Genomic DNA, 72,089 nt, shown 5'->3' with positions numbered 1-72,089 from the left:
AGAAAAACCAAGATGATTCAGAATCCAATATCAGAGGAGGCTGGGAGAAGAGCCAACATATAGAGGATGGGAGAATCTGAAGATGAAACGGGGCATCCAACGCCAGTTCCTACCAGCTTACTATGGACAGAAGGTTCATACTCTAGCTGCAGAAGTGGAGAGACCACATCACCGAACAACTACCATGTCTTACAGACAGAGCTCAACCTCAGGGTCTTGCAGCCAGATTTCACCCAGGAGAACACCCAAGATGACCTTGTTAAAGAAAAAGCTCAGAGCAGAGAACGGGTGAAAATAATCTGCATCACGAAATCTATCACAGCCAGGAAGTGTTGCAAATGACACGAATTTAGGTATGTTAAATCAGACTACACAATCAAGGGCTGGTCTGTTTCTCTAAGCAGGACGTTTTTGAAAAGATGGGTAATGACACAGTAGACGTTGAAGATGGTGATGACATAAAAGAGGACGAACAACTTCTAGTTGAGGAGAAAAAGTTGCACATAGTTCTAGCTGGACCGTGGGAGAGACTCCAATCGATTTCACGGTGGGTGTCCAGGGAAATCTTGAGTTCGAGGAACTGACACTATAGGTCTGCAACCTAATATAAAAGAACTTCAGACCATTTTGATCTATAGACCCATTTCTGAATTGCCCCTACTGAGGGAGACCCATCACATAAAAAATGGGGTCCTTTTGTGTCATATAGGAAAAATAATATTGAGTTATTCAGATGTTAGATTTAGTTCAGCAGTGTACCCATCATCAAATATCCGGGCAAGAGGGATGAACCCCAACCTTGAAATTCATCTTAGGATCTTGATGATGACGGAAATTCTTCAGTGAGATTCAGTTCAGATCTGTGACGAACAGGTTTCTCTTGAGTGGTTACTAGTGCGGGTGGTGTAGCCTGCCACAGATTTGACCCCAAAGGTGATTTCTTCTCATATCTTGGTTTATCAGCTACATTATGTTGAGTACAAGAAGTGGAAGAAGAAGATTTCAGATTTAAGGACTTAAGAGCTATATTATGAGAACCTACATATGTATTCAGCACCAGCTTATGATGTGCCAAGAGAGAATGCATATTTATTTTATCAAGAATGACAACACCTACATAATCTACCTCCAAGGGGATTACAATAACTTTGCTACTATCAACATGGTAGACTTGACTCCGTTCTACAAGGAATCATAACTTTGACGAATGAAGTTGATGCTCTCCCAACTCCGGGTGATTGAGGTGGGAGCTTAACACGGTCGCACAGTATTGTAGCAGCTACAGTACTGCGATCCATTTTTCCTATTTGATCTCCTGCCTTTTTTTATTCCATTCCTAAATTTATTTCCTTCATATTATAGTTCATAATATTTTATATATTATATTATATATGTGTGGTTTTGCTTGATTAGGGTTAGCTTTTGATTAATTACAAATTTCAAATTTTTGTCAGGACTGTCGTCGACTTCCATTTTTGTCTATGAGGGTTGTATCCAAGGGATTGGTTTTAGCTCTTACTGTATCTATCTCTCGAGGTGTTGATTATCTTCTCCAACTGGGAAGTACAATTTACAAACTACCACAAGTGAAAATATAAGTAAAAACATAAGATGAAAGTACAAACAAAATATAAAGTTCATTCTACAAACTACTGGAACTTAAAATAGAAATCTATATAGTAAATAGAAGACCAGTGCAATCTATAAATTACCATAATTGAAAATATAAGTAAAATAGCAGATGAAAATGCTGACAAAATGTAAAATGTAATATATCAAGTAATTTTTTATAGTACTAGAAGAATTTTAATAACTTACATATCGCAATTAGTCTCGTCTGATGAGTGATTAGAGGATATACTAAAAAAATTTTCATCCGAAGTGTCGCCAAATTCATACTCATTAAGCATATTTTTTTCATGTTTGTCGCTAACAGCCTCTAAATTTCTCTTCATTAGTAAAATCGAATGGAATGTATAAATTTGTCATTTTTATTTAATGATGAGTGGGATCAATAGTAATATGAATATTAATAGCCGCTTTATGTTTACTCGTTATGACTACTACCAATCAACTTTTTCTCTTGCTATTGGGATGTCAGAGATATTATATCTGACTCGCTTGTCTTGCTAGAAAGAAATGATCAAATTTAGTTTATTTTTTGTTCACTTTAACTTCTATGATATTATATGGTTGATTTATCCTTGTTTCACGATTCAAAATAGGATCAAACCAATCACAGTTGAACAGAAATACGTTTCTTCCGATAAAGTCATGATATTCTAATTGAACAACTTTATTTAGAATCTCTTAATAATCTATTTCATCATTTGATCTATTGTTTGTTTTAACATAAACACCAGAATTACTAGTCTTGTTTTTTTTTCTTTCTGTTTAGGATCTTGTATGAAACATATAACTATTTTTATCATGAATTTACCAAATTTTTGAGATGCACATGAATACCAATGCTAGATCTATTAAGTAAGGATTCTTTACTACATTGTGCAAAACATGAATCTATGAATTCATAAAAATTGTGTTTTTATTGTTTCATGAGTTTAACTCATGTGCGTTGTAAACTATTGAGGGAGTTTATTTTCTATCTCCTGACTTATGATATCATCTTCATGTGAATTTAGCGAATCTATAAATAAGTGGTTCACACCTTAGAAAATCCATGAATTAAGTGAATTATATCTGGATATAGTCTACTTTACATTCACGACCTTGATGTGGAAATATCCATAAATATCATATATATAATCATGGAACATAACTACTTCATAAAAGTATTATTATTATTCCATATATAATCACATAGTTGAACATGCTTCGGTGCCTTGTAGAAAAATAAAGAGTGTGAAAAATCTAATACAAAATATCATTGTTCTCTCATTTCACTTTTTTCATTGATACTTTAAACAATATTTTCATAATTAGTAAGCCAATATAATTTTAATCTCGACAACAACATCACTATTATCAGTTTTTAAAAGTGAAATACACATTTTCATGCATATATTTAAAACACCGAAGTGTAATGTTTACAAATATTAAACTTAGGTGAGAGATACATAAATACATCAGAGTTATGTGCTAGATATGTGAATTTGCCTTTAAAAAGCAACATTTACAAGTGTAGCATACAATTCTTATTTATTTACATATCTCAAACTTAAACTTTCATATTTACCCATGTAGCACGCAAAACGTGAATATCACATAAAAAACATCACAATTATCAATTTTTCATTTTCATGCATTTGTTTAAAGTACTAGAGGGTCGTGTATATAAAAAGGAAATTTACATTCATATCACACAATTTTTCTGTATTTATATATCGCAAACTTAAACTTTGATATTTTCATATCAAGTACTCCAAGCTTTAATATGACATCATAATAGCACTATTACTACTTTTAGCATATTTACATACATAACACAATGCACATTATACTATAATATCATCTCAAAAACATCACAATTATTAATTTTTAAAAGTGAAATATATGTTTTCATGCATGAATTTAAAGAACCAAAGTGGCATGTAAATATGAAAGCTTAGGTGTGAGATATATAAAACATAAGCTTTGTTTTATCTATGCAAATTTGTCATTATAATTTAGGTGTTATATATGGAAAGACCTAAGAGGTGAGTTGGAAGCATTTAATAATTAAATACATCATCAAAATTATATAAAATCGAATCAAAATTTTGAATTTTTTTAGAACACTTAATCTCAAAATGTAAAAAATTTAATGGTTCAAGGAAAACTGGAATCGATGTTACTTATAACTTGAGTGTAAGAATTCGAGAAACGTAAACTTTTGCTAAAATTGAACGAAAGTATGCGCGAGCGAAGGAAATGAAGGATTTCGGATGTCAGTTCTATATAAATAGTCTTTTCGACGGGGATTTCTAGTAGTCTTTGACTATCGGTGCTTAATTTCTTAATAACTGACAATTTAGACTGTTAATCATTGTAATAAGTATCACAACTCAAACCCTTCAAAGATACATCACTAAAAAACTGAAACTATCTAATTCTGAAGGAATAGAAAACACAGGGGTAGTCATCAAGCAAGACTTAATTTCTTAAAAGCATCTTCACAATGATGAGTCCAATCAAATTTAACTGTCTTTTGAATCAATCTAGATAATGACATCAATATGTGAAAATCCCTCTATAAATCTTCTATAATAACCAACCAGACCTAAAAAATTTTTGATTGTAGTAATAGTAGTAGACTTTTGCCAACTTGCAATCGTCTTAATCTTATTATGCTCTATATATATATGTTATCTCCATTGATAATATGCTCAAGAAAGCCACACTTTTAGCTAAAATTTAAATTTAAAAAATTAGTTCAAAATTAGACATACAGTGTATTCTCTTTCAAAACCTATAATGCAACATATAAATGATCTGTATTGTTCGTTTCGTCAATTGAATGCATTAAGCTATCATCTATAAAGACAATCACAAAAAAAATCCAAAAATTGTCTAAAAATCCTGTTCATCAGATTCGTAAGATTTACTGGAGCATTAGTCAATCCAAATAGCTTCACCACAAATTCATAGTGCTCATATTTTGTCCTTGAAGTCGTCTTTGCTATATCTTTTTCTTAAATCCTTAGTTGATGATTGTGTGATCTCAAATCAAGCTATGAAACTATAAAAACTCATTCTAATTGATCAAATAAGTCGTCAGTCTTTGGCAGTGGGTATTTATTTTTAACTGTGAGCTTACTTAGCTCTTTGTAATCAATGCACATTATACTTCTTTGCGAATAATACTGGAACTCCCTTAGGTGAGGTGGTAGGTCTGATGAACCCTTTATCTAATAATTCATGTAAATAATTTTTCAACTCTTATAACTTCTTAACTGCCATTATGTAAAGTACCTTGGATACAGGCTTTGAGCTTGACAACAGCTCAATAGTGAAATCAATCTCTCTCATAGGAGGTAACCCTTGTAAATTATCAAGAAAAAAATATTTATATTCTCTTACCACTGTAATATTATCTAAAGACTTAGAGGTATTTGTTACCCGAGCTAGAAAATCTTGGTTTTCACAATTTAGCAATTTGAAAAATTTCAAACAATGAATTATCATAGATGTCAATCCACAATCATTATTAAATTTAACTTCTGCCTTAGGTAAATTTATGTTGACAGTCTTTTTGTTACAATCAATTATGATAATTTTTAGAAAGAATGAATTCAAGCCTAAAATCACTTCAAACTCCACTAAGAAAAATGCAATCAGTTTTGCATCAAAATCCTTTCTATTAATCATAAGCTTCACCATGCATAACCGAACTTTCATAAAATTACCATTTAACATTCTAGCTGAAAATATCATTGACATTAAGGTAATATTCAATTGAATTACTTGGCTAAATCCTTAGTTATAAAAGAATGTGATGCCTCTGAATAAAATAATAATCTTGTTCATTTATTATGAAGTTACGTGATACTTATCATTAATTTAGTTGTATTGAACATTTAGGGTTGACTTATTATTGCATTTAAATGCTTACATGATATTATGATTGACATAACAAGTTATGAATTCTATTAAGATTAGAGGTGCACTTGGTTAAAATTTCTTAAATTTGAAACACGTGTGATAAATTCAAGAAAGTCCTTAGCTTCTACTGAGATAAGGCATAAACTTTGGGCTGGACATTTTGTCGATTTGATCAAGATTTATTATTGATCCTAGAGCTTTAGCTGCCCTTGGCCTACCAAAACTCCTCCGAGGTAGTGCAACTCTGCCTCTAGGATCTACTGGAGTCTTTTGTCCCAATCTAGGGCAATTTCTCGCCATTTGTCCTGATTGGTGACACCAAAAATAAGTATTTGATCAAGAATAATGCTCACCCTTGTGAGACCTTCCACACTTGTCACACTTTTTAACTTCAGTCTGGCTGTTAATACTGCTAAACCTAGCCCTCTTAGCACCTATATTATATGACTGGAATGGTTGTCTTCCCTGAGAGCCTTGAGGAAATATGGATCCCTCCGAATTTTTCTTGTTCTAAAAATCTCCTTTTCTGGGCAGCTTCCAAATCTAACTTCATTCTTTTCACACTAGCCATCAAAACAGAATAATCATCGATCTTAAGCGGAATCAGTGGTTTTCTAATTATATCCTTCAGTACAAACAAAAACTCGTGGCACTTTTCCTCTTTATTTGGAATCAATTGGGGCGTATGCATTGAAAACATAGTGAATTCAGCTTCATACTGCATAATATATCCTGTTTTTTGCACCACTCTAATGAATTTATCCTGCATTTGTTTTTTAGTTGAAAGTGGTGTGAACCAATCTTTAAAGTATTCACAAACTCGTCTCATTATATCATGTGGCTAGCTCGGCCCCCCAATTTTTTCTGCAACTGTCTTCGCCTCCATCTCTTCACTTCTCCCTCGAACACAAAAGTGGCCAGCTTAACCATTCTCTCCGAAGGATAATTTAACCCCTCTAAAATCTTTTTTCATTATCAACAGCTAGTTTTTAGCATTCGCTGAACTCACTCCAAAAAAGAGAGGTGGTCTTATATCCTAAAATAACTTTAAACTCTTGCCAATCTGGCCTCCCCCACTAGAACTGTCTTAAGTTTGAGAGTTCTTAATCACGAGTTACTACAATTATCATCTCACTAAAAATATTTGCATTCACAATAATATGTGGAGGTGCATCAATTTTTACTGCATCATATTTAACTTCTTACTCTTGATTTTTCATATTTCTGAAATAACATAATAAAGATTATAATTGTACACAATATAATTTGTCATTTATATTATTTATTAATTAATTTAATCAAGATGTTTTTTTTTTATCATGATTCAACGTAATTGTTCTAATATCATTTTTGTCACGACTCGACTTGATAGCTTAGAATTAATCAAGTCAGGATCTGCAGTTAAATGATATTAATCTTTCATTTACTTTCTACAGAATTTCATAATTTTTTTATAAAAAAGGAACTAAGAAACCACAAAATACACTAAATGAAAATTTAAATCATGAAGAAACAATAACATAGTATGTAAGTAAAATATCTTAATTTACACACAACAATATCTCTACACAGACATAAACAATAAATAACTATAATCACAACATAATACTTATAAGCAGTAATTCTCTTCCTGTAAATTAATTCTCTCATATCAGACACATCAACACAGTATTTACCTGAAAGAAATAATTGATTTAAACAGTAAATTTACATGATTTGGTGAACAATTATAATTTTATTATGTATTAAATAACTTTACAAATGTTATGCATGAATGTCTCAAGCAAATACAATTTATTGGTAAATCAAATTGTAAAGGTTCTTTTTATTTTTATAATTATTCATTCTCGTTTCAATTTATTTACTTAATCAATTAATTATAACTTATACTAGCATCAATCTATTGCATGTCTGCCAAAATGGAATAGCTACAGTAACCATATTTCTTCTATAATTTTAAATAAAATTTCAGAAAAAAAATTTTTAATACTATTTTAAATATTTTTTGTATATTAAAAATTAATATATATTTCTATATGTCAATTTGATTGAAATAAAGCATATAATTTTTTTAAATAATTTTGATGTATTTTCGGAGATACGAATAATAGGGGGTATAATTTAAGAACAAAAATCTCGCATTTTGTCATTTTAAATATTAGATTTTCTTTTTCTTATAAAAAATTATGTCCTTGAAATTTTTTAGCAATCACTTGAACAAGCAGTAACATTTTTTTCATTTTTTGTTCATTTTCTCAAGAAGCTTCTTTTTCTAATTTGTGCCAGCACTTTACCTTAATGTAAGGATTATGTCCGTTTCTTAGCTGTTTAAAATCAAATTTTAGAATTTTGCATGTTCTTCAGTATATATCAAATTTCTTTGCAATTCAATTTCTTCGTGTGGGTTCTTTTTATTCATATAAGTAGCCTATTTTTTTAACATTTGATATATTAAATATATTGTGGATATCTGACATATTAGTTGGAAGTACTAGCATGTAGGAAATTTTATCAATCTTCTCAAAGTCTTCAAAGAGGCTTATATTATTTCGGACCCAACTTGCTTTTCTCACCAAATTTCGGTGTCTTTATTGGGTTTTACTTTCAAAAATATAAAATCGTTAACGTCAAATTTCACTATTTTATGCCTTAAAGTCACAGTGTTTTTGTTGTCCAGCTTGCCGGTTTTAAATCTATTATCTCGAATTAATCTAATTTTATTTTGCACTTTTATCAACTATCTGTAGAGCTAACAATTATCTTTATTCTACTTCAATTTAGCTTAACAAATTTTGCACTTTTGTCCATATGATAGTTCAAGGGAGCCATTTTTATAATAAATTGATAAATTTTACAATATGCAAATTCAATCGTTGGAATTTGGTCTTCTCAATTGCCTTTAAAGTATAAAATGCATAAACACAATAGGTTTTCTAATACTTAAATTGTCATTTTTTATTGTCCATCAGTTTGTGGATAAAATGGTGTAATATGATGTAATAGGGTGTCCAAATCTTTATGATGTCTTTCCACAACTTGAATGTGAATTTTTGTCTCAATCAAAAATAATTGTTTGGAACATCATATAGTCTGACAATTTCTTTGGCATATAATTTGACAAACTTGCCAGTTGAATTTGTCTGTTTGATCACAAGAAATGAGCCGACTTAGTCAATTTATCAATGATTACCCAAGTACTATCATGATCATTCATATACTTGAAAAATTTAAGAACAAAATCCATTACAATTATGCTATAGAATAGGTAAGGACTAGAATAGTCCGCTGTATCTCTTATGCTCACACTTTAAGCTCTGATTAAGCTTACACTTGGAAACATACTCAACAACATCTTTCTTCATACCACCATTAATTTCAAATTTTTGTATGCCTTGATGTTGACTAGGTAATGATACAGCTTCAGTGATGAGTTTCTCGTAAAATTTTCTACTTCGAACTTGGTCACTAGACACCCACAATTTTAGCTTATTCTTTTAATAACGTCTTTATCTACAGTAATTTTCTGCCACTTTTGAGATTGGATTTGGTCAACCAATTTCTACTAATCACTACTAATTTTTTGAACTATTTTAATCTTGTCGGTTAATTTAGTTGCACTATCATATGAAGCAAACGTTGTGGATACTTAAATTCTTTGTTCTGTAAAGCATTTATTTCCTTAATTAATTCAAAATCTTGAGTAATGATCGAATTTAAACAACCTATAGACTTGCGACCCAACTCATCGGCTATCACATCTATTTTTTCTGGACAATATCGTATATCCAAGCCATAGTCTTTGATAACTTTTTCCATTTGAATGAATTTCATACTCTAATGCTCAGTGAAAATCACACATCTCATCCCATACAAATGGTGCCTCCAAAATTTTAATGCAAAAACTATGGCTGCTAATACCATATTGTGTGTCATAATTTTTTAGTGGGATTTTAATTGTCTAAATGTTTAAGCAATTACTCTTTCTTTTTGCATTAATACACGTCGAAAGCTTTCAATGATGCATCATTATAAATTTGAGATTTTTGGATCTGATGGGATGGCTAATGTCGGTGTAGTTATCAAATCCTTTTTAAACTCTTGAACACCATTCACGCACTCTTTTGTCCGGTTCAAATTTGACATTCTTGTTCATCAGTTTGGATAATGACATTGTTATTTGTGAGAATCATTTAACTAACCTTATTATGGTATGCTACTAAATCTAAAAAAGCTTCACATCTCTATTACATTTCTTCGGAGCAAGCCATTCCACTATTGTTTGACATTGTGAGGATCCTCTGAGATTCAATGGCTGCTTATAATATGATATAAAAATGCGATTTTTTGCAACCAGAACTCACTTTTTTTTTAAATAACTTATGACTCTTCAAGTGCATAGCATGATCAGCATCAGTTTTGGAATAAATCATAATATAATCAATGAATATAATTATGAACTAATTCGCATATGGCTTGAAATTCTGATTCATTAAATCCATAGACTATAGGTGCATTAAATTGGCTTGATAGGATCACTAAAAATTTATAATGATCATATGTAATCCCAGAAGCTTTTTTGGTTTATTCTGCATCTCTTACCTTGACCTGATGATATTCAGATCTTAATTGTCTTCTGAAGGATATAGTAACATCTTCTAACTGTTCGAATAAGTCATCAATTATCAACAGTGAATAAATATTCTGAATTGTTTCTTTGTTTAACTTCCTAAATCAATACATAATTTCTGATATTCATCATTCTTTTTAACAAAAGGCACAAGTACACTCCGCAGTGAGTTGCTTTATATGATAAATCATTTATCCATCAACTCTTATAATTAAAATTTTAATTTTTGCAATTTCTTGGGAATCATTCTCTAAGATTATCTTTATATTGTAGATGTCTCTGGTTGCATATCAACCTTGACATCAATTTCTCCTTTAGGCTGCAAACCTGGCAATTTTGAAAAAAAAATGTTAGAATAGAACCCAATGTGATTTTTATTGATGTAAAGAGGGGCATAAATAACTATTACAAGAACTACTAGTAAGGAAACAGAGAAAAACAGAAGAAAGGGAAATAGGAAAGTAAATAAAAGTAAATCAAAGCAATTAATACAAAAACTTGCATTTTAATATTCTAATATTCTAATGCTCCTCAAGTTGAAACATTGTCAATCATGTTCAACTTGGATTTGAAATCATCGAACAATGGTCGAGGAAGGTTCTTTGTGAGAATATCTGTCAGTTCACTACTTGATGACACAAACAGAAAACAAACTTTCCTGGACTCGAGCTTTTCCTTAATGAAATGACGTTCAATCTCAACATGCTTGGTGCGATCATGCTGGAATGGTTTGTGTTAATGATAACTTTATTATCACAAAACAAATGTAGGGGAGCAGAGCTGTCATACATAGTTCGTGGAGTATGATGCATAACCAGAGAGTTTCATAAAGTCTCGCGAACATGGACCAAAATTCAGCTTTCTCACTGCTCCGAGCAACAACATACTGCTTCTTGCTTTTCCACGTAACTAGTTTTTCCCACACAAATGAGCAGTACCCCGAGGTAGATCATCGATCATGGATGGACCCTACCCAATATTTGTTTGTGTAAACTGCAATAGAACGAGAGGTGTGACGGAAAAAAACAAATCTAAGCCCAGTGTGTTTTTTTAATAGTGGTGAATTCGGTGGACAGTTTGGAGGAAGTGCTCATAGGGATTATGCATGAATTGTCTGACTATCCCTACTGCGTAACATATGTCGGGCGTGTATAGCATTGTAGGTTAGTTTCCTCTCAAGGCACTGGTAGTGAGTCTTGCTTACAGAAATTGTATTGGGAACATCAAGTAGTTTTTCATTGGGATCCATCCGGACAGCAACTAGTTTGTACAGGAGAACATTGTTCTCTACCGAAAGGTTAATCACATATTTTTGTTGAAACAGGAAAATACCCTGAGATGACCAAGTAATTTCCACACCTAAGAAGTACCGGAGAGATCTCTAGTTCTTCATTTCAAAGGAAGCAGTAAGAATGTCTTTCTGAGACTCCATTGACGGTAGGCAATTACCTGTGAGAACAATATCCTTAAGATAGACAATAAGGATAGCTACCTGGTCGTCGGAGGAATATCGAAAGAAGAGAGTGTGGTCTGATTGAGTCGTGGTGAATTCATGGCCTACCACCACCTTTGTGAATTTTCCAAACCATGCCTGTTGTGATTGCTTCAATCCATAGAGCGATTTTCCTTGTCTACATACTTGCCCCTAGGAAGCAATGGAGTCAAAGCATGGAGAAAGAGCCATGTATATGTCCTCTATAGGATCGTCATTAAGGAATGCATTCTTGACATTATGTTTGAATAAGGACAAATCCATATTCACTACAAGGAATAAGAGGACCCAAACGGTGTTTAACTCAGCAACTGGAGCAAATGTCTCATCATAGTCAACTTCGTAAGTTTGTGAGTACCCTTTAACAACCAACTATGCCTTGTTGCGTTCAAAGGATTCATCAGATTTAAACTTGATGCTACAAATTTGTCGGCATGCCACTACTTTCTTGCTCCGAGGAAGATCCATAATGTCCTAAGTGTGGTTCCATTGAAGGGCATTTATCTCTTCCATGCGGCAGTTTTCCATGCTTGGTTTGCTAAGGAAGCCTCAATAGTAGATGGAAGCTGATGATTGGTTAGAGTCGTAGCAAAAGCTCTGTAGGTTGGTGATAATCTACGAAGAGAGACATAGTTCGTGATGGGATAGAGAGAGCTTGTTTGATTGTGTATTTTACTAAAGGAACTGACTTTCTCTTTTGGAGTAAGAGCAGTGTTGGGATGTTATCCGAAGAGGATTTAGGGTCCAGTAAGGGGTTAGCGAGCTGCAGAGTAGGTGCATCAGGATGAGTGTGTCCAATGTAGACACAGAGAGTGGGAGGATGTGCTGGCGGGACCAAAGAGACAAAGGGCTTTTTAGTAGTAGGAGACGTGGGTGGGACTAAAGAAACAGAGGGTTCCTCGATGGTAGGTGACGTGAGCGAACATCCACATTGGTAGGGCATGGAACGGTGTCCAAGAACTCTAACTCTTCCTCACTGGAGGCCGAGTTAGGAGAGTAGGGGAACACTTTCAAAAAATGAGACATCATAACTCACATAGACCTTATATGTGGTAGAGTCAATGCACCGATACTCTTTTTGAGTGGTTGGGTATGCGAGGAAAATATATTTTATGGACCTGGAATCATGTTTACTTCGAGTTGGGGTCGTGTTCCGGACAAAGGTTGTGTATCCAAAAATTTTGGGATCTAAAGTGGAGAAGTCCCTATTGTTAGGAAAACAAGATCTCAAGATGGCAAAATGGTACGGAAGTTAGAATTTTGTAGGGAACTCTATTTATGAGATAAGTGGCAATAAGAATTGCATCATTCCATAAACGTTTTGTGACATTAAAGTGTAACATAATGGAGCGAGTAACATCAAGACGATGTCAGTATTTTCTCTCGGCTATCCCATTTTATTGAGTTCTTTGGTACACAAGCAATGATAGAGAATTTTCTTACTTGTCAAGAATTCTCCTAATATAGAGTTTAAAAATTCACAACTATTGTTAATCTGAGTGACTTGAATAAGTGTTTTAAATTAGGTCAAGATAAAGGTGTGGAAATTTTTTAAATCATAGCAACTTCATATTTATCTTTTAAAATATTGAATCACGTCATCCGAGTGTGGTCATCAATCAAAGTAATGAACCAACTTTTATTGGTGTAACTAGGTGTGCGAGAGGGTCCTCATAAGTCATTATGGATAAAGAGAGAGGAGCGAAAAATGTGTAATTGTGGGGGGATAAGAAGCACGATGTTTAGCTAACTAACAAGTTTCACATTTGAAATTAGAATGATTTTTATTAATAAACATCAATGGATACATTGATTTTAGATACTGAAAATTAGGATGACCCAAGCGATGGTGTAATAACATGATTGGGCGATCAGTGGATTGAGATAAATTGCAACTACTGGGTGGAGTGTCCTTGTTCTCCGTACTTTTCTCTTGGAAGAAGTAGAGCTCGTCTACCCGTTTAACAGTTTCAATCATCCTCCCCGAACAATGCTTCTTAAATGCACTGACATCAGAGAAAAAATGAGCAACGCAATCAATTTCATATGTCAGCTTACTGATAGATAACTATGTCAAGAAGGCTTGAGGTCTTTGGCACCTGAATCAATGAACAATGGACCAGAAGGGGCAAACAAAGTGTCATAGGATTGGTACCTTGACGAACGTGGGAGGCTGGCTGGCTGAAAGTGAGCGGACTGAATTCAAGCGGCTTGATTAAGTGCTCCATTTGACTTGTAAGAGACTTGGAGAATTTTGGATTTTTCTCGGTAGAGGCCAGCTATACTGTGTTGGATTCAGAAGCTGTAGAGAGACCCTTGACTGCGAATGATTTGGCCAAAGGTTTGGATGTTGGTTTCCCGTGGAGCTTCCAACATTTAGCACAAGTGTGGTTGGGTTTATGACAGTAATCACGAGTGGGGCGACCAGCCCGGGGTTGAGCACTATTAGAAATCAAGACGAATATTTGGCAGACGGAGTGGATGCACCAAGCATGACAGGTCTCTCGCTCTCTTCGTGACAGAATCTCAATGAAAGCAACGCAAGCAGAAGGAAAAGGATCTCGGACAAGGGTACACCCTTGTACTTCATCAAAATTTTTGTTGAGGCCTACTGAAAATTGGAACATGCGATTCTTTTTGACAATTTTTTGGAAGAGAGAGAGCTCTGTCGGAAATTGTCAAGTGGTCATAATACAGGTCGCATTCCATCCATAATGAAGCATGATCATTGTAGTACTTGGTCACGGTTTTCGATCCTTGTTTTGCCTGATGGATTTTATTAGATCTCATGAAGTTGGTTGGAATTGCCTACATCTGAGTAGGTATCACGGACTATCATCCAGAAGAAACTACTGGACGGTAGGAACATATATGATCGGCTAATAGCAGTCTCGATGGAGTTGATCATCCATGACATGACCATGAAATTCTTCACTCCCCAAACTCCATATGCTTGGTCAGTTTTTGAAGGTTCTTGAATTACACCAATGAGATGACCGAATTTCCATATCCTTTGATGAACAAGGACACAAATTGTGACCATTGGAGAAAGTTACCGTCATTTAGTTTATGGGTTGTAATAAAGAAGTTCATGTCGTTTTTCTGTCCTCCTGTCTGCAGAGGAGCAGAGGTTGGATCTAATCCTCCAATAGAATTAAGAACATCTTTTGATGACGGCTCGGTTCTGGAGGAGTCCATCGTGACTCCGAATGAGCCAAATGAGATGTTAGGTTGTCGAGACATCCTAAAGTATCGACTGCTTGGAGGAATATTGACCCTGGAAGGGTTCCCGTTGGACCTGACTGATTAGGATTTCCAGGAGTGGCTCTGGCAAACTTGAAGGGAGGCTGGTTAGTTAGGCAAGGTTCCTGATGGCTGGAAGGTGCCCCAGGTGATCAGAACAAAGGTTTTGGATGGCAGATCTTGAAGCAAAAAGGAAGTGATCTTGGCGGTTGTGGCGTCCTACTGAAGCAGATGGGTCCGACAGATCTCTAGTGTTGGGGAAGTGATCTTGGCGACTGCGGCATCCTACTGAAGCTGACGGCCTGAAGCAAGCGGGAACCTAGTAGACGAGAACCTGGAGGTGGTAACCTGTCCAGCTGCAAGGAGAGCAAAAATCTTGGCTGCTGGAATCAAACCAAGTGGAAAGCCTGTCAACTAGGTTATGTCTATGGCTTTTCTGATACCATGTTAGAATAGAACCCATGGTGATTTTTATTAATGCAAAAAGGGGTATAAATACCCATTGTAGGATCTACTAGTAAGGAAGTAAATAAAAGCAGAATAAAAGGAAAAATTAAAGTAAATAAAAGCAAATCAAAGCAATTAATACATATTAACATTCTAATAAAAAGTAACTCAGAAAAATCTAAAATCACCGAAATATTCTTTTAATTCATGTACATTCCTTTTCAAAACCACAAGCTTTGCTTAAAATACTAATTCATCATTTTTTTAAGCACTCAAATTTTTACTGCACCGATTAAAGAAGATATTGCTTTTTTGCCATAGGAAAAGTTGGATACTTTTTCACCAGACAAACTAAATTTTGTTCTTTTTTTAATATTCATTTGTTGCAAAATAACTGATCAATACATTGCAGATATTACTATTTAGGTCTATTAATAACTTTTTATCCTGAACAATAGCATCCGCAAAATATTTTTTATTTATACAAAAATTATCTCCAAATTGTATAATAACCTACAAACCAGAAACAAAATGTACAATATCAACTAATAAACTGGCACAAAATTATTCAAAAATAAAAAATGCAAAGCATGAGAATCATATAAAATTGTACGAAATTGATCAGAAATTAGAAGGCTGCATGTAACTACTTTGAATTCCTTGGTTTCTTGATGGATGATTTTAAAAACTTTTATTTTTATTGAGGGATTTCTTTTGCGCTCTACATTCTCTAATTTTATTTGGACTGAAGGCTTTCCGCAGAACTGAGTCTTACCTGTCTGGCTGCCTTCTAAACTTTCTTTTGCACTTAAGATCTCAATGGTTGGCTTTATTTTTTTTTTCTATAATGGACAATCCATTTTGCAATATCTAGCTACTCCACATCTGAAATGCTTTTTAGAAACTACCCAACACTGCCCAAGATGCTTTTTCTATATTTATCATACATGGCTTCTCTAATTGAACCTATTTTTTCTACATGCAAAAATAGTAAGGACATATTTGGAAAGAAAAGTGAACTTTGCATCATAATGCATAATTGTTGTCATAGATCCTCGAGTTAAATTGAAATTTTTATTTTTTTAGTGCAAACCTGATTGTAGAATGAAATTGTACTTGAACACTTACAATATCATTCCACAAAATTTTAGTTAGATTGTCAATATGAACTTTTTCATATGCTAAGCACGCCACCATTACTCTATTTCACTTTCCAATATAAAGATAGCCAGTACAACTCTCTTATTCTCCGAGCAAGTCACGTCATCCAAATTTTTTCAATATGGGTGACTTGAAAGTTTGAGATACCTTCAAATGCTGATTTACCTCAGTGCTATATTTAAAATCTGGCCCATTGTTTGTAGAAGATTTTATAGTGGAGGTTATCTACCACATGAGCGATCAACTAGACAATGGAAGTCATTTGATTGGGTTCATTGCATGGCCACCATATTTTAGAATTGGCTCAGCTTTTTGTTATATCAATATTGATAATGTATTTTTTCACCATTAATGGAAATAAAGAATTTTCGCTTAATACCTACTAGTTACTACAGTAAGATGGTTCTTTTTTTATGCTCGTGCAATTCAAAAGTTGTTGCCCCCTTCTTTATTATGTATGATGTGAATCTGATGTGAACTTTTTTTTTTTTGCTCGATTAATATGTTTTTTCCTTAACTTTTTATTTTTTATTGCATTCTTACTTTTAAAGCTGATTTAGTTTTTTTTTAATTAGGTTGCTGGTGACGTCCCTATTTGGGCTACACTTGGAGGGCATGATGTGGACCGCCTTCCCTCAGCTTCCACTTGCTACAACACATTGAAGGTATTTAGAAAACGTAGTTTTGCTCCTTTTTTTTTGTCTTCCATTGTTTAAATGTAGTAGCGGATTTAAAGAAGGGAAACAATATTTAAGAAAGGATAAATTTTGGTGTTATAAACAGCCATAAATGTTGAAATTCACCTGATAAAGAAGAGTACTAGGAATCCTAGCAAACTATAACATAAGTGCAAGAACGAAAAAGCGAAGTTAGAAAATTAAAAACATATTTTATAGTAGTTCGACCCTACCCTAGCTTGCATCCACTCTTCAAAAACAGTCTCTTGGTTCCCAAAAGATAGCTTTGCCCTACTCTAACAGAAAAGCCTTAGAAACCACTTCTTGCAACCCAGTGAGGACACTTCCCAACTTTGACGGAGGAAGCGTCGACCAGCAAGGAATTACAAGCCAGTGAATTGAAACAGTTGTATTTCCCAGCCATTGCAAAAACAAGAAATCTGTAAAGCTGCCTTTTTTGTGCAAAGAAGAGATGGATAAATTGACTTGAGAAGAATTTGATTTGCGATCAATTTCTCATAAATTTCATCAAAATATTTGTTATAGATTGCCTCAAATCCACTTGATTAAGCCTTGATCATTTTTTCGATTTTAAGCATGAGCAATTTTTATGCTCAATATATACTTTACGCTTTATCCAAAAACTCAAAAAAGATACTTTTCATGCATACGAGAACTTTTGTGCCTAAAATATTATTGGTAAAAAAAACTATGCACATGCATGCTCTCAAATTATATTGCATACTCGGTTCAAAATGATTAGATGGATGCTTCAAAAGTAGGTGTAATTTTCTAGAATAAGATATGAAATTATAGAGAATGTAGAAGGTGTGAACGTTGTGGATATCTCAAGTCTATTGTTCAAAGTGATGGTGATATTGATGGGGTTGTTATTAGTAGAATTCAATTTGGTTGGTTGAATTGGAGGAATGCTTCAGGCCTATTGTGTGATAGAAAAGTACCGCTTAGACTGAAAGGAAAATTTTTCAAGTTGTATTGAGACCTGCAATGCTCTATGGTGCTGAATGTTGGCCTTTAAAAGAGAAGCATAAAATTAAGTCAAGTGTTGCCGAGATGAGAATGATTAGATGGATGAGTGGCCTTACACTTAGAGACAAAATGCGAAATGAATATATCCATGATAAGGTTGGTGTAGCTCCAGTGACAGACAAAATTAAAGAGAGTCGTCTTAGATGGTTTGTTCACATTAAACGTCGACCATCTGATGATCTGATTAGAAGAGTAGATGTTTTAGATTTGACTTATGTTAAGAAAGCAGAGGTAGACCTAGAAAGACTTGGGCATATTGTATAAAAAATGATCTTAATTTATTAGAATTAAATGAAAATATGTCACTAAATAGGACGTAATGGAGAAAAAGGATTCATCTAGCCGACCCCACTTAGTGGGATAAAAGTTTTGTTGTTGTTGTACTATAGAGGATGTAATATATACGGAGACCTATATTCTCCAAGATCAATTTGCGCAGTGGGTATCACCAAATATGGATGAGGCCAGGAGACGAGTGGAAGACCACCTTTAAGACATGGGATGGACCTTTGTGCTTTTATGCCTGTCAAACACACCCAGTACTTTCATGAGATTGATCAACCAGGTATTTCGGGTCACATAATGAAGTTTGTAGTCCACTTTGACGACAATCTAATATACAACTGATCTGAGGAGGATCACTTACATCACCTAAAGGAAGTGCTCGAGGTACTGCGAGCCGACTAATTATGTCTATCGAAAGAAATTTCATTTCATGAGAAATCAGGTATGATTTTGTGGTTTACATGGTATCTAATGCAGGCATTCAGATGGATCCCGCACCACAGGCGTTCACCCAGTTGAGGCGGTTTCTTTGGTTAGCATCGTTCTACCAGAGATTCATCAAGCACTTCAGCATTATCATCGCCACTCTTACTAAACTTTTGAAAGGAAAGGAATTTTCTTGAACAGCAGCAGCTCAGGCCAAGTTTTGATATGCTTGAGGAAAAGGTTACTCAAGCAGTCGTACTAGTATTATCAGACTTCAACCAACTATTTGAAGTAGAATGTGATGCATCTGTTGTGGGTATAGGAGCAGTGTTGAGCCTGGGAGGACACCCCATCGCTTTCTTCAGTTAGAAGCTGAATGATTATAGGAGGAAGTACTCGACTTACGACAAGGAGTTTTATGCCATTGTGAGAGCCCTAGAGCACTGGAGTCATTACCTGCTGACAAGCGAGTTTACACTATTTATCGATCCTAAAGCCTTAAAATATCTCAACAACTAGAGCAAACTGAAGGGCGGACACACAAGCTAGGTGGAGTTCATTGTCTTGTTCTGGTTTTTGCTTAAGCACAAGGCGAGGAGCCAGAAAAGCGTTGCAGGCGCACTAAGTCATCGACATTTGTTGATCACATCTATGTAGATGTGAATTGTGGGTTTTGAGGTTGTAAGGGATTTGTACGAAGTAGATGATGACTTCAAGAGCATCTTGGAGCATTGGCAGGAGAAGCCAACAGGGTAGTGCTACTGAGCAGATGAATAATTATTCTACCAGAGTCGGTTGTGCATTCCCAGGTGCTCGCTGAGAGGTCATTGTGCAAGAGAGCCACAGTGGAGGATTGGCAGGATTTCGGTAAGGACAAGTCCCTTTCCCTCGTAAGAAGCATTTTTTTTTTTGCCCCAACTGACGAGTGACATGTCAGGCAGTGCAAGACTTGCCTTCTGGAAAAGATGAGAGGAAGAATGCAGTATTGTACACGCCGCTACCAATACTGGAGGCAATGCGGATAGATGTCAGCATGAACTTCTTAGTGGGGAAGAAATAAGGACTCCGTAATGGTTGTGGGGACAAATTCTCAAATATGACTCATTTCGTACCCTGCCACCGGACACTGGGCGCATCTCATATCATTGATTTATACTTCTAGGAGATCATGAGGCTGCAAGAAATTCCCCGATCCATCACCTTTGGCAGAGACGTAAAAATTTTGAGCCATTTTTGGTTGACTTTGTTGAGGAAGCTAGACACCAGTCTCCAATTCAATTTAGCAGCTAATCCACAAACGGGCGGTCAGACTGAGGCAATAAACAGGAGCCTAGGTAATCGCCTAAGATGTTGAAAGAGTATCAAACAGTGGGATCTCATTCTAGCTCAAGCTGAGTTCGCCTACAACAGGTCCATAAGTTAAACTAGCAGACACACACCGTTCGAGATTTTTTACAAGCTCAATTTGTTTAGTTACTTGAGTTAGTACCACTCTTACCGGTGTCAGAGGTCGTTGAAGATGCTACGGAATGGGTTCCCGAGATTTAGAAGCTCCACGAAGAGGTTGGCAAGGAATCTGCTAAGTATAACTATAGATATCAGGCACAGGCAAATAAGTTTAGGAAAAAGGTTGCGTTCAAAGAAAGAGGCCTCGTGTAGATTCGACTGAAGAAGGAAAGATTTTTGGTGGGAGCATTTGGGAAGCTTAAGCTCAGAGCAGATGAACCTTTTAGAATATTTCAAAAGTTGAATGACAACGCATACTAAATTGACTTGCTAGGAGGCTGAAACGTTTAAGCCACATTCAATGTCGCATGCCAGACATGATACTACGAGGACTCATAAGCTTCGACAAATGAGGTTGAAGCTCGTCCACAACCCTGAGAGACTGACGTGGGATTGGGCATGGGGGTCGGCTGAACCAGTCCTGTCTAGTTCAAACTTGATTGGCCAGCTTCCCAACTTCCATAGGGAAGGGATCTGCTGCCCATATCCTCCTTTCTTTTTTTCTATTTCCTTCCTATTTCCTTTCCTTTTCCATTAATCTTCATTCTAGTTTTGTCTTATTCTAGGCTTCCCTTTCGAAGTTCTTATTTTGATTATTACCTATTCCTAGTTGCTAATTAATATTTTGTGTAGCTCTTGTTTGTCTAGGTGCAGGCTATTTATTATTTTTGTGAATTCAGAAGTCGTTGTCGTCGATTTTTTCTTTTTGAAGGTTTTATCTGACGTCGAAGAGGTGCTCCAGCTGTAACTCATTCAAGATGGTGATTATCCTCGCAACTACGTCGCTTCCTTTCTTCCATCGATCTCTTCCAGTAGCTTCAAATTGTCGTTCAGCTCCTACCACTCCAGCCGACCGCTACAACCCTCTAGCGCCTTCTAACTGCTACAGTCACAGGCTTAGGCATCCAATTGTTGCAGAGCCTTTCTGCGAACCCCATTGTGCCTTTGCCTCCTTTCGTGTTCAGACCATCGCGGGAGCCCTGTCCCGCAATTCTTGTGTGCATTGATCTGGTCAACTGGTTTCAGATGATCGCAAGTCTTTACGACCCAGAATGCTGCAGTCCTACCCTCCACGCCACTAGTCTGCCGTTGTTCCTTGTTGGGCTTCCACCTGACAATCGGATCCCTTCTGCAACTCCAACAGGTCGCTACCCTTCTACTGACACTCACAGCAGGTTGTCGCCATCTCTCTTGCTCTTATTGGTTGGTCGTCGACCACATCCCCTTTCCTTCTATAGCGGCAGCCACTTGCAGTGCCCCTCCAGGCCATCTGGACATCCACTTGTACCAGTTGTCCGCCACGTCGCAGCCCCAGTTGCCTCCCTTTCTAGCAGCCACCAACATCTCTTGTTGCCTTCCACCGTCCTACAATCGCCCGCACCTGCTGCTCTTTCCGCTTACCGTCACCGATCACCTCTACTTCACCACCGACGTCTGCGGTTACGCCTCCCGACCATAGCCAGTCTGTTTTCATCTTGTCGTTATTGACTTGCTTTATTATTGTTTTGAGTCTTTCTTGTATTCCTTACTATTTGCTTAATAATATTTGTCTTCTGTCGTTGTGTGTTAACTCCAGCATCGTTCTCTTATATAGGCAACATTTTGCTTTATAAAGTATTGTAGGTCTCATCACCATTTTATAAAATTTCCCTTTTAAGTCTAAGTGATACTTTATTATTTCACAGAATAAGCCCGATGCATTCCTCCACTTCAACCATCCAACTTGAATTCTACTAATAACATCCCCATCTATATCACCATCACTTTGAACAATAGACCCGAGATATCTAAAGTGTTCACTTCTTTTAATGATTTGATCACCCATTGTTGCAACTTTGTCGCTAGATCTATTATTACTAAAACTACATTTCATGTATTTAGTTTTGTATCTACTCAAACGAAGGTCTTTAGACGCTAAAGTAGACCGTCATAATTCAAGTTTATCTTGAATTCTTTATCTATAGTCTTATTTACAAGAAGGATATCACCAGCGAAAAGCATACACCAAGCTACATCTTTCTATAAGTGTCCAGTAAGAGGATCTATAACTAAAGCAAGAGGACATGGACTTGAAGCCGATTCCAAATGTAACCCGATCCCAAATGTAACCCAACTAAAATAGGAAAATACTTTGTCAATCCTCCTTCTGTTTGAATGCAAATAATAGCTCTAGTATACATATTTTAAATGACTTGAATATAAGTCAAATCAGCGCCTTTCTTTTCTAGAACTCTCCAAAGAAATTCTTCGGAATCTTATCGTAAGTTTTTTCTAAATCAATAAAACTCATTTGTAGATCCTTCTTGCTCTCTCTGTACTTCTTCATCAAACCTCTTGATAAATGTATAGCATTCATAGTAGAGTTGCCCGGTATAAATCCAAATTGATTAATAGAAATCTTTGTATCACATCTTAACCTATGTTTAATTACTCTCCTATAATTTTAATGAATGACACATTAACTTAATTCCTCTATAATTTTTATATTCTTGTGCTTTCCTTTTATAATTATGAAAAGATATTTTATATCGATTATTATCATGAAATTTTATAAATTAGTGATTTTAATAAATTTTAGTTGTTGCTTCATAGTAAAAAAAAAAAAAAAGTAGAATGAATCATGATTTTCTTAAAAATTTAGTTTATATAAAATAGAATAGGGCTGTAATTTGTAGATTAAGCATTAAGATGTTATTCACACTCTCTCTTTAAATGATATATATGATACTAGTGAATGTTTACTAGAAAAAATGGATGATCGTTCAAACGAAGATAATGAATTGGTTACCGATAAAGAAGATTTGATATGGAATGCTTTCACAAAATTTTTTGGTGTTTATGAATGAAGCTGTAATAGTTTAGACCAAAAAAATATTCATCAAAACATAATATTATTGCAACTTATCATGAACATGGCCAGGATGATGATGAAGATTATGATTTATAAGATAATAATAATGTTGATGAAGAAAAAAAAATATATTTATTGATGGTGATGATGATGATTCTTTGGATGACTAGTTTAATATCTCATTTGAAAATATTGTACTTTAAAAAGTTTATAATTCTCTGAATTTTAAATGACTAAGGTGTTGGCCATTGAGCATTTAAACTTAATCATCTTTCTGGCTATTTTCATCATCATGATTTTTTATTTTTCAGTTTATTCGTCTTTTATATTTACTTGCATCTTTATTCATAATCTTTAACAACTTCCTTCATGTTTAAAGTAGCCTGCGCTGCATCGTATGCTTTGCACCATGGCTGCACTGTGACATTTACACTTATGTTATGCCCGTAGAAAAGTTCCTCGAGTAAGTTATCATGTCTACCAACATCCTAGTAGAATTTTTTGCACAATTCAGACATTTACAGAAATCATAGACAATAGGTTGGGCATGTAAAGCAAAGAAGTTACATTAGTCAAACAAAATTTGTTTTTATTACGAGCGGGAAATTTTAGGCTCTCATACCATAATAATTGAAGAATATATTTGTGTTTCTTGATTCTCATTAGTACAAAGATGGGTGGTATTTATACAAATATTCTAAGATTTAGAATGGGAAAAATATTAAATTGAGAGCATAAATTAAGCCTAAACATCAGCCTATGAAATCAATGATAATTACACCATATCAGGGCAATTAATACCCTTGAATTATGACAATTAATGGTCTTGAATTATTTCCAGTTTAACACCTATAAAAACTCTCTTTGGACCTCCACATGTTGGTCCTTAGCCCTTGCAACTAAGAGTTAAGTTCTTGGGACCACTCATATGAGATATCGCAAAATGAGCCAGAATGTGGTTTGAGTTTCTAAAAGGGTGGGTCCCATCACTAGTTTTCTAGGATAGTCAATAAGAAAGTTCTAAGGCTAGATCCTAGGCTCTAGTAGAAAGAATTAGACCTCATCGAAAATGAGGTTAACACCCTAACATTCTCTTCCTTCGTTATTTCTTCCCATGTATGGAGGGTAAAACTCTCTCTTTCGATCGCATCCATGTCCTTTCAATGCTTCTCTCCTTTATTTTTTGCGCACTTCCATACCTCTTGCATAATCTCTTCTCCTTGTTTCAGCCCAACCGCTTCCATCAGAAGTTTCTAATTCACTCATAATCGGAGCCCTAAGAGGGGGTTTGTGATGGTGGATGTCTTCCTCATGTTCCTTAAATATGATCTATTCTCCTTTTGATCTTGCCACATATTCTCCAGTCAACCTTTGGTTAAGGTTTGCAAATTGAGTCGTCGGTGGGGTCTTGGATTGCATTTCAACGAGCCTCTTTAGCTTCTCTTGAATTTCTCCCATGCTTTTGAATCGGTCCTCCAGTCAGTTCTCCACAAAATATAACTTAGGGTCTGTTTGGGGCAGCTGTAGCTTATTGAATAATCTGCTTATAAGCTGATTAAAAATAATCTGCAGATAAGCTAGGTACGGTGGCTATTACAAATTATTATTTTTTTTTGGAAAAGTGAGACCGCAACCAGAAAGCTGTCACTGCACCTAGATAGATGCGGTGTGAAAACGCTGTTTTCAGCGTTTTGAAAACACATAAGCTGCCAAAACGCAGTTTACCCAAACAGGTCAGGTGCGTTTTCAAAACGCTACCGCACCAAATAAGCTGTCCCAAACAGACCCTAAATCTCTTAAGCATTCATAATCAAGTAGTAACTTATATTGCTTATTTTCATGCCCCCACTCATTGCTTGAAAGGGGTGATTTATCTTTTGAGGATCACCGTCTTATAGTGCGAGTCTGTCTTGCATACCGATTGGCTTTATGAATAATCTCTTAAGCATTCATAATCAAGTAGTAAGCTACTGGTGCTTTTTATTTTTATTGCTTCGGCGATTGGGGTGGCACCGGCATTTTAATCTATTTTCTCTTTTATATTTGAACTAGCCTTGCTATGGCAAATGCATTGCAACAAAATCTGCCAACTTATGAAATCATTTTCTTAAAAATTAGGTGCAATATGAATAGAGTTATAATTGAACATAGTGATGTGGAGTATGTTATCAATTTGAATTTGATTTGATCGAATCATAAGATGTTATGTTTAGTTTGAGCTTGGGTGGGTTTTGACATATATGAATATAATTGGTAATTTGTTTTTGGTTTATTTATTTTAATTGAATATTTTAAAAATTCAAATGAATATTTGATTTTTTTTTTTAATATAAATTTGACATTTGAGTTTGATTTTTCATATAAAATTAATTGGCAAGTACCATATTAATAAATATATAACTAAATTAGATTTAGTAATTAAATTTTATTTAAATAAAATATTATATAAATATTAGGGCATTCAACATTTTGGATTTTAAAAAAATTTAATTTTATTTATTTATTAATTTGAACAAACATAATCAAATATTGAGTTAAATTTAAGGTTTTCATCATGTGTTTTGGTTGGTTTGCGGCTCTAGACATGACTATTGATGGGGATTTGATATGAAGCATATGTATGACATCTATTAATAAAAATGTGTTATAAATATGGGTTGAGCATGTTAACACAATGCCATAATTAAAAATAAAAGTATTATTTATTAATTATATAAATTAAACAAATATAGAATGACTTCATGTCATAATATTTCAATTTCTATTAGAAGTAAGAATTATGTGTTAATTATTAATTATTAGTTCGAAGTTGAGAGAAATAAATTTGTTAAAATAATAATAGCCAATGTAAAATGTTGTGCAAAATGAATTTTAAAATGGAAGGGAAGAAGCAACATAAAGCCTATTTATATGATATATTTTAAAATTAATTTGTACCATTTGTCAATTTTATTAATTTGTTTTAATTGGATACATAGTGTAGGGTGAAAGCACATCAAGATATAAATGAATTGGATGTTAAATAAGCTCATTAGTTTTCTTTTGTCATGAATTTAAATTTCACTTAATGTTGCAAATTTGGGATAAATAAATTTAGGAATAAAAATTAAATTTATGGGAGCACTACATCTCACAAGATTAACAATTGTGTGATTATGCTTGCAAAAAAGTTTTATTAGTACATGAGTGTGAAATTATTCACATAGCGTAGTTAACAAATAATTGCAAGCATTATAAAGAAGGTAGCTAGCACAAAAAAGAAATTTTCTTAATTTTTGGTGTGTTTGGGACAGCTTGTGCTTTTCAGGATAAACTGTTTATCCTAAAACACGGTCCGCGGCCTGCGTTTAGTGTAAAACCCAAACGTGGTTTCGGATAAGCTGGCGAAACGCGCAAACTAAACGATACGGTTGCGTTTTGAAAACGTCGCCCGCACTTAAGCTGCCCCAAACGGGCCCTTAGCTAAAATCTCAAAGCCTTACCTCCACGTGTAACCGACACTCATAATAATAACCCATTGCCAAATATAAATATCTCATTCAACAAGAAAATGAAGCCCTACACTGATACTCTCTCCTTCTAGACATACTCTTTTGAACAAAAAAATATTACGTCTGTAGTCTGGATGCAAGCTACGCCCGGACAACGGCTGCTATCTACCAGAAGAAGGGGAGGAGAAAAAAAGACTTCTAGTGGATCGCAACCGTTGTTCGAACACAGCTTGCGTCCGGATTTCGAACATAATATTTTTTCTTTTGAACAGGACAATTAGAACGCATTATACTCTCTGCTACATTATGCGAGTACAACCTTAATATACTCTAATAAGAAAAAAACTATATTTCTAATTTTTTTTTCAAACACCATGATAATCAATTTTTCTATAGATTAATGTAGGTCACATTATACTAAACTTACATTTTTTTTTTCTTTATAGATTAATTTATACAATATAAGCTTGAACACAAGTTAAACACAATAATAATTAATGACACTTTATATAAAATGTCCTAATTATTATTTTAGATTACGATATTATCAAATTGATATGAATCTTAATAAAACTTGTGTAAATTTTATTTTGTCAACAAAAAATATTTGAATAGGCTTTAATAAAAATTACAATAAAATGAACATGACAAAATAGTTTTAATAAAATGAATATAAACATATTATTATCTGTAAAAATGCAAATTTAGCTCTTTAAATTTTCAATAAAATGAACATTAATTTCATCAATTTTCAAAGAGATTTTTAGCAATAAAATATTTTTTTTATTTAAAAATATAATTTCAACTAAATGAAATTTTAATTTCAAGAGCTATTTAAAAATGGATCCAAGTTTGTAGCATTGAAACTATTCAATTTCAACAAAATGAATAAATAATTTAAGAAAAACTTAGATTGATTTTACATAATATATAATGGAAACTTATTTCAACTTGTAACTTTCCTGAAAATCAATTTTGCTTTCACCAAATTACTTTCAACAATTTTAAAACCAAAAAAGTTATATTTGAATATTTTTTTAATTTTAATGCATCACTTAACATCAAGCATCAAATTAAACTTCAACAAAATGAATCTAAGCAAAAATATGTTTTAGCAATATGTCCAAGTTTGAAATGGCGTTTCTTCCTCATTTCCTAAGTTTTTTTGAGTTTTTTTGTCATTCTTATTGTTCCATTGATCTTTGTTATTGTTCTTGATTAAGTCAGGTGTTATTTTATTGCATATATATGGCCTCACCCACTTTAGAGCTTCTTATTTGGAGATTTTGATGAGAGAATCATGCTTTCTCTGCTTCGCATGTCTCAAATCTACTACTGTCTCAACATTTTCAGGATCATATGGTGGAGAGTTCGAAAGTTGGGCTTTTGAAGAAGGCAACTAGGAAGAACGACAATACAACATTGTTTTACACTGAAAAAGAAAGCAACTTGTTAGTTGTGCCTTTTGAGTTCACTTTGGTAGGGACATTTACGTTTGCTCTCCATAAGATGGAAGTCATTAGAAAGGACCTTGCAAATTTGAAGTTGAAAGGAAGTTGGAATGTGGGGTTTTTAGATGGCAGGCACCTCATGTTTAGATTGAATAAAGAAGTGGACGATGCTTTATTTTTCTCTAGGAAGGTGTTATTCATTGAAAATGTGAATATGAAGATATTAAAGTAGACCATTGATTTTAACCCTAGAGAAGAACACAATATAGTGTGTATACGGTTTCCAGGTTTGAAGCTTCATCTTTTCAATGAACAAGTCATCTCTTCTTTGGGAACCATATTAGTAAACCTGTGAAAATTGATCAATCAACTTTCGGCTTTTTCAGACCATCTGTGACAAGAGTTTTGGTGGAGAGATATATCACTCTTCCTTTTAATGATTCCATTGGAATTGGGGCCCCAACTTCCATGTATTAGTAAATTGTTGAAGTGGAATATATGCCCCCATATTGTACCAAGTACAAGATGTTCTGTCACAATCTTATCAAGTGCTTTGTTGCTCATCCAGAATTCAAAAAATTTATGGGAGATGCTAAAGTGGTTATAGATGATAATTAAATGGATGGCAAGGTAGGAACTAGTAATGCAGCTGTGACCATCATCCAGGAGAAGCCTAATCTAACTGCTGCTGAAAATATGGTTGCCAAAGTGGGAAACAGAGTGGTTGATGGTGTTATTATCCCAGAAGTGTCTTGTCATAATGTTCTTACTTATGGGGTGGAGGAACATGCCAATGATAGAGGTAGATTGGCTGGGGATGTGGATGTTCGGAATGCAAATGTTTTGGTTATAAATAATAGCTCAAATCACAATGAGAGTCCTAATGCAGATGCTGACGTTTCTTAGCCAGAACAGTCTGATGGGATTGGGGAGGTCCCAACTAAATACATACAAACTACTTTACCTTTTAAATTAGTTAAGAGAGGTCAAACTGTTGTGCAACATAACTCTAGAGGTAAATAGATTGTTGGAAACTGGATGGATATAATGTGGAAGGTTTATTAGAGGGGACAACTACTGCTGACCATGTGCATGACTGTGGCGAGGATACCACTGATGAGGAATTTCTCTTGTTTTGAACCAGATAATTATGTAGGTGTTACTGATATGGCCCAAACTAGAGATGACCTTGAAGAAGAAATGATGGTCCAAAAAGTTAAAAAAAAGGCAAATCAAAGCCATTAGAAAATTAAAATATGTTAACCATGAGGATGCTCTCTTCCATGGAAGTGGCACCAGTGGAAGAATTGTCAGACACCATTCATCACCTTCTAGGGTCACTAGAGGACTAAACCTTTTATTGATGTTTTACTTCCTAATATGGAACATTAGAGGCATTACCAAGGTTAATGCCTTAAATATAATGAGGAATATCATCATGATTCATAAATTACAATACTTTGCATTATTATAACATTTGGTTGCTACACAAAACAACATTAAGTACATGAGGAGGATTGGGAGGTTTGAGCTTTTCTCCAACACTAATAATAAAATTTTGTTTATTTGGAAAAGTTCAATTGAGTTGGACACCTTAGTTGATAACCCCCAATTCATTTATGTGAGGGTCAAATGGGCAGCTTGCCATATTCTTCTAACCATTATATATGTTGGGTGCTCTATATCTAGGTTAATTTGATCATATATGTACTTAAGAAGAGAGGAGGCAAACCACCTAACTTAAATCTAATAAATGAGTTCCCTGAGCTTCTGACTGATGTCAGCTTGTTTGATTTGGGTTGCTTGGATAGCCCATTTACTTGGTCTAGAGGCAAAGTTTTTAAAATGTTGGATATGATGGCAACTAATTGTCATTGGATGAGTATTTTTCCTCTCTCTGCTGTACAACAGCTTTCCCACATTGATTCTGACCATGCTCTCATTCTGCTAACATTCTATTTTACTAATCACATTCATAATTATCAATTCAGGTTTTTTAACATTTGGACTCTTGACCCTACTTATAAGAAATTGGTTAAAGATCATTAAAGGTGTGAGTTGAATGGTGATGATGAGTTCAAATTGTGGAGACTTCAAATAAATGTGGCTCCAATTCTTAAATTTTGGAATTGGGAAGTGCTTGGTAATCTTCATATTGTGATTCAGAATGTTGAAAGCAAAGTCAAAAGTTAAAGATGGATTATTGCAATGATTTGATTAATCACAATATTTTTCTAGCTAGATAAGAGAAATTGGTTTAGGTTGTTATCATGCAGAAATTTTTCTATAGCTAAAAGGTTGTGTGATAATTCATTTTGAGAAACTAGGTAAAATTTTTTTATGACTTAAAATGTACCCCAAATTGTGTATCCCTCACTTTTCAACAAAATTAAATTTATAAAATTCTATGTGTCAATATGATCAATTATATATATAACAATATATATAAATTTTGAATGGAATGTCCTTAATCCCAGCTTATTGTAGCCACAATGTTACTTATGATATTTAGTGTGGTTTTTGATAGAATGGGGGGCTATCTTCAAAGCCTTTGATTTTATCTTCTTACTCTCAGTTTTGCTCGCATTAAACCACTCTCCCTGTTCTTGATTTCACTCGGTTGAAGCCACCCGCAAGCTTCAGTGTGATCCTGCATTGTAAAAGAATCGCGATCTATAGTAGGCAAGCGACCCACCGAGAGCTACAACTCTCTATTAAGACTTTAGGATGAAACAGATGATTGTGAAACTTTTTTTTTACACTATTTTAGACATTTTGTTTCTTCCTTGCATTCTCATTTTGACGATTGCCATGATCATGCATCTTTTTTTTTTGTTTTTGGCCGCCATAACGGAGGCGAGCTTGTGTTGGAAGCGAAGAATTTGGTCCGTGGATTTCTGTATGGTATTTTATCAAGAAATGAATGAAGTAAAAGGGGGACTAAAGGAATAGAAGAAAGAAGAAAGAAGTATTGGCAGTATCAAAAGGTTGAGTTATGTTGGGAAGCTCATTTTAAATTCTTTTAGACAAATCAATTTGTTAGTGTTAAATCATTTTGTGAGCTATGATATTATAAAATCCTAAGATATTTACAGATTTTAGGTTATTTATACGAGGCGACGAGCTTGAGGCGAGAGTGTGGAAATCCACCGTAGGGCTGCTCCATCAATATCAGGTTATTAATATCATCATAAACGTTATCGCAATGCCCAACTAGTTACTGATGATTGAGAATCTAACATGGAAACAGAGGTGATTAATTATATTTCTTTAGTAATTTTCTTTTTCAAAATGTTTGTTTGACTTTATGTGTGTTCTAGTTCAGTTGGATTTAAATTATAATAGATTTTTTAAATTGTTAGATAGAAAATATATGAATGAAAGAGAAGATAGCAAGATATGCATGAAATATATGTTTAAGATGCTTGATATGTATAATGTACATGATATGTATAATGCACATGATATGTAAGATGGACATGATATGAAAGATATGCATGATAAACAGTTGCATATTATAATAAGTATTCATGTTAGTTAATGAATGAAGATGTCACAAAATTATGTATGTTTTAATAATGAAATTATATATATATATATATATTAAACGACATGTCTTCGTTCTCGTTCTGCTAGGGTTTCGTCTCACGATAAACCCTAGCCTTTGTTATGACATTTTTTCGTTCCTCTGTTTTTGAAAAGCTTCGTCGAGTTGCTCGTGGCCCCGATCGCGGTTCGTCGAGCTTCTTCATTTGCAAGCTTCGATGACGTTGATTGCGCACTCACAGATGACGACAGACGTTGCCTCTACTTTCGTCGTCTGCTTCTGTGGCGTCTTCTTGCCGCTTTCTGCGTGCGGTCTTCTTGCAGTCAAGTTGCGATAGTTCTGGCAGTCGGCAACATTCCTCTTGTGCGCAGCTTTGCTCCAGACAAACTGAACCCGACAGCGCCAAAAGCTTCCTCGCTTATCTTGTGAGGGAGATGACCTTGACACTCCGTTCGTATGCAAATGCCCTTACCGGCAACTTGCCTATTCCTGCTAGTGCCTCTCCTTCAGGTTCAGAGTCTACTTTTACAATCGGTAAGTCCTGCAATGTTCCACAATCGTACCACGAGGCTATTGAAGGTGGCGGTGATCACTTTTATTAAAAAACTTGGAAATAAAATAGGAAGTCTGCACTTATTCTCACTAAGGTTGAAACTGGTACTCTAGCGTCCTCTTAGCGTTTTGCTCTAGTGGGGAAATTCCTTTATGGTCTTCCAAAACTGGAGATCATTAGGAAAGGATTTGATGCTATGAAACTATTGGGCAGTTGAAACATTGGTCTGCTAGATGGTCGACATATACTTATTCAGCTATCTCGCGATGTCGATTACACTTGCATTTTCTCTCGAAAAATTATCGAGATCGACGATCGTTTTATGAAAATTCTTAAGTGGACTTTTGATTTTGATCCAAAAGCGGATCCCCCTATCATTTTAATTTGGATAAAGTTTCCAGGGTTAAAATTACATCTGTTCAACATGGAAATCCTCTACTCTTTAGCAACTGCTTACGATAAGCCTCTCAAGGTGGATAGTCCTACGCTTGCTGTCACCAGACCCTCTCTGACTTCTGTGTTAGTTGAGAGAGATATCACTCAACCAGCTTCGGATGATATATGGATTGTCACTATTCACAACGGGCATTGGCAAAAGGTTGAGATAGAATCACATCCTCCTTATTGTTGTCATTATAGTATGTTTGGTCACAGTTCTACTATTTGTTATAGCTTGCATCCTCATCTAAGACCGAATGTCGCTAAAGATCAACCACCTACCATCTTTGCTGAGAAGGTCCAATCTGATCATCTTTCCAATATTGCAGTTCTAGATGAAGAACACCTTACTACAAGTACAGATCCAAATGTGTTGATACCACTTATTGTTATTGAAAAAAAACTCACTTACACGTCAAAACACACGAGAGTGTTGCTTCGATCCGATAAAAGATCAGCTGGTATAACAAGTAGTTGCTTCTAATACTCAACAACATACACATATCCTGCACACTTCAGACCATTCTGCTGATCAGACGAGCCAATCTTCAGATGAGGAATGTCAGGTCTATATGAGGAGGAAGAAAAAGAACGGAGGACGACTCGAGCTAGGGAATCTATTGGATGATACATTGGTTACTACTGACAATGACACTCATCTGACCAATTTATTAGCTGGCTCCTTCCCTAGAACTAGAGGCAGAGGCAAGGCAAAATCGGATCGCTCTCCAGCTACCTGATACTCTAATTTTGGCACTTTTAGTTTTTTATTTAGATCTCTTATGTATTTTATTGTATTTTCTCTTTTATTTGGAACCATTTGATTTGGTAGCTTTGTGTGGGTTGGGTGCCATGTTTGAGATCTTCCACAAAATCTATGTGTATCCTTCTTTTTATTTAAATATATTAGCCTTTGGGCAATATATATATATATATATATATATATATAAATGTTTGTATATGCATGCTAAGATAAGAAGTTCATCCCTTAATGTTACCATTAAAGAACACTAGTATACCACACGTGTGTTTTTTCTACTACCTTATACAATTGTGATGTTTCGATCACTAATTATTATGCTGCTGAGAGAATATCGGTCAAAAACAAGTAGCCAGAGCTTACCTCCCCAAATAATTTTAATGCTTAGATTGCTAACTACTATGTTGGCAGGAGAATATCGGTCAGGGGCATGTAAGAGTCATTCCACCCCCAAACAATTGTTATATTTAGATCGCTAATTAACATGTTTATTGAATAATATTGGTCAGGGGTGTGTTCAGTTATTTTTATGATGTTCCTTATAAAGACAAGTGTATATTTAAAGAGTACAAGGCAAAAGTAAAGTTAAAATAAATTCATATAAAAGATTAGAGTATTTACATTGAGTAAAGGTCACCGATACAAGCATTAGAGTATTCAAAAATTTCTGACAGAAATCTTAAAGATTAACATATTCCAGGATTTCTTATAGAGATATGAATGACATGTATATTGATTTCTTTTCATTGGATTGTTGTAGTCTATATGTGTGATTATTCTTAGATAATCTTTGATAACGCGTTATGTTGTTTTAAGATTTCTTTTATGTTTTAAGGGTTTGAAGAAGATGAATGGTAGATAAGCTAATGTGTACAGGAGGAGAGATAAACAACCAAAAAGTTAAAAACTTCTATTTGCTAAATTAATTGCTTTCTTCAGCGACTCTTTAACGAATTTTTTTATATTAAATTGTTAGTGATAGAAATATAATAGCAGAGAATTTATTTCTACTGTCCAATCTTTTATTACCTTCTTGATTAATTTCATGCCGAGTTGGATCGTGACAAAAAGGGCATTAGAGCAAATGTTTAAATTAAACGACATGAATCTTAATGAAAAAGTCAAATAAGATGTGTGAATTAAATGACATATAATAAAAATTAAAATTTTAATTGTGTCTAATTAAATTAATTTATTGTTATTTTAGAATTATAGATGATCGAGAGGAAGTGGTCGAAAATGATAATGTAAAATATGTTATACTTTTGAACATCTCAATGAATACAAATGCTTTTGTTGAAATAATGACAACAATGACTCAAATGATTAAAAATTTTCAACGTCAAACCATAAAAAATAAAAAAAATACTCAAATTAAACATTGTTTATTCGAGCAGTTTGTTCGTTCAAGGATAAACAGTTTATCTTAAAACGCAGCCCGTGGGTCAACCCGCGACCTGCGTTTAGTATAAAAACTAAAATTTGACAGATAATATTTTAAAAAACGTGTAAATCAAATAATTAGACAATACTTTTAAAAATACCGCCACACATATAAACTGTTCCAATCAATTTTCTCGGTGAAGCTGCGTTGCTTTCTGTAGTCTAGCGGAGCGACCCCTTCATCGGACGAACATTCGCTCACCACGTGGCGTCACGATGACCGTTCGCTCAAAAAGGTCCCTGCTTCATTAAATTGGGCCCCACCTGAACGGTTGAAAGAGGATGAGCGGCTGCAATTGGCAAGCAATCCATGACACGCTGAAACGCAGCTCCTTATCTCCCTGCCCCTCCTCTTCTACTCCTAGAGAGAGAAAGTAGAGAGGGAGGGAGAGACGCAACTCCTTATCTTCAACTTTAGCTCCCATTCTCGCTCCTCTGCTCTTCTACTTCTAGAGAGACAGAGAGAGAGAAACACAACTCCTTATCTTCATCTTCAACTCTATCTCCCATTCTCTCACCTCTCCTCCTCTACTCCTAGAGAGAGAAAGAGAGAGAAAGTAGTGAGAGAGTGAAACCCAACTCCTTATTTTCATCTTCAACTCCACCTCCCATTCTCTCCCCTCTCCTCCTCTACTCCTAGAGAGAGAAAGAGAGAGAAAGTAGTGAGAGAGTGAAACCCAACTCCTTGTTTTCATCTTCAACTCTACCTCCCATTCTCTCTCCTCTCCTCTACACCTAGAGAGAGAAAGAGAGATAGAGATAGAGATAGAGATAGAGATAGAGATAGAGAGAGAGAGATGGCTCCCAAAGCTGGCCGGGGCAGGGGAAACAAAGGCAAAGGCGACAAGAAGAAAAAAGATGAAAAAGGTAATTATTTCTCTAATTTCTATTATTTTATTTATCTATCTCCTTTTTTTTAGTGTTTTTCTTTTATTTTTTAAATATAATTTATTTATTTATTTGCAGTAATTCCTAGCGTCATTGATATAACCGTAGTAACTCCATACGAGAGCAGAACTACTCTAAAGGTAAACTTCCATTTTAGTACCAATACATTTTACTTTTTACATTTTTGTACCTTTATTTTAGCAGCTTATTTACACTTCAGCCCCTCCAAGTTTGAGAGTGTAATTGCAGGGATTGTCCCCTGATAAGATAATAGACGTGCGGAAGCTATTGGGTTCAAATGTGGAGACTTGTCACATAACCAATTACTCTCTCTCCCACGAGGTAATTTTTTACATTTTTCAGGGGCAATTATGAAATTTGATATTTACAAATCCACCCCTCTCTCTCTCTCATCTATTTTTCAAATTCTCGCTCCGATATTAAACTTCATGGTAAAATTTCAACCCATATTTTTCATTTTTTATCAAGTTATCAATAGTTTGCGTACATACACCGGTTATGTGTAGGGGTGTAAACGAACCAAACACTGATGAACAGAGCTCGTATTTGTGTTTGGTTCGTTTGAAATTAATTGTGTTTGAAATAGGCTTGTGTTCGAAGTTGTTCGTTAAACATTCATGGTAAAATTCCAACCCATATTTTTCATTTTTTTATCAAGTTATCAATAGTTTGCGTACATACATCGGTTATGTGTAGGGGTGTAAACGAACCGAACATTGATGAACATAGCTCGTATTCGTGTTTGGTTCGTTTGAAATTAATTGTGTTTGAAATAGGTTTGTGTTCGAAGTTGTTCGTTAAACATGATCTGTTCGAATTGTTCGAAATATTTGAATTATTTGAAAATATTAAGATTTCTTTGCATATTTGAATTGCTAAAATATTATAATATTTATATTAATATAATTAATACTGATATATTATTATTGTTATCAATAATTTATTATACATTATAATTTATAGAATTTAATTATTTAAAATATGATTAATTTTTATAAGAAATAATTATTTTTAAAATATCATTAATTATTTATATAAAACTATTTTAAATTATTTTATATTTCGAACAATAACGAATCGAACACCAACGAACAGATCACTGTTCATGTTTGGTTCGTTTAATAAATCAAACACGTGCGAACCGAACACGAACTGTTTGCGAACAACGAATTTTTTTTGACAGCCTTAGATATGTGAGTGATTAATTGGTAAATATGAATGCTTTTTGGTAGGGCCGGGGGCATCAATTAAAGGATGGCGTGGAAATCGTGTCTCTTAAGCCTTGTGTGCTACGAATGGTGGAAGGTAGGTGGTTGGGGCCTCTCTCTTAATTATTATAACTAATAAAAGTATTTTTGGTTATATTTAATGCACCCTTTTTTGGTGATCTTAATTTGTAGCTCCAAAAATAGATTTGAATTAAATTTTAATTTATAAATATTGATTTAAAAATTCAATAGATTTATCTTTTTAATTTATTGATGTATAACTAGAATATATATGTTCTTTCAATGAAATGGTATACAAATGTTGTTGAAACTAGACATAGACGTTGGGCGGGTAACCCAATAGGCTTGCCATAAGCCGGCGGGCTATGAGCGAGCTTGGCTGTAAAAAAACTAGAAATCTGGCACAGCTCGCACTAACTTAGGGTCTATTTGGGGTAGCTTATAAGTGCGGGCGGCGTTTTCAAAAAACCGCCGTACCGTTTGGTTCGCACCTGCCAGCTTATCTGAAACTGCGTTTGGGTTTTTACATTAAACACAAGCCACGGGTCGACCCTCGCAGTCGGCTTGCGGGCCGCGTTTCAGGATAAGCAACTTATCCTGAAACGCACAAGCTGCCCCAAACGAACCCTTAGTCAAAGCCGAAGCAACCAAACGTGGCCCGCACGTATAGAGCCTGGCCCACCTCAACTCTCAACGCACAAGCTGCCCCAAACGGACCCTTAGTCAAAGCTGAAGCAACCAAACGCGGCCCGCACGTATAGAGCTTGGCCCACCTCAACTCTTCTCTCTTGCAATCCGTAAAACCAACCCAAGAACCCTCTTTCCATTAACTCTCAGCCCGAGAGCACTCTCCTCTCTCCACTATTCTCTAAGCCGGGAGATCTAAGAGCAGCTTTCTTCCCCATACCAGCTATTCGCTTTAACCCAAGCTCCCAAACCATTAACTCTCCCAACCGTGAACTTCTTAAACTCCTTCTCTCTCCACCCCATGAACGACCTCCACATCTCCTTCTCTCTCTTATATATTCTTCCAACCTCTCTCACTAATCAGAAAACAAAAAGCCTCCTCTACTCAAACCAAGCAAAGTAGATTCTCTCTCTATCTATTTTACATTTTTACATGCATGCCACATGCTTCTTAGGTATTTAAATGTACACTACTCAAACTTTATGTATTTCCATGCATAACATCATATTCTTATATATTCAAATGCACGCTACTCAAACTTTATGAAGTTCTAACTAGAAACGGGCCCAATCGTGACTCAAACCCCGTTTGATTGGTCAAAAGTCTGGATAAGCCTGACCCACGCCAAGCCCGACCCGCCCAATACGCATGCTATTTTTTTCTAGTATTGTGAGTGTGCATAAAAGATGGAAGATATGGACAATGTCTAGGAATAAATCTATTAGGATCTTACTTTTGAATCTTTGGAGGGAGACACTTGGATTGGACTATTGAGGATGCTACTTTTGAAATATTAAGGACACACGTTTCCTAAGTGAAGTTATTAAGTTCTTACATTATCACAATCTCTTAAGAAAGATATGCATACTTTACAATATCTAATGGGAACATTTCTTGATATATATGGAGTTATTCATACTTCATAATATCTTCAAGGAGATGCCTATTGACAGATTGTGTGGTGAAGGGTGAAATGCAGGGAGATAATATATATGAGTGCTCATGAGAAAATGTTTAGATATAGTTATGTTGTATCCAAGTCTATCTGGGATGCATGCCTAAGGAATAAAATGTTGGGGGAATGGTAGAGAGAGGGAGGAGAGTAATAATACAATAATTAATGATAAATTTACGTAACCTTTGTTTATGAAATTGATCATCTATTTATAAGAATGAGTTTTTTTTACATTTACACGATGGATCCCTAAACTACGCCTGTACGACGAGGGCCTTCTAGTTCATACATGAATATTACCCATGGGACCCATGGGTATGGCCGGAAGACTATGAGCCCGGGTGGCCATGAGGTCGGGTGCCTGTTTGTTGAAGGCCCACATCAACTCCCTTGGAAGTGGCACGATTTACCACTCATCCTTCCGAGATGTGCCGCCTTTCTGGTACATGGGACTGAACGACTGTGCTTGCGGTCCCATGTCATCCAAGGTAGATCCAGCGGGGCCACGTCACCTTCACCATCCACGAGATGTCTATGTGATTCATGTTGACTTATTTTTTATGCCCATGTTCTCATTATTATTTTGTTGGAAGAGCCACCTAGCTTAACAAGTAGGAGGGCTGCCAAGCCATTTATAAACCTATGATCACCAAGTTCTAGCTTCAAAAAAGAACAATGTCTGACAAATTTAGATTCATTTTCAACTCTAATATCAAAAAGTATGTGAATATATAAGCCGAAGTTTGTAGTGAAAAATGACTATGTTTGGTGTTAATTCATCTAACACCTAAAAATTCATATTTACATGCATATCACTTAAATGGCTAATATCTTATGAAAATTATCACAATCAGCACATTTTTAAAAGTGAAAATCAAACTTTGGTTGTTAGATAGGGTTATGTTTGCAAATTTCCCTTTTTAAGGAGCATTTACGTTAGGGTGTCAATTCGGGTCGATGAGTAAGGTTCGGATTCTACCCGAAAATGACCAACCCGAATACAGGTCAATTTGAACCCGACCTGAATAAGAAACGCGTCAAATTCTCAGACTTGAACTCGACTCGAAAAATATTCGGGTCAACCTGAATCCGGATATTTTCGAGTCGAGTTCGAGTCGTGTTGACCTGTATTCAAATATATATATATACAACCCAATTCCTATTATAAATTAAAATTTCGGCGTTAGGCATGTAATCCATTGTAATTAAGTGGAATATATGTAAATCTTCCCTTATTTTAAAAATTAAAACTTTCGCACTTACAGAGGACTATGTGACGGAAGCGCAAGCCTTTGCACAAGTTCGAAGATTGCTGGACATCGTCGCTTGCACGACTTTCTTTGCGAGGCACCGGAACAGGAATGGTGGCTGCAAGGGCCGGAAGCAGGCGGCGGCTCCGCCCTACTCCGTCTCTCCAGCAGTCTCTTCGGCTGCTTCAATTTCCGTCAACGATGAATCCCAGGAGCTTGCCGTTCCCCCCTTCTCCGTCATGTTTGACATGGCTGCAATCCAACCACCGCCGAAGCTCGGCGATTTCTATGATTTCTTCTCCTTCTCCAACCTAACCTCTCCCATCCAATGTATATTCTCTCTCTCTCTTTTTCTCTCTTTGTCTCTTTGCATCTCTCCCCTCTGTTTTTTTTAAGGATTATGTTTCCCTTGCGAAGTTATAAGGAGGTGCGAAGGGGATGGGAAGAGGCGAGAAGGTGACCACTTTGAGATCGAGGTGAGAATTTACTTCATAAAGTTAATTCATTATCTATAAACGACCTCCTTTTGTTAATGCCGCGAAAGTGCTCGACGAAATTTCTCAGAGGGAATAGAAAGTTTGAGCTCTGCCCTGAAAGGGGTTTTGGAGGATTATTACTTTAAGAAATGCTGCTGTTTTGTAGCATGGGTGGGAGACGGATAAAATTGATGGTTTTATACAGGTCAAAGTTTGTAATGGAAAATTACTACGTGTGGTGGCTGGATTTAAAGGTTTCTACACTACTGGGAAGCACTTCGTTGAAAGCCATTCACTTGTAGATCTACTGCTCCAGCGCAGCAGGGCATTTGCGAATGTGGGTGAACTTAATTCTATTTTGTATATGTGCTGCATTTTTGGTCTATTAAATTCTATTTCTTCATTGAATGTATTAATGTTGATTCGATCTTACGGTAGTATGATGATAAAATGCAGGCCTATGATTCCCTGATGAAAGCTTTTGTAGACCATAACAAGGTGTTTTTTCAATCCATTCATCTAGTACTCTTTGCATTGCATGTTGAATATACACTCAGATGGTATTTATTATTTCTGAAGATTTAAATTTTTCTTCTTCTTTGTCAGTTTGGAAATCTACCATATGGGTTTCGGGCAAACACTTGGCTTGTGCCTCCAGTGTTTACTGAGTCTCCTTTTAAATGTCCCTCGTTACCTGCTGAAGATCTCATGTGGGGAGGAAATGTTCTTGCAGGGAGATCTGACCACAGAAAATGGTCAAAAGATTTTTCAACTTTGGCTGCATTTTCAAGCAGAACTGAAGAAGAGAGACTGGTTCGAGACCGCAAAGCTTTTTTGCTTCACAATCTATTTGTGGAGACTGCACTTTTGAAAGCTGATTCAGCAATTCGAAAGTTTATTGACGCCAATTCAGGTGCTTGCTATGGCGATTTGCATGGGTCTGTCTTGTATGAAGAAAATGTAGGAGACCTGAATATAGTTGTAAGAAAGGACATTCCTGATGCTAGTAGAAAACTAGGGGAGAAGATTGATGGGAGTCAAATGCTGAATATTTCTGAAGAAGAGCTTGCAATAAGGAATATTCTCAAAGGTCTGACAGCTACTGAGAGTGTTTTTGTCAATGTATGAATGCAATTTCTTCTAAATTTCTTGTTTTTTTTAACTTGGTATCACCATTCTTATTGAGAAATGACAGAATCATTTATGTGTAGGATACAGCCACATTGGGCATGGTCATTGTAAGACATTGTGGATATACTGCAACTGTTAAAGTGTTACAGTGTGTGGATCACAATGATTACATGCAACATGTTTTTGAGATTGCAGACCAACCAGAAGGTGGTTCTAATTCTTTGAATGTTAACAGGTTTGATTTTTCTAGAATCATTGTTTATGCTCATGCATTTATATTCATGAAGGGTCTGTGAATTGCAGAATATTGTTTAGAAATTGTTGAACACTGGGCTTTTACACTAATAGACTATATAAGAACCATAAACCATAGCAGATTCGTTCATTGTTTCCTGTTCAAATACTCTTCATGCCAGCGAACTACAACCTTTAATTTAGTTCTTATTTTGAACTAAACGGTCCACAAATCTTTATGCAGCTTTAGAGTATTGCTACACAAATTGCCTAACAATGAATCAATTGTGAGATGTCTGTCTTCTTGTAATGATTATGATGAAGTAAGCGATGGAAGGTGCTTAGCACACAGAATAATTAGTGATAGTTTATACAATCTAGAGAAGGTTGTTGGTTGCACTGAGAAGGCATTCAGATGGGAACTTGGAGCTTGCTGGCTTCAGCACTTGCAGAAAAATAAGAATTCAGCAACTGAGGGGAATAATGAAAATGAGGAAGATAATTTTGTTGAACCGATTGTTAAAGGTTTTGGAAAGCAATTTGAGCAGTTGAAGAGGATAAGAAAGAAAAAGGACGCCCTCCATTGCAGGCCTATCAAGGAAGATTCTAATGTCAATGACGCCCAACCAGGAGAAATCCACAATACTGAGAAACTACAACTAGAAGGAAATGAGAACTATGAATTGAAGAAACGGCTAACAGATGATGCTTTTAATTTCTTGAAAGATTCAGGCACTGGCCTTCACCAAAAGGTGAGCTTTTAAATGTTAACTGCACTCGGTCTCTTTCATTAGTAGCTTGCTATTTCTTGTGCATTTCCATTTGACTAGCTAGTAGCCCATGTGAATTCACTGGTGATATGATTAGGCTAAAATTTTCTTAAAAACAAGAATTATATTTCTAAAAGGTATTGAAAAAATTTAGTAAAGTTATTATATGATATTTTTTAAAACAAAGTCAGTTTACACAGATAAAATTACTTATACAATATAAAATTAAATAATCATGGCTTCATAATTCATAGATTGCTATACACATTATTTAGCAGATGATTATAGTTCTTATGATGTTTTTGTTATACGCACTATTAAAAAAATGAGGAGAAAGGAAAAAACATAAAATGATTTTAAATTGCTCCAATTGGTGTTTAATTAATTATAATAAAATTTTACTGTAAATTGTCATTGTAATATTGACTATTTTATTTATATCATAAGTCAAATTTTATTTGTATATGATGTTATAAGTTCCATATATGCATTTAATGTTATACATAACGTATTGTATACTTAATTAATTTCCTTATTATATTTTAGTAAACGACTTTAAATAAGCAATTAGATTTTATTTATTCATGTTTTAGACAGCACTTTATATTAATGTGATTTCTTAGTAATGCATTTCCGAGTTTTTTAGCAAATAATTTAATTTATAGTAAAGGCGAGTGCATCCCCTCCAGTTGATTGTGTTATTTATACAAGTAGACATGCGATGATTTACTTGTTATTTCATGGATCAAAGATAAAAATTTGACCCATCATAACTACATATAAGCTTTTTCATAATTTTTGGGTTTACTTTGAGATTGTTTACATCATCCTAAGGGCTATATAAATTAATCATAACAATGCAAATCTCCACTTAGCCGATATTGATTCAAACTAGCCTAGCTTAAGTTATGTTTCACTTATAGGCATGTAGATGATTCATGGTATGAAATCATCGGTAAATGAGGCTGAAAATGTATGAAAATTTGATGTTTTCATCATCAAATCTTGACGTTATTTTTGAAGGGAGATGTTGCTATCTAATGCTGAAGAAGCTCTAAGAACAATGATAAATATAAGAGCCAATAAGCTTAAAACTAGAATTTGTAAAGAAATTCTCAAAATGAAGTAATGCAATTATGTCCACGAGATATGAAGGTGTTGAAGGGATTATTTCTGTTATGAGTGAGAGCATTAAACTATTTAGATCTCAAATATATTGATGCCTCTAGACATTAGCATATGAACTTAAGTAAACAAATGAAGGAAAATATGATTGATTACACAACTTTGATACTGATGATTGAAAGCTGCAATACTAAGGATAAGGAGATTATTAGGTACAACTTAAAAAACTTTATTACAATAGTAAAAGAATGAGACTATTCAATCATTGCATAATCATATTAATCAAAGAAGTGCAAGTAATTAAATCTATCCTTAAAGAAAGAGGCGACAATAATTTTTATTTGATTTAGACTAATCCGGTCTACATTTATGCTTAACCATCGACTCATTTCAGATTCCACCACCAACCACTATTTCACTTGCAAGCCATTGAAGACTTCTTTGCCTGCAAGCCAATGAAGAAACAACTACACTTTCACAAAGAAAGAGCACCATCACCTCGATTGTAGACATACACACCTCTCTATGCTAACGCTTAGCAATACGTTATGTGAAATGATGAGGAAACCTTCCAAAGTTTCTTAGACTTTGTTCCCAAACCCAGAGGCAGAACCGGGGGGGGGGGGGGGGGGGGGGGGAAATAATTAAATTTTTTTATCATCGTAATTAAAATTTAAATTTTTAGAAAATTTAATCTAACATCTTTAATATGATTTTAAAATCAATGGTTTTTCGATGTTCAAAAGGGCATAGCTTTTTGATTTGTCGGTAATCTAAAAACGACGGCATTTTTTATTATGATTTTTTTCGTTTACCAACTTGCCGACGACTATAACCTGTGGGTTAATGTTAAAAGTATAATTGCTGATTAGCAGTTGGTTATCATTTAAAATACAAAATTCATGCCATAGTAATTTTTAAAATGTTGAAAAATTTAATGTGATATGGTAAGTTCAAAATTAAAAAAAAAAAATTCTTTTTTTTAAATATTCCATAAAAAATAAAAATAAATGCTGTAAGAACCTCAAAATCGATTGCAATTTCCTGTTTGCTCCATCTTCCTCTCCGGCATGAGATCCTCGGATATAGTTGGCTGCTTTTCCTATGAGAACTCATTGCCCACTGTATATTCAGCTCCTTACCCAAACTCCACTTTTTAACCTCCTGACTCCAATCCCAATATTTTCTTCTCTCCATTGGAAATTGACCATGCAGAGCCTCTTATTGAGTGAGGCCAAATGGAATTGGCAGCCCGACAGGGGCCAAGCCTTTATTTTAAGGATTTTTTAAAAACTTGCTGCATATCTTATAAGGATTTAACTATTATTCTTTGAGAATCCATTGTCTTTTTAGATGAAATTATTCTATGATCAACTATGAAGTCATACTAACTATGAGTCTCATATGTAACAGTATGATTGATCAATGAGAAGAAAAATAAATCACAAGATATTATAAAAATTGTCATACTATAACATGTTAACATTAATTGAATCACAAACATGATTAAATATATTCAATTTAGAGGCAGAAAATACTACTTCAATTAAAAATATAAACGGCGATCTCAAGTTCTTGAAATCTAATTTAAATTTCTACCCTTTAAATCAATATGACATCAACCAAATCTTATAAATCAAACATCATATTCAAATGCAAGATACTTATAGAAAATTAGATAAATTCCAAATACATAAATGCATCTATTCCTTCTTAATACTTAAATTACTATTTACTTCACTTTTATAGGCAAGCAATCACTTATAATCTTCATAGTCCCATTTTCTCGGGGAATATCAAGTTATTCTCTACTACAAAATCAATTTCTTGAAACTATTTAAATATTTTGATTATTGGTATTAATATTTAATTTTAAATAGTCTATTTCTAAAATATAGATATTACTTATTAGTATTTTTGTGTTATTGAAACTTAAATTTCATTTGCAAATTTTCATTTATAATCATATAATCAAGAAAATTTGGTTTATCATATAATCATATTTTCATTCTTCATTTATAATTATAAAACATATATAATTGTAACAATAAACCATAATTTTGTAACACAATTTTTCATTTAAACTTCTATGCTTTAGCATGCTTAAATCTTAAGAAAAGTTAACCACTATCTATATGAATAGCAATAATAATTTTTATTCTATAAAAAGTTAGGTTGAGCTCATACATTTAATAATTTTTTGTGTTAAACCAAATCAAGTTGTCTTTATGAAAAGAGCAAAGAAGTTTAAAATTAAATTTAGGTTTTCCTTCCAACAACCAAACAAAGGAGAAGAAACACTAAATATCTCTCTCTCTGTTTCAAACACATGCTTATTTCCAAGGATTCTTCAATCCCATCAAAAGATATTTTCATTTGCAAATTCTAAGTTTATAAGTAAAGATTTCTTAATAAAATTTACCTTTGAGCTTGAAGAAAAATTTTTAGCCTTCTCTTGAATCCTCACTTGATTTGAATTAAAGCTCTAACACTCATTTTGCTTGTATAAATTTTGGCTCTTTGGTCAAAACCATTGGCAAGCTCTCGATCTTGTGCTCTCACTTGGTCTAGGTTGCCATGTCCTCATCAGCTCATTCTCGATCTTATACCCGACCTGCTCCTGTTTCAGTGTTTGTCACAGTCACGACATACATGTGCCTTCAACTATGAGCATGGGCATGGATACAGGGACATGGATGCAACACGACACAATTGAAAAAAAATAAGACACGGCATAATTGAAAAAAATAGGACACAACATGTCATTGACACGTTTTTATATTTAATTAATTATTAATATAAAAAATTTATATTTTTTCATTATTTTTTGTTAGACATCATAAAGTAGTATGCAAGAATAAAATTCGACAAACAAAAAGAGAACTACTGATGTTCGTCTTTGAAGAATACTGGATGCACATTCAAAGCTAGATTTTGATGAATGTTAGTGGGAGATTTGACATGATGAGAGAGGATGGGACTTTAACTATGAGGTATAATTAGGCCTCTATGTACATTTATAGTTTTCTACTTCTCGCATCTAATTTTTTTCTCAAATTATGTCGAGCTCATGCCTGATGCTGCGTCGATGCGTGTCCTGGCCGTATTTGAGCCACTAAAAATTCTAGTTTGTAGTGCTAGAAAAGTGTTGAGTGTAGGTGTTCAATTTTCTTGACACCTGTATGACACATTTTTAGAAGTGTCTGTGCTGGATAGGCCTTCAACATGTTGGTGTGCTTCTCTCTTGCTAGCTCATCTTCTCCACTTGTTGAATGTTGCTCGAGGGCTGCCCCTCCGACTTCCTCTCTCTGCTTCTCTAGCTTTCTTTGTCTCTCTCTTATGTTCTCTATATTGATGACTAGAAGCCACTCAAGATGTTCATCTTTATTATTAATAACAAATCAACTAAGAGTTCGTTTGGGGCAGCTTATTTGGTGCGGCGGCGTTTTGAAAACGCACCTGAATTGTTTGGGTAAACTGCGTTTTTACAGCTTATGCGCTTTCAAAATACTGAAAACAGCGTTTTCACAACGCACCTATCTAGGTGTGGGGACAGCTTTCTGGCAATTGTCAGTCTTCTCCAAAATACTAAAAATTTGTAATAGTCACCGCTTCTAACTTATTTGCAGATTATTCAATAAGTTGCAGTTGCCCCAAACAGACCCTAAAGTCAGTTCAATTTAACTAAGCACAAGTTGTTCCAAATTATTTTTTTTAAACACCTTCAATTTAAAATTTCTAAATGAATTTTGTTATTTGAATTATGATTAGTTAACTCAAATTAATAATTGATATTTAATTAGTTTAAAATTAAGATTGTTACATTAACACATACTTATAAAATTTTGTCCTTGAAATTTGTATTTATCTCATATTATACTTGATTAGCTTGAGCCATGCTTCACAAAATAATCATGAAGCATTAAAGCTAAATACTTTTAAAGCCAAATATCATTAACTTAAAGACATACAAGCATAAATGACTAACATTAAATATAACTTGATAAGTCAAAATATTTGATATAAAGAAGCAAGTTGTTTATATTTTTTAATTACATGTGATCACTCTTTTTCACCATCAACATCAACAATACTTAGTTCTTCAATGACTTAAGGCATGGACTTTACGTCGAATATTTTATGTTGCTTGATTTTTATCATGGATCACTGCACTAGATCCTTACACCTACTGCTGGTCACTTCTAATTAAAGGTTCATCCTGAAAACTCCTCTGAGCTTAATTATTTCCTTATCTAGTATTTGATGCAGACCTTTCAGAAGAATTAGGATAGTTCCTCGTTTGATTTTCTAGATGTCTACAAAAAAAAAAAAAACATATTAGAGTTGGCTAGGCATTCTTCTCGGTGTAATTTTCTACACTTAATATTAGTTTTTATGATGCTACTATCAACCTAACTGCTGACTCCATTGGCATGAGACTTGGGCTTCTTCCAATTGGAACTGAAAGATTGGATAAGTAGGTTGTAGGAAGGGCTAAGAGAGTGAGACGAGTGATATCAGTTGAAATCCGAAATGATTGGCGGGATGACAACAAATCAGAAGCGTAAAACGATTGTTTTCTGCTGTCAAACAGCGACACGTAGCAAATTGGACGACGAAGGAGGCCTCCGAACATCTGAGAGAGATCATCATTTTGATCCTATTAGGCTACAGACACACCACTTGAAAGAAATTCAAAGTTATAATGCTCTGATAGAGAATACATCTCTAGATAACATAGCAATTGTTAAAACTCCGACCAAAACAAAAAGATAAAACATATATATATATATATCTTTAGAGATGAGAATATATATATATATATATATATATATATTCTCATGCTAGTAAGAAACCCCAATTAGAAGAAAGAAATAGGAAATAAATTAAAAAAGTATCATAGCTGAATTTGCGAATAGGGATGAAATTTTCCATGTTTAGCCCTCATATGATATGTTTCCTTCTCCGACCAATTGTGAAAATTTTGCAAAAATTCGTAACCATGATGAGAATCATTTCCGGTTCGCATTCCTGTTATTGAGGGGTCGATTTTTCGTATGTGGAATTTTGCAAAGCAGGAGGATCCCGTGGAATTTTTGGGATGGGAGGCGAACAAGATGCTCTTGTATTATTCTCCTAGGCTAGGAGAGGCTTTTATTTTTCTCTAGAAATTTTTGGAAGCTATCTATCATTATCATAATAAAGTCATCACCATACTGTATCTGAGGCAATCCAATTACAAAATATATGCTCATGTATCCATATAATCCAAAAAAAATACATCATTTTAAAACATGTCTTAGTAGAATAATTAAACACTTGTTTTGGCATAATTAGAGTTGGAACTGTATATTGAAGGGTATTCCCATGAACCAAATCTCTAGCCCTTAATTCTATAACTTGCATTTTCCACTCCTCATACTCAGCTTGGTGCATCCAATAAATAAAACTATTTGGAGAAATTGACCCTGTAATGACATTCATGTCATGCTGGACCACTCTCAATGACAACCACCTAAGGGGTGAACTGTCGGTTGATATATCCAGCGACTCCCTCAACATGGGCTGCCTCTTTATTGATAGTGGCTTCTTAGACCCACTCTTTTAGAACAACCAATGTTAATCTAGCTCTCATGAGTTTGGTGAATGATTATTTTTGTTTTTTGTTTTTTGAATTTGTTATCCACTTTAGATCTCAAAAGATTTTCATCTAAATAATCGAACGCGTTATTTGAAGATTTATATACTACCTCAAAGGATAAAAATATTAACTTTAAAATATATCTGATCACTCAAATGAGAAAAATCTTCAAAATTTATGGGTCTACGGAACTAGAGGTTTTTTCCCTATCCTACGGAGATAAGATAATATTTATTTTATTCTGAAAACTGATATCCCTACGAGTGGAAGCCGTCATAGTTAGTTACATCTTAAGAGTTGTGGCTCCTCAGAATACTCTCGATTAAAGTGTTGGCTTATATCGTGCATGATTATTCAGTAAGTGGCTGAGAGATTGATGTTTAGGACTCAAATTGATAGATTCAGGGTTTTGAAAAGGTCTGTGTGGAATTGAATGATTAAGACTTACAATCTAATAACGATGTTTCAAGTGTCACAGATTTGTGCATACCGAATTAGATTACACAAACAAGAGAATGATCTTTTTCATTGTTTAAGGAGCGAAGTCAGTGAGCTAGGAGAAGATGAAGATGTTAGAGTGTCTTAACTTGCAACTGACGAGAAAAAGATGCCGACAAGTCTAGCTGAAGTAACAATAATTATTTGAGAAGGGAGTGAGTTCGAGGTAGTTAGCATTCATGCAGAGTATGAGATTGCGGTGCCTCAAATTATCATTTTGTAGGAGTTGAGATGAGCATCAACAAGACTGCATGAGAAGTTCATAAGACTCATGAGTTCGGCAAACTAACACCCGAAACATGACAATCCTAAATAAGGGAAATTTAGACTTTTTAGATATATTGACTACTTACTGAGTTGCCTCTGTTAAGGGAGGTCCAACATATCAGATGTGAGAAGCTTTTGAGATACTTCGAGAAGATCAAACGCAGTCCTTTGGGCAGTAAAATCAGTTTAGCATTGTACCATCAATAGATGATCTGACAGGATGAATGAACTACATGTGAAATTGCCTTAGGATTTTTAGAGAAAAGAATATCTTATAGTGGGATTCATATTCTTTTAGAGAAGTAGAATAGAATTTTCTGAATGGTTATACTTCGGTGTGGTCCAGATTGTCATAGATTTCGTTCCAGAGTTGATTCCTTTTTACATACTTATAGTGGGATTCCTTTTTAGATATTCGAATGAGTACGAGGAGTGGAAGAAACCAATAGCTGACTTAATGGCTCGAGGCTTGGCTTGTGGAGAAGATCCATCTATGTATAGTTCCAGTTATGATTGTATCAAAACAGAATGTATACCTATTTTATTAAGATGTTCTTTGGAATGTCAACACCAACACAATTGATTTACCAGAAGATTACAACGTTTTCGTGAAAATAGAAGATTGTAATGTTTCCGCATTAACTTGGATAATAACATAGCTATTTTTCAAAATTCTTAACAAATCTCTAGTAATATTTGACTAATCCAAGAAAACTATGTATTTCTATGACATCTATAGGCGTAGGTCATTTTATGATTGCTTCATATGCTAAAGATTCACTGAAATTTCGTATACACTGATGATGTGCCACAAAAACAAAATAATGTGATCACAGGCGGCGGGGGATTGTGGGCGGCTGCAACGAGTTGCCTATGACATTTTACATGATTGATATAATTCAAATTCGGCTAAATCTTAAAACTTTTTTGAAGTCATTCTGCCAAGCAATTTGTATATTGTAAATGTTTTTGGTTGCACCACCATCCCTAAACCAACTTTTTATGACAACAAATTTAACAATTCTTAGGAGGTACACCCTGAAAATCTGTAATCACTAGAATGCTCTTTTATTCTTGCTCATTCATTAGCTTCTTGAATGGTGATTACAGAACTATTGCTTTCATTATTGGATTATTTCAGCATTTTGAGATCTCTTATTTCTCTGTTATTGAAGGCTTCGCATAGAACTGAGTATTGTGTGGCTTATACTCTCTAAGAACTTTTCTGGGTTCTCTTTTTCCTTGAAGTATTTGTTGAGTACTATCCTTTCTCTATTTCTGCGAACAAGTATGCACATCAATAGCTTTTTTTTGAACCTATCAAGCGGTGCCCAAAATTACTCTTTTCACATTTTCCATAAATGGGCATTTTCGACAAAGGTTGCTTCTGATTGCCTTCTAATTTATATTTCTTGCTTTAGGGATCGTCTCTCTTTCCAAAATCTTTTTGTTTGCTTGCCTGAGGTTGCTATCCGCGACTTGAGAAGTTCGACTTTTTTTCAATTCTTCTGACTCTTTAAACTAATATTGAGAAATCATTGAACGATTACAAATGAAAATATAACGATCTGTTCTCTAGCAATCCTTCTAATTTTTTCTTTAAAAAAGAAACAGTGCAAATGGAAATGGCACACAGTACCTCTAAGTGCTTGTTATCTACAGGGAAATGGAATACCATGTATACCGATTCAAACAGCCTACAATGAGTTGCTGTATAAGCATAACACTATGTAACATGATGGCTTTATAATCACATTGTATATTTCATTTATTTTTGTTCAATTACATACACCTATGTAAGGTGTCACTAATTTCATAAGAGCTAGTCTATTTCACAGCTTATTTCCTTAAGTTTGGTAATTGAAACAGTCAATCAAAGAGCTCACCAATATGGCACAAAGATATTATCATGATGTTGCTCTTCCAAAGCTGGTAAGCTTTATTCACATGTGACTTCATTTGATTTGTAATTTCATGAGTTTCTTCTTGCCCAATGTTCAATATTATTGAAATTTCATGACCTTCATAGGTGGCAGATTTGGCATCACTTGAGCTATCTCCAGTTGATGGTAGAACCCTTACTGACTTCATGCATACACGTGGGCTTAAAATGCGCTCCTTGGGTCGTGTTGTAAGTTTGTAATAATTTGTTTTCCTGTTCTTTATCTTGTTGTTTATCTATTTTTTTATCAAAAGAATCACCATTTGTGCTCTTCCCCTATTTAAAATATCTAGGCTGAGCTTGCAGAGAAGCTCCCACATATACAGTCTCTCTGTATTCATGAGATGGTTACTCGATCCTTCAAGCACTTTATAAGAGCCGTGATTGCTGCTGTTAAGAGCTTTTCAGATATTCCTTGCGCTGTTGCTACAGCACTGAATGTCTTGCTAGGATCTTCTGGAGGGGATGATGGAGACCTGGACAAGATTAAGTGGCTGAAAGCTTTTATATTTAAAAGGTATTCTTGGAGGTTACGAAATGAGTTTCAGTTTCTGAGAAAGTTTGTTATTCTCAGAGGGCTTTGTCAAAAGGTATGCTCTTGAAGCATAATTTAGATTGGCACTCTTGCTTGGAAACAGTAGTGGGAGAAATTCTTACCTATGTGCATAAAACTTCAGGTGGGGCTGGAGCTGTTTGCTAGGGATTATGATATGGACAGTCCAAACCCTTTCGATAAATTTGATATTATCAGCATAGTTCCTGTATATAAAGTATGCAGCAGGACATCTTTATTTCTGGATTATTTTTGTATGCTATAAGTTCTAATGAAATCACTCTGAAATTTTTTATTTCTTCAGCATGTCGTGTGCTTATCCATAGATGGTAGGAATTTATTGGAGTCATCCAAGACAGCACTGGATAAGGGAAAGTTTGAGGATGCTGTTAACTATGGCACAAAGGTGATGCCTACTTCCTGCCATGTCAATATCTCTAGCATTATAAGAACAAGAAACGAGAAATAACTCCTAATGACTCGTATTTCACCCATTTTGAATGTGAAGGCACTGTCAAAAACGATAGCTGTGTGTGGTCCCTACCATCGAATGACTGCCAATGCTTACAGTCTTCTTGCGGTTGTCTTATACCATACTGGAGATTTTAGTCAGGTGATTGGATTTGAGTAGATTTTGGGCTGCAATTGTCAATATTTTAACATAAGCATCACTTAATGTATTATTTACCAACTTATCATTTCTCTAACCTGTCCTATGCCATATTTAAGTAGATGCTTTTGCTAAAAGTTCAACAAGGCTTTAGTTGAAAATGAGTAGATTTTGGGAATTCATTATATCTCAATTAATTCATCATCATCATGCTTATTAGCTTTATCCCAACTTTTTTGGTTTGACTTTATGAATTTTCTTTTGCCATTTTTTCCTGTTGAAGGATACATTAGGGTAAATTCTATCTTGCATAAATATTTATGCATTAATTCTTCACCCTGTTTCTATCTGAATTTTTTTTTTAATCTTTCCACATGAATTTTATCTAGCCTATCATATGCTGCATCTTTACTATCTATCGAAATGCTAAGCCAGTCAATTTTCTACTATTGTAGGTGTGCACCGACTTTCTCTCTCGTATGATTATTTCTTACTTGTTCTCTTTAACATGCTTCCATTTTAACATCTCAAAACTGGCAAATAGAACTTAATCATTGACAGCTTAATTACCCAACGCTTTGATCAATATAATTTTGCTGCTCTAATTTTAGTTCATCTTTGTAGCTTTCAGCATACTGCTTCTGATACATTTCTTCATTGAGCATGTTCTTCACCTTCTCTGAGTCATTTCTTCATTCTGAATTTGCCTTTCTTTTTCCACTTTTCAATGTACTCTTCTAGGCAGCCATTTATCAACAGAGAGCGCTGGATATTAATGAACGGGAAATTGGCCTTGACCATCCAGACACCATGAAAAGTTATGGGGATCTTTCTGTGTTTTACTACCGTCTGCAGCACATTGAATTGGCTTTGAAGTAAGATTAAAATGACAAAATATTTGCAATTATTTACTTTTAAACTATTTTATTCAAAAATGTGTTCCTAAAAAATCCTACATATTCCTCGTTTGTCTCAATGCCTTCTGTTCATTTTAGATATTTAACAAATTTTAGTTTTTTATCTCTTAATTTTCTCAGTCTTTTTGCCTCATTGATGGAGCCTTATTTCCAATTTTCCGCGGAGTTCTGGAATGGGAGGAATCCATCAGACAGAACTCCATAGGCTGCTTAAGAATTTTTAGGCTAATAATTTGTATCCTCTTAATATCAAATGGGAACAATTAATTCTACTAAGCGCAAAACCTAAAACTGCCATTGTTCAAAGACTTCCAGTACATATGCCAACCGATCACCTTCTATCTAGCATATATTGATGATGTACTATATGACTTTGGTCATTTACTAGCATAGGGCTTTTAATGCAATCAATGTAATGTAATGATATCGATCACACCCAAAAAAAAATGTTAGGATTCAGAGATTAATGACAGCTAATTGATAAAAAATTACTTTCTTTAATGCAATGGCCGGTTAGTTCAGATAAAATGAGATCCCTATACATAACATTGACGGGTAGTTTAATTTATATATTGCAATCAAATTTCCAGTTGTAACAGATTTAACCATAATCTAAATTGCAACATCAATAACTAATATGGAGGGAAAAGAAAAAAAGAAATAGATCAACGAAGGGTTCCTCAGAGGTCATCATGCCCCACGCAGATCTGGGTTCCTCAGCACCATATATGGCGCTCCCGCATCATTTTTTAGTCAATATCTAGTAAGAATTAGCAAGTAATGGACAAAAAAGAGAAACAAGAAACATGAAAATATAATAGGCGGGAAAATAAACATCACATAATTAGCACGAGTCATCAAGTTATGGGCAAATAATTGAGTGGAGGCCACAATTTTCATTACCATCATCATCGTCAAACTTTTCCCATTTATTTTTGAATATTCATTTTATTTCTTTTAAGGTGTTAACTCTTTTTTGCTTAAATCCTAATATGTGTAAGGTTAACTTTTGTGTTTCTTTTAAAAATCGAGTGGCAAAATGTAAATACCGGGAAAGTCAAAATAAACATCACATAATTAATAGGAGTCGTCAAGTTATGGGCAAATAATTGAGTGGAGGCTACAATTTTCATTACCATCATCATCATCATCATCAAACTTTTCCCATTTATTTATGAATATTCATTTTATTTCTTTTGAGGTGTTAACTCTGTTTTGCTTAAATCCTAATATGTTGAAGATAATTACTTTTGTTTTTCTTTTGAAAATCAAGTGGCAAAATGTGAAATCTGGGAAAGTCAATGCCTATAATACCTACCATAAATAGATTAACAAATTAGTTGCGCCTTATGTTGAAGCTGCACCATATCATTATCATCATCATTATTATCATCAGGTTTATCCTTAACTATTTAGGGTCAGCTTTATGGCTATCAATAAATAAATTTTGATAAGAATTTAATCATTTAATGGAGGAGAAAGTGCTAAATAGTATCTTCAATGGATTTGGGTGAATCCTTTAGCAACTAATCATGCTTTGTAGTTTTTTATCAGTCCATTGTAATGAAATTAAATAATCAACACTCATAAAAAAAGCATTTAATTTGACCGCAGGAGAGTGAACAACTAAATGTTAGGTATAAAGTTTGTAAAAAACATTCATTTCTACAATACATGGTGTATTTCCATAAAGGACGCTGCAACAAATTTTAATATATAATGGGAATAGATACGATGCAAAGGCATGAAATAAAGTGGATAATTGATCAAATGAAACATATAAGTGCTTAGGATGACCAGTGCATTTCCTTTTATCTCTCCTGAGAGTAACAATTAAATGTAGATCAGATGGTTTAATAGTTTGTTGAATGCTTCGTTGAATCTAACAATATTGTTATGGATGTTGTCTTGGGAGGAAGTAAAGGCATGGAGAGCAGTCATGTGGAGGTGTGGAGGTATGAGAAGAACTTTTGGAGGAAGATGAATTGGTGCCATATAGCCTTTAAGGTTAGATCGCTCATCATAATAGGGGATTTTAGCACTTATAGCGATATTGGGGGTGAGAGCACCTAAGGAAGGTACACCGAATAACATAGGGGGAGTTTTCCTTGAAATAAAAATGCATGGATCTAGAATGTACACCAAAAGATCGACAATGTAAGGGGAAATAGAATTTGTTGGGATTAAGAATGGAGAAGGGTAAAATGTGGCATAGAAATGGAGAAGATATTTTATTAATGAAATAACAGGAGGTTAAGATTGCATCCCTCTAGAAATGATGAGCTGCATTCATGTGAAATAGCAATGTTATGGCAACATGCAGGTGGTGATTTGTGATTAGTGACACCATTTCATTGAGAGGTGTAGGGGCATGGAGTTTGATGTATAATACCATTGATAGAGCAGAATTTACAAAACTAATATTGTATGAATTCGAACGCATTATTCGTACAAAAGGTTTTGAATAAGGATTACAATTGAATTTTTATTCCCCGATTAAAAATTTAAAAATTTGACATTTTTGAAAGACCTCTAAACAACATTTGTGTAAATAAACTTAAGTAATTCATAAAAAAATCCTAAAAAATGGTTGCAAGATTATAAAAGTTGAGATGTGTAAGGGTAGAGCTTGGATCCTAAATGTTAGACTGATATTTAACAAACTCACTTGCATGTGGTCAAATTTGAGCATATATGGAGAAACAAGGACGAAATCCCAATGTTTATTGGGAGGAGGATCTAGCTGACAATTCCAGTGAAATGTGGTAATCGTGGAATAAGTGTGAAAGGAACATCTGCCATCAAGTAGTAGGTCTTTTTAGCTTATGTATATCTCTTAATCACCTTCCTTGAGTTGAGGTTCTTAAAAACATGACTTGAAGGATAAAAAATTACTTAAAAGTTATGTGACTTAGGAAGATGTTGATATATAATAAGTATATAGGAAATAATGTGACATTGAGCATCAAAGAAAGGTAGAGGTTTCAAAGAAATCCCATTGTCTTATCCTAAGATTGGTAAAGGGTACCACATTAACCATAATCTAGGGTACCACATTAACCATAATCACGGGAAAAAGAGAGGTGTGTGCATAAAGGAAAGAGAAGTTCACAATTTTCTTGTTATATAGGAATTGTTATTGGTGTATTTGATCTTGGACATACTTGAATAAGTAGGGTCTGTTTGAGGCAGCTGCAACTTATCCAGATTATCCAGATAAGTTGTTTATCCTGATAAGCTGCTGATCCGGATAACCTGTCTGATTGTTTGGTTTCTGCGTCTGAAAAATAGCTGACTCTGGATAAATGATTATTTCCCCCTTGTTTTGGATAAACTATTTATTTGTTTGGTTTGTGTATTTTGAAAAGAGTTGATTTGTAGATTTTTTTAGGTAAATGAACAATCTGTCAAACAAAAGTTGCGACATTCTCAACAAAACTATAATGTCTACTCATTAGATATTTTATAACCAATTAAACCACGTCATTACAGTACAAAAAAGATATAGCCCTCACATAATAGTGAGTATCATGAAATTAAAAAAAAAGAAGAAATAATATATTATAATTACTAGGATTAAAATGACAATATTCATTTTAAAATGTAAAGGCATGTCACGACGAACGTTGCTTGGTTCTGACACCCCAAGTGTCAAAATCTGATATGATAATTCATTATCTCCAACATCAAGAGAACTTCATGGGGTCGTTGGTTCACTCAAAATAAAATGATGTTAAAGCTAAATATAATATATTACATATGCTTTATACCCAAGTGTCAAAATCTGATATGATAATTCATTATCCCCAACATCAAGAGAACTTCATGGGGCCGTTGGTTCACTCAAAATAAAATGATGTTCAAGCTAAATATAATATATTACATATGCTTTATGGTTATTTGAGTCAATGCAGTATAAATACACTAATTTATATTGTGTTTATTTGGAAGAAAGTAAATAAATCATTTTAAAGTACAGCTATTTATCATCTATCCTCCTTGCAAAAACACTTGCCAAGCTTATGCAAATTGAAGTTTAAAGATGGTAGAAGAGACTAATAATTCAATATAGAGAGAAGCAATTGAAGATGAGGTGAAGAAACAGAGGTCTCCATCCCCAATTGGATACAAATGATTCTTCACTAATGAAATGCTGATTTACTAGATCCATCAAGAGACATAAAACAAGGCTAGCTTACCAAAGCTTACAAGGTCAACTATAATGAAATCTTTGCTCCCGTGTAATCCTTAAAATCGTTTGGATACTTCTCACAATGGCAGCCAACCTTGATTGACCGATTCACAAACCGGATTATAAAAATGCATTTTTGAATGCTAACTTAAATAAGGAAGATTATATGCACCATCCTCTAAGGATTAATGACCCCAAAAAGACAATTCTAGATATTGTAGTTAACCTATTAATGATTTCAAATAAGCACCTCAAGCCTGATTTAACAGTTTCAAAAAAGCTATAAGTCAGTGGAGATTCATACAACCTCACTCTAATCACTTTGTTATACAAATTTAACAGATTCATGCAGTCTATCAAAATCTCTGGTAAGAAAAAATAGCCATAAAATCTATCGAAGAAAATATCCTACAGATATCTTTAAATAAATCATCTTAACTTGAAGCAAACAATTAATACTTGTCGGGAGGAAAATAAGTTCTTGTACTTGATGCATTATGCTCGAGTTGCACACCCCACCACAAAAAATAGAAAGACCCAACCAAATCCTACATGCTCATAAACTAGGGCCTTTTCTTCACCGCGATATTAGAGCACGTTTTCGGCCAAATGAGGTAGAGGAGGGAGGAGAGGAGGCAGGAGAGCATGTGGGAGAAGAAATTTTACCAGAGAAGAGCAACTTCTCGGCGGGAAGCGACGGAGGAGGTGCGCTCGACAGAGGATCTTCTAGGGCGACGATCGGGTAGCGAGAGCAGGGAGGTAATAGACTTTAGATAAAATGCGGAACGCAGGGGTAATACCGCGGTCGGCGTTTAATGCATTAGATAAAACACAGTATTTAAAAACACATTCTAACCGCGCGAATCAAACATCGAGACAACGCTTTGAAAATGCTGCCGCACTTATAAGCTGCTTCAAACGGGCCCGTAATTGTTGTTGAACCAGAGGAGAATTTGCAAGGTTATTCTAAAAAAGAGGTGGAGAAAAAGATGATAGCTAGTTGAGTTGAAGAACATAATAAAGAGCAGTTGTAAGATTAAGAAATATAGAATGGTCATCAACTTTTATTGGGATGACGATGACCAAGCTAACAATGCCAATGAAAGAATGGTCATCAACTTTTATTGGGATGACGATGACCTAGCTAACAATGCCAATGAAATGGGGTAATTGTGGAATAAGTATGAAAGGAACATCTGCCATTCCGTAGTAGGTCTTTTTAGCTTATATATCACTTGATCACCTTCCTTGAGTTGAGATCCTTAAAAACATGACTAGAAGGATAAAAAGTTACTCAACAATTATGTGACTTATTAAGATGGTGAATACATGATAATTATGCAGGAAATAATGGGACATTAAGCATGAAAGAGTCGTAGACGTTTCAAAGAAATCACAATTTCTTGTCCAAAGATGGGTAAATGTTACCACATTTGCCATAATCATGGGAAAAAAAGATGGCGTGCAGAAAGGAAAGAGAAGTTTACAATTTTCTTGATATATAGGAGTTGACAATGGAATATTTTATTTAGGACATACTTGAAGATGCAGTTATAGCTGAACCATGGGAGAATTTGCAAAGTTATTCTACAAAAGAGGTGGAGAAAGAGATAATAACTCATTGGCTCGAAGAACATAAAGAGTGGTTGTAAGATTAAGAAACATAGAAGTCATCAACTTAGATTATGTATGTTAAAGAGATGGATGAAGGCTTGAGATAAAATTAGCAACTAATAGAACTTCATTTTGTTGTTGCTAAACCTTAGTGGTAAATGTATGCGGTGAGTAGTTTATCCCACTTATCCCTCTTAGGTGTTATTATAATCTTAGATGGTTAAATCCTCATATTGTTGAAAAAATAGAATGGAGTACAAAGTATAGACCTTGGATATACTTGTGCAGACGCGCTTGAGTAGAATGCAAAACATTTCATGTTGCTATGGCAATATTAGGAAACATGATTGTGGAGGCAGTAAAATATTGAGATTATTTAATTATCAACTAAGCATAATCGGATGAATGAAATTTCGAGAATTTGTTGTTATCACCTTGAGCTAGTGAGAAAGTCTCCTGTTAAATACGAGCCTTAGTGATAGTGGTTTGCAATGAGTGTAGATGGCTTGTATGCAGTGGATCGTCATGCAAGCAATGCCATGATAGTAGGTGCGAGCAATTTACATCATAATGTGCTATTCATGGATGGGTGATATGCATCATTGTTCGTGGATGGTGTTACAATCCAATAGTGGGATGCTATTAGGGGTGTCAAAAATTGACTTGACACGCTAACACGACTTGAAATCGACTCAAAAAACTCGGTTCGGGTTGATCCAAATATTTTTCAAGTCAAGTTCGGGTCCGAGAATTTAACCCGTTTATTATTCGGGTCGGATTCGGGTTGACCAGATTCAGATCAGGTTATTTTCAGGTCGGACTTACCCGCCGACCCAAATTAACATCCCTAGGTGTCAAAATTGACATGACAAGCCAACACGAGTCGAGCTCAACTTGAAAAATCCGGTTTTGGATTGACCCAAATATTTTTTGAATCGGGTTCAGGTCAGATAATACGACCCGTTTATTATTGGAGTCGGGTTCTAGTTGATCCGATTTGGGTCGGATCTTTTTCAGGCTGGACCTGAACCCGACCCATCGACCCAAATTCACACCCCTAGATGCTATGCTAAAAACAAGAATTGGGAGGTGAGCATCGGGTGATGCAGAATTAGGAAGAAGGGAAAAACAAAGAAGAAAGAAAAGGAAGGAAGAAGGAAGAAGGAAGAATGGATGGAATAGAAGAATCAGGAATAGAAACTTAATCTAGGGAAATCCTATTAGGGTGGGTAATAGTAATTGAATTATGTTGGGTTAAATTAAGATCTTAGTTAAGAATTTCATGAAATATCTAAATGGATTATGATTCCAAGTGATTTACTCTAGGTGGTGAGCTCGAGAAGATTCATTGTGGGGCTACTCTGTCGCTTCAGGTTAAATAATCATGTGCAAAATTAAGAAGAATATCTTTCTGTAGTATTAGTATGTAATTTATTAATATGCGACTTTAGTTAGAAATTTATTCAGATGTTGAATGTCCGCACATGTTTCATGAATACAAACTTGAGTTGACACTAATGATATTTATTTTTTTACTATTTTTATTGATCTGGTGAGCATATTTATTAAACCATTGCTTGCATGTATTTGTATACTGTTGTGTATGCATATAATACATGATTTTTATATGATGAAGGATTATTACAAAAATTATGTTTAAAGAAATATCACCAATGTTGTGATATGTTGACTATTACATGAATGACCTATAGGTATGGATGTCAGTGAATGATGAGATCCTGACTCCTGATATTTAAGTTGTGATGAAACTATTGATATTAGGGGGGGTTTTGATAACTGCTATATTGGGAGGGGCTCAACTTTTATCAAAAATTATTTTTTAGCCAACGGGCTGGATGACGACCCAATGACATGAAATGAAATGAGTATAGTCAAAATCTATGAAATACAAGTAACATTTCTAAGAAAACAACTATTTATTATGAAATTATTATGGCTATTTGTATGATTGCACAAAATTGAATGAAATGTATGTTTGTTATGGTTGTTATTGTTTACTGCATCTCATTCCCTTTTCGTTAAATATCTCAGCTGATTAAAATATGTTTTTATGTACTGCTGTCATGAATATGAGCCACGGTTGAACATACACGCTTTCTTTTCGTCTATAAATCTTACTTTAATCTTGTTTATTTCACATGAATTGATGAAGTAGCCCTACGACAGATTTTTTTGAGTTTGCCATCTACAATCTGGAATCATAATGTCCTTAGAATTTTCAAGAAAATCTCAAGTAAACTCTTAATTCAACCCAACATAATTCAATTAGTATTACCCACCTCGAAAGGATTTCCCTTGATTAAGTTTCTATTCTAGTTCTTCTATTCTAGTAGTTCCTTCTTCCTTGTTCCTTCTTCCTTCTTCCTTCTTCTGCTTCCTACTTTGTTTTACCCTTTTCCTCCATTTCCCCTACAGATTTCTCGCTACTAACCTTACTTGAGATAGGTTTTAGTTCCTCCCAATTCCAGCTACAGTAACCAGGATGCGGGCTTGTTTCAGTTAGTGGAAATGGCAAAAATTGATTGTGGGAGAGAAAATAAATGTTTAAATTTACGAAAATGAGGATTCCCTCACCAATTTCTTCTCAGAACCCCCAAACCGTGATTTCCGACTCATCTGTCTGTCATCCATCCCGCTCCGCTATAGTGCCCGAGATATGGAAATGCTCTTGGCTTGTGAAACATAAAGTGAGAGAGGAGAAAGGAAATGCGGAAAAGGAAAAGAAAACATTTAGCTCCTTTAATCACAACAGTCAAACGAATCCCACCATTGCATGCTTTGCGGAGTGATATGCTACAGTGCTGCTGGATTTGTGAATTTTAATTAGGATTTGATTAATTTTATTTAAGTTATATATATATATATATATATATGATCAATTCAAAATTTAGAATTTTATAAAATTAGCTCGGTTAGATTTAGGGGGAAAATTAGGGTATAATTTAAAATAGTCAGAAATTTTTATCTAATTTGACCAAAGTTGGGTATTGCGAATTCTCTTTTTATAAATATGAAATATAGCTCTTGCAATGCGCACAAATTAATAATAGAAGACCGGGAAAGTTTTAATTGAGCATAATTCTTGTCAATTAATTAAAATTTAAACGATAAAGGGGCTTGCAAAAGCTTTTATCCATTTGATCACCGAAATCAAGACAATTATGATAATCAAGATAGATTATTTATAGCTTGCCTAAATTATAATAAAGGGCCCTTTTTTGGGAATCAATCATGCATCCACTATTCATGGTGATCACAACACATTTAATTATAATTTGCTTTTACCATGACAATTGATTGATTCAATATACAACGATTTTTGTGATGGTTAGAGATTTCATTAGTGGCCAACTAGTAAGACTACTTGAGAATTTTCATAAATTAGATAGATTGTAGGGAATCTATTGAGGATTAAGGTAGAAAACGATTTAAGATCGTTTGAGCACCTGTAGTAGAATCTATATTTTGGGGGTAGTAATATGGTAATATTCCTGAAGTTGCTAAAGTAGATTTACCAAAATAGAATTGGCATCAAATTTGGCTCTGTATATGCAAAAAATGAGGTAGAGAAATTCAGAAGGCCTATCTCTAATAATAGTGGTGAGGCTGCTGAAGGTGATCTCCTTATGATAGAATGCGCATGACAGGCGTGCTAATTCATTTCTCACTTGGTTCTTGGCCTTCCTTTTATATTTATGACTTAATGAATACTAAGTGCAGCTAAATGCAATGATGAATTTTTATAGACTGATCAAAGTAATCAAATTTCATTGGGGCTAGATTTCATACAATTGAGTGATCCTCCAATGCTACAATTATGAATTCTCTAGTCAATTATATGATTAAATGTTTCAATATTCCTTGTCTTTAAAAACTTGTAATCAACTTAAAACTGCTATAGCTGTACTACATAGATTAGTTAATATGCTCCATTTCTCTTTATTCTTTTCGAGAGTTCATTTAAAATTTTATCCTAAATTTTATTTTTTTATGACTAAACATGTTTTGTTTGAACATACTTTACTCTCAGGTATTCTAATCGAGCACTCTATCTTCTTCATTTCTCATGTGGACTATCACACCCAAATTCTGCCGCAACCTATATTAATGTTGCAATGATGGAAGAGGGAAGGGGGAATGCTAATGTTGCTTTACGATACCTCCATGAAGCCCTCAAGTGCAATCAACGTTTACTAGGGGCTGATCACATACAAGTTTTTCCTTCTCTCTTTTTGATCTATATGTATTTTATCTTTGATGGAAAATAGTCTCCATTGATACTTAACTACATAGGCTATTCTGCAATATTTCAATATATTATTCATGAAGAGCATTAACTAATTCCATGCTGATGTGTGGTATTAGAAAATTATGAACTTTCTTAATGCTCTCCCTTAATATTCCAACTAGTTGATATATTTACACATTATGAGCAAGGATAACTTATTTTATGACTGGTGAACAGTTATAATTAGCTTTATTCCAACTGTTCTATAGTCAACTAGTATACCTAGATTTTATGTCAAAACTACTCATGAACTCATTGTTATACAGAACTTACAGTGCATTTAATTTTCAAACTTCTAAGTTATTAGCAACTAACTTATGAGTCAGGATGACATTTGAAGTCAAACACAAATATATAAGATATTTATTTTGATGTACCGTGAAAAATAAAAGTTCAAACTGTAATCTGCTAGTACAGTTCATATATTTTCTTATTTACTAATTCTGTTATACTTTGATTTTACAGACAGCTGCAAGCTATCATGCGATTGCTATAGCCCTTTCAATGATGGAAGCATATTCCCTCAGTGTGCAGCATGAACAAACCACATTGCAGATTCTTCATGCTAAACTAGGATCCGAAGATCTGCGCACTCAGGTTGCTTTCCAATTATTTATTTCATGAAATCTAGAAAATTAATTTGCAACGTAAAGTCCAATTGCTAAAACCTTGTGCAGGATGCTGCTGCTTGGCTTGAATATTTTGAATCTAAAGCTTTGGAGCAGCAAGAGGCTGCACGTAAAGGCATGCCCAAGCCTGATGCATCAATTGCCAGCAAAGGTCATCTAAGGTATGAACCATGACCTAGTATTCTTTATACTAGACATTTCTTCTTAGGGAAATATACATACATAGCACAGAATTCTTGTGCATTGACATATTGCACGCCTGAACTTTTATATTTACATACATAGCATTTTGGCGTCTTTATTGACATATTGCACGCCTGAACTTTTATATTTACACACATATCATTTTGGCGTCTTTAACCTATGCATGAAAAATGTGTATTTAACTTTTAAAAAGTAATAATAGTGCTTTTTTGGTGCTATTGAAGACTTGACTGCTATGTGTGTAAATATGAAAGTTTAGGCGTGAGATGTGTAAATACAGGCGTGAGATATGTAAATACATAAGAATTGTGTGCTTTGTATGCCAGTGCCCTTTTGATGTGTAAATACATAAGAATTGTGTGCTTTGTATGCCAACGCCCTTTCTTATTATCGTGACTGGGATATAATTCTTTGAGCTTTAACCAAGACACCGTGCAACTGACACCTTTTACCAAATCAGTGTATCAGATCTCCTCGACTACATAAATCCAAATCCGGACATGAAAGAAAAGGACATGCAGAGAAAGCAGAGGCATACCAAGGTAACTCTTTTCACTTTTGCTTTATCTCAAAATAGTCCAATTCGATCAAATTCAGTATTGTTTTCTAAAAGTCATCAATGTCACTCAAATGCCTGTTACATTGTTGCCTAGAGTAGTTTTACAAGACTTTTTCCACCGATTAATAACATTCTCAAGTAGCTATCAATTTGATAGGATGAGACTGATTATTTGTGTTGATTAGGGCGATTTTATTCTGTTGTTTGTTACTGTAAAGCTACAAACTTTATTTTAAAAATTAAATTTACCTTTCTAAAGGCATTGCCATTTGAAGGTATTCAAATCACCGCCATAAGAAGCACAAATTATGCTAGATGTCTCAAAAGTCGTCTTCTTGTGTAGCTGGGGCTGCAGTATTTGATATTTTGGCAAGGCTGAGGGCCTCTTTGGAGCAACTTCATTAGCATTAACAGCATTGAGAGAGCATCACCAACTTGATGCATTGAAACTGGTGCCGTGCTGTATACATGAACTTAAATTATATGCTTGTCTAGAAGTTCATGGAGAAAAATAAAGAATTTAAAAAATATATATATAGATTGGAAATATAATATGAATTTGAATTTGAATTGGGTATCATGAACATAATAATCTTAAGAGTGTATGATGGAGCGAGGAATGGAGGGAGGGGGGAGGGGGAGGGCTTTTGTCTTGGCAGTATATATAATAAATTATTTACATACATACCATACAATTTTTATATTTACTTATGAACTTTATTATTTATTCATCTATTACTCAATCTTTAGCATCACATTAAAAATATCATAAATAATCTTTTTCTTTAAACTGATGCACAGACTTATGTTTTGATGGGATTTTGACATTATAGTGTTATATAAAAATTAAGGTGTTAGAGATATAAATACATGAAAATCTCCCTAAACATTTTATAATTTTTACGGCTCATCTTCTTTTGAATTTGTAAGCCAAGTAATTTTTCCTCCGCATCAAGGCTTCCAGCTCCCTTCCCGTGTATAAAATTAAGGTGTTAGAGATATAAATACATGAAAATTGTGTGGTATGCCTGAAAATCTCCCTAAACATTTTTAAATTTTTACGACTTGTCTTCTTTTGAATTTGTAAGCCAAGTAATTTTTCCTCTGCATCAAGGTTTCCAGCTCTCTTCCCGTGTATTTTGTTTGTTCTTCATGTCTTACCAAGACCAGTAATTTTTATATTTTCGATTTCCTTAATTTCTGTCTACATCTTATAATGAAGCTAATGGTTCTTCTTCCTTGCATATTGATGTTTGTCACGTGCACTATCTGTCATTTGTTTGTGCACTATCTGTCATTTGTTTGTGCACATTCTTATTTGGAGGAGAGAGAATCTGGATTTCCTTAAATTCATCTACTCATGCTTTGATCATTCTGCCAGATTCATATTAACAAAACCCACATCATAACCAGTCTATTCTTCCTGCATTATGCCAATGTAGCTTAAATTTATTTTTTGAACAAGCGTCACCGTGCAAGTTCACATGGGTAGTGTAATAATGTCTACAAAATTTTCAATTTGTTCTTTTTTTATGGCATTGTTGGTTTCCTTTACAAATTATTTTTGCATTCTTCATTATCTTCCATGGTTTATACTGTTCTCAAATTCTAATCACGTAATTGGTTCCTCTTACTATGTCTATTCTGGATGCAGAGTAATAGCAAACCTAATCAAGGGGGAGGGGGGAGGGGGAGGGCTTTTGTCTTGGCAGTATATATAATAAATTATTTACATACATACCATACAATTTTTGTATTTACTTATTGAACTGCCTGGTATCAGCAGAAGAGTCGTCCGACGAAGGGTGGCAAGAAGCCAGCTTCAGAGGAAAATCTAATCACATGCGACAGAAATTTGGTTCAAGGCGACCCGGCCTTTCTAAGTTAGCTGCAAACAACTCGGAGTCATATTCTACTGTAAGTGTTGGTTATAAGATGAGAACCGTATTACCGAATTCTAAGTCCTTTAATGGAGCCAGCTCTACTGATGTCTCTTCTGTTGGAAAATTGTGGAATGCTTCCAGTTCAGTGGGAGAAGAATCCAATAAGGTTCAACTGGCTAGTCCTGATGTAGAAGCTAGCACAGAACACCTTAAGGCTTCTGGTACGAGCAGGTTCGCTGCGGTGGCTTCCAAGTTTGCGTCATACAAAGAAGTAGCCGTGTCACCTCCTGGCACTGTCTTGAAGCCTGCTGCTGGGCACTCTATTCAGGTTAAGGATGGGTCCAATGATTCCCTTGAGCAAAACAAGTTTGTAGAGAAAATCATGGATGAAAATAGGACATGCCAGGAGGGTTTGGAAGAATCGCCTAGTGATTATAGTGAGAAAGAGGACCACTCAAATGAAGTAGTGGAAGTAGATTTAGATGAGAAACCTTCTACAAGTTCTGATGAAGTCCTGGAATTTTCTGATTCAAAGAAAGCTGTGCCAAGCAGAAGCAGGCTGTCAGCTTCTGCTCCTCCATTTAATCCATGCTCTCTGCTTTCAATGTCTCATCCATATAACTCAAATGCAGTTAGTGGCATATATAATGCAAAAAATGTCCAAAAGAGTGTGCCACGTCAATTTTTTGAATTTCCCTCTCCTGATTCTGTAGATCTTAGAGTCCCTCGTGGTCCCAGATCCACTATTTACTATAGGTCTGGCCATTCTTTTAGGAGGAAAGCTGGTTATCCAAGTTGGAACAACAATGTTTTGAATAGAAATAGCACCTCTCAGAGCATAATGAATCCTAATGCTGCTGAGTTTGTTCCTTCTAAAGATCGGCACCCAGATACAGGGAAAACTGCTGTTCTCTGCGAAGAAGCTCAAAATCCAGAAAAGACTTCGTCTAGGCCGCAAGAATTTACGAGTGCTGCAAAGAATGAAACTTCAGATGTTTACTTACAAGAGAAAACCAAAGTTGAGAAACCTGATAAACAAGCGATCAGAGATAATAATGGGAGAAATGACACCAAGAACTTGCAAAGAACTGAGCTTGCACGACAGATTCTTCTCAACTTGGTTGTGAAATCATTTCAGCATACTCTAATCTCTTCATCTGATGCCGAGTCTAAGTCATTTCCGGCTAAAACCAAGCCCAGGGAAAGCAAAGGACAGCAATCTCAATCTTCAAACAATGTGCAGTTTAAGAAGGGAAGAATTAAAAGCAGCAAGAAACAAGATGCAGAAGGATTTACGATCGTCTCGAAGAGAAGAAACAAGAACCAATTCCCTAGTGCAGTGAATGGCTTGTATGCTGAGCAATTTATCTGTACGTAGTGGGCTGATTACACAGAATATTATAAATAAGGCAAGTAAGTTCTTTTTCCCAATTTGAATATTTGAACATTGCCAGTGTTATTACTCGAGACGAAATTGTAATATGGTAGTATTCCGGCTTGTGAGCAGAAGATATTTGAGAATGATCTTGCAATAAGATGCTGGTCTGCAGCTTCTCAGTTTTCCAGGTGATTGATGAGAAGAGACCTGCATGTACATAAAGCCATCTCAGGATTGCTTAGGAAATTTCAACATCGTTTATGGACAAAAGCTTTTCAACGTATCAAAATTGATGAAATCTATATGATAAAGAAATTGATATATTTATATGATTAATCTGTAGGAAAATAAGTGTGTAATTAGTTTTTATAGTTGAAATAGGAGTTTTAAAAGGCTATAAAGTGTAAAATCATCATTTAATAGCACTTGCTTTTGTAAACCTATATATTTCACATCCCATCCAACACTATTGTCAGACATATATGTCATAGATTTGTAATTTTTTCAGCTAAGATCACTCAAAGAGAGATTTTGCTACATATATTCCTAGAAATTAAAGAATTATAATTTTGAACCACATCAACCAGAGATTTTGTCTAGTAACTCAGTCATGCAGATTCATTGAAAAAAAAGGCATCAACATATTGATTCATAGAAAATTCTCTTAAACAACTATTGGAACTCCATTGATTTGACTTGTACAATTTTCAAAGGACACCTTTATTTATATCTGTCCACCTCATAATATTCAAGTTATATGACATCTTCAATATCATTTAAAGGTTACTTTGTTATTCTTTGTAAACAACCAGAATCCACTAGTTAACATATTTCTTGCATCAGCCAAAAAGTTGCCATTCTTCATACTTCAGAATGGGAATTCACCAACCAAAAACTGCTCATTTGTACTTTTTGTTTAGAAATGATTTAGGGGAATTCTTCTTGCAAAGTTTGTTACCAAGTATGATACTCAATTGGAATTACACACAGAAGATCTGAATTCTATCACTCATCTGCACCAATCATATTCTCAATTATTCAAGAAAAGATCATAACACAAAAGACTAATGAGCACATGAAACAATTCTATATATAGCCCTGTTTATATCATATATTGCACAAATAACTTTTGTGTGAAGCCTTGAATGCAAATAATTTTTCAAAAAGCAAAATACTGATAAGAAACACGAAAAATGTTTGATTGCATGAACATTTTATTGACTTGGAAGATGCTAGCAACTTGCTTTCATTTTTTATTTCATTTGGAGAGGTCTGACATGCCAGTAAAATGAAATAATAGCTAGATCAAAGCCATTCTCTTGGGAGTCTATCATCCAACTAGAGAATTGGCAGCAAAACACAACTTTTCGTGCTATCCTCTGGAATAATATGCTTATTTGAGTCAATATTATACTCATCAAATGGGTGATTATCAAAGTTGTTAAGGATGTAAGCCCAAAGGATAATGGTATTTTCTATTGATTTTTAATCAACATAGTGAAATAATATTAATTGGGCTAGGCATTATTACTTATTAAGTTTTCTAGACTTCAATCAAAAGTGAGGTCAACAAGGCTATATGGTATTTATCACCACACATCCCATTTTAATTTTTCATTTCTACATTTTATGTCTCTTAGAGGCTATATGGTATTTATCACCACACGTCCCATTTTAATTTTTCATTTCTACATTTTATGTCTCTTAGAGGCTATATGGTATTTATCACCACACGTGCATATCCTTTATGCCACAATACAACAACAACGACAATAAACCTTTATCCCACTAAGTGGGGTCAGCTGTCTCCATTGTGTTTTATTGAGTGTCATATTTTCATTTAATTATAATACATTAAAAAATTTTTTTTACAATATGCCCAAGTCTTTGTAGTTCTACCTCTACCTTTCTTAACATGAGTTGAATCTAAAAGATCTACCCTCATAACCGGATCATCAAATTGTTGAAGTTTAATGTGATCATACCATTTAAGATGACTCTCTTTAATCTTGTCTACAACTGGAGCAATACCAACTCTTTCACTAATAGATTTGTTTTGTATCTTGTCTCTAAGTGTTAAGCCACGCATCCAACTAAGCATTCTCATCCATTATAAGAAGTGGAAAAAATAAATCTTGTAATCGTACAGGTTATCTCTTATGATGGGTTGAAGAATATGTGAGCATGCAGTGTTGATTAGTAAAAGGTGCAGAATGATTTTGTTAACTGATAATAATGATGAGAATTTATGTTGAATAGTGAGTGGAAATAATAGTTGGAAAGCAAACAAATGATTTTTGAGGTGGATTGATGGTGAGTATCCATATATAGTGTGATATCAATGGTTGGTATGATTGACATCACACTCATAAAGAAGATTGGATTACCAATAAAGGTAAAACCAAAATTTGGAGATATAAAGTCAAATGAAGACAGTTTGAATCTTGTTTAGCTCATAATCTAAACAAACATGTATTTTTAGAGGTAAATTTTAAGTATATAAATTATTGGAGAGTTATAATTTTTGTTGTTGTATCAAACTTTAAATAAAATTATATTTTTTAACCACCAAGATGGAAACCACTCAACATATGGAGTGGAATTACTTGTTTAATCATCACAAAGGCAAAATGGTTAAAGAGTCAACCAACTAATAGTTCCAAAATGTTTATCTAAGAGAGGCACATTTAAAAATAATCACATTGTGTTGTTCCTAACTCGTAAACTTCTCAATATGGTTTGAAGGTTATCATTTTGAGACTTGTTCATCTTATAAACAAGAACATTAAGATGTGAGCCAAAGGTGCCTCTCATAGTTGAGTTGCATTGATTTGTAAGAAATGAAGCATAGGTTCATCATCCATTATGGACGGCAAGATGTTAGAGTGGTGATAGTTAATTATGGCTCCATTATTGTATGTGTTACTCTTTTTGGTCAGTAGGAACACATTCAAAGAAGACGTGATAGTGGCATTGGTTATCACAAATGATCTAAACTATGGCAAGTTGGTATATTAATTGTAGTAAAGAGAAATAATATTAGCCATTGATGGATGAGAAAACAATAGTCATTGGCATTATTTCACATTATTGTATATCAGTTGAGTTAGAAATCATGCGCTAAAAATTGGTTGGCC

The 72,089-nt window shown here is 34.5% G+C and overlaps 1 protein-coding gene across 1 annotated transcript; it reads left to right on the top strand.

The window, feature by feature from the left end:
* Positions 1-35,179: 35,179 nt before the first annotated feature.
* On the top strand, positions 35,180-69,424 carry LOC110020137 (protein TSS-like). The gene is made up of 24 exons (XM_020718134.1): positions 35,180-35,856; positions 35,956-36,017; positions 36,127-36,219; positions 37,131-37,203; positions 40,036-40,350; positions 40,438-40,496; positions 40,702-40,833; positions 40,953-40,994; positions 41,103-41,618; positions 41,708-41,862; positions 42,106-42,613; positions 52,032-52,094; positions 52,192-52,293; positions 52,398-52,694; positions 52,782-52,874; positions 52,962-53,063; positions 53,166-53,270; positions 54,009-54,142; positions 64,042-64,225; positions 64,765-64,896; positions 64,977-65,089; positions 65,593-65,674; positions 67,346-67,402; positions 67,453-69,424. Exons 1-24 carry the CDS (start codon positions 35,787-35,789, stop codon positions 68,950-68,952), a joined length of 4,989 nt encoding a protein of 1,662 aa, XP_020573793.1. The 5' UTR covers positions 35,180-35,786; the 3' UTR covers positions 68,953-69,424.
* The last annotated feature ends 2,665 nt before the right edge of the window (positions 69,425-72,089 follow it).

The sequence above is a fragment of the Phalaenopsis equestris genome, unplaced genomic scaffold, assembly GCF_001263595.1.
Source record: "Phalaenopsis equestris unplaced genomic scaffold, ASM126359v1 Scaffold000002, whole genome shotgun sequence".
NCBI lineage: Eukaryota > Viridiplantae > Streptophyta > Magnoliopsida > Asparagales > Orchidaceae > Phalaenopsis > Phalaenopsis equestris.
Note: the sequence above shows the minus strand (reverse complement) of the source record. Positions and strands in the feature narration are given on the sequence as shown.

Bases quoted from the DNA above. Each gene is read 5' to 3' on its own strand.
- LOC110020137 (XM_020718134.1), top strand. From the start codon at position 35,787: ATGGCTCCCAAAGCTGGCCGGGGCAGGGGAAACAAAGGCAAAGGCGAC. The intron at 37,204-40,035 runs GTAGGTGGTTGG...TCGCACTTACAG, and splicing joins TGTGCTACGAATGGTGGAAG to AGGACTATGTGACGGAAGCG. The intron at 52,695-52,781 runs GTATGCTCTTGA...ATAAAACTTCAG, and splicing joins TCAGAGGGCTTTGTCAAAAG to GTGGGGCTGGAGCTGTTTGC.